This window comes from Scyliorhinus canicula, chromosome 13, assembly GCF_902713615.1.
Source record: "Scyliorhinus canicula chromosome 13, sScyCan1.1, whole genome shotgun sequence".
Classification (NCBI taxonomy): Eukaryota; Metazoa; Chordata; class Chondrichthyes; order Carcharhiniformes; family Scyliorhinidae; genus Scyliorhinus; species Scyliorhinus canicula.
The window spans coordinates 80,581,572-80,636,331 of NC_052158.1; the positions used below are offsets into that span (position 1 = coordinate 80,581,572).

General features: G+C 45.1%; 2 protein-coding genes across 3 annotated transcripts; both read left to right on the plus strand.

The window, feature by feature from the left end:
* Positions 1-1,474: 1,474 nt before the first annotated feature.
* otos (otospiralin) lies at positions 1,475-4,809 on the plus strand. The gene is made up of 4 exons (XM_038816264.1): positions 1,475-1,632; positions 1,818-1,880; positions 2,142-2,168; positions 4,369-4,809. Exons 2-4 carry the CDS (start codon positions 1,823-1,825, stop codon positions 4,596-4,598), a joined length of 315 nt encoding a protein of 104 aa, XP_038672192.1. The 5' UTR covers positions 1,475-1,632; positions 1,818-1,822; the 3' UTR covers positions 4,599-4,809.
* Positions 4,810-17,613: 12,804 nt separating this feature from the next.
* On the plus strand, positions 17,614-32,879 carry cops9 (COP9 signalosome subunit 9). 2 transcript variants are annotated; one of them, XM_038816395.1, is made up of 3 exons: positions 17,614-17,709; positions 18,566-18,764; positions 32,395-32,879. In XM_038816395.1, the coding sequence occupies exons 1-3, from the start codon at positions 17,656-17,658 to the stop codon at positions 32,430-32,432; spliced, it is 291 nt and encodes a 96-aa protein (XP_038672323.1). In that variant the 5' UTR covers positions 17,614-17,655; the 3' UTR covers positions 32,433-32,879. The 2 variants fall into 2 exon arrangements, with proteins under 2 accessions (XP_038672323.1, XP_038672324.1); XM_038816396.1 differs by lacking the exon at positions 17,614-17,709 and adding an exon at positions 22,704-22,776 and having other exon boundaries at positions 18,592-18,764.
* The last annotated feature ends 21,881 nt before the right edge of the window (positions 32,880-54,760 follow it).

Genomic DNA, 54,760 nt, shown 5'->3' on the forward strand with positions numbered 1-54,760 from the left:
CAGAAGACCCCACCCACAAGAACAGCCGGAAACTTCAGCCATTGTCTCTGCATCTATTCTGTCACAATTCTAACATTCTCCATTAGGTTACCCATCTGCCTTTTTTTAAAAGAACAGAGATCCAGCTCATTAATGTTTTCCGGTTATCTGTTCCCAGACATTTATGGTATCATCCTTGTAAATATTTGCTGCACCCTCTCCAGTGCCTCTATATCCTTTTTACAATATGGTGATCAGAACTGTAAGCAGTACTCCGAGTGCATCCTTAGTTTTTTATAATTTAAGAGGCAATTTATTACTTTTTTTTCCAATTAAGGGGCAATTTAGTGTGACCAATCCACCCAACCTGCACATCTTTGGGTTGTGAACTCCACACAGACACGGGGAGAATGTGCAAACTCCACACGGCCAGTGACCCAGGGCCGGGATTCGAACCCGGGTCCTCAGCGCCATGAGGCAGCAATGCTAACCACTGTGCCACTAGCTGCCCTCTGAGTGCATTCTAACTAAGGTTCAATACAAGTTTATCATCACTTCCTTACTTTCCAATTCTATCCTTCTCGAAATAAAACCTCATGTTCCTTGCCTTGCTAACCTATGGCACATGTGTTAATGATTGGTATATTCATACGTTGAGCTCCTTTCATTCTTCAACCCTACCCAGACTCACACCTTCAATGTAATAAGTGACCGCCTGTTTTTTTCTATCAAGGTATACTACCTCACATGTACTTCCATTAAACTTCATTTTCCAATTATTGTCCATTCTGCAACATTATTAATGTCCTCCGATAATTTATTGTAGTCCTCCTCAGCATTGCCTATCCCCCAATCCAATTTGGTGTCCTCCACTAAATTTAAAATTGTGCTTTATTCCAAAGTGCAAACCGTTGATGTAAATTGTGAATAATAGTGGTCTCAGCGGTGAGCCTTGTGGAACCCCACTACCAAGTTCTGCCACTCAGAATAACTATTCTTTACTCCCCACTTTCTATTTTGAAACCACCCAGCATTCCATTCTGCCATTATAGGCTCACACCTCCAGCAACTCAGTGGGCAAAATATTTTAAAATATAAACGTACATGAGCAGTTCTACCTAATGAAGTACACTGTGAGATGTCTCGCTCCAGCAAAATCTGGGCCATTAATTTGTCGCTGGGTCAAAATCCTGGATTACCCTCCCTAACAGCACTATGGGTGTACCTACAACATCACATGGACTGCAGCTGTTCAAGAAGACAGCTCACCATCACTATGTGAAGGACAATTAGGGATGGGCAGTAAATGTTGTCCCAGCCAGCGACATGCGCATCAAGTAAATGAATTTTAAAAATGAAGTTACTGCAAATTCTATTTTTCCTTACAGATGTACCTCTCCTGCTTTAGCATAAGAGGGCGCTGTCGGATTAAAATCAAATTGGTCAGTTCACAAATGGCAGCAGATCTAGGCTTACAGAAAGGGCACATTATAAAATTCCTTCAGTCGGAGAAGTGACGTTTTTGTCTTGCAATTTAGCCTGAGCCAACTTAAACATTTTGTCCCACAACTAGCCAGCAGCGCATTCACGGTCTGAAGCTGACTTTTAAGTTCTAAACCTTTCTTTTAATCACTGCAACCCATCACAGAATACGTAAGTAGCAATAATCTATTTGGAACTCTTTAAGTGTAAGTTAAAGCTTAGATTAATGAAGAAAACATGATTTCACTTAATGTTTGCAAATTTATCTGCAAACCGTGTAAAAGGTTTAATTTGCAACCGCTGTTAAATATTTGGAGAAGCTGGGACTGATTGGATGTCTAATTTTGTTTTAACAGTCAAAATGAAGTGGTTTGTCTGTTTTGGGCTCTTTGTATTTCTCATCTTCAACCTACTAACTGGTAAGTTTAATAAAATAATTTTTCAGAAACTTCACTTAACTTCAAAATTGCAATTAACTTGAAAAGTTAATGTTGACAGTTTAAAATTATCCAGTGTGATTCTAAGCTGGTTTTATTAATATTGCTCAGTAACCTAGATGAATCCTAAAATGCCATGTTGGCATCAGTCAAGTGAGGTATTTTATTTCAGGGTTATGAAAAGCCCTTTTGTGAGTTGTGCTGCTCTGAATTCTGATCATTTTTCCATTTATTTCTGTGCAGATGCCAGCGTGATCCGGCAGTCAGATGGTAAAAACTGTTATTTCACATTCTTGTAATAAAAGCTTATCAGCTCTGGAAATGTATAAAAAAAACTTTATTTTATTCCAACAAGACTTTATTTTATTCCAACAGGTTCTTTCATTGTAGAACTTACATATACATATGCCGTAATTATCCATGTATAGGAATGAAATTTGGAATTGATCCATTGCATCGTTTAGGTGTCATTGGGTACAAAATAGTGATAGAAAGTAGGAATAAGATTCACTTCCCAAAGAGGCAAATTGCAGGTCCTGTCGATTTGGAGGACAAATAAATTACTCAAATGCCAGAAGAAAACTTGAGGCACCATCTTTAGTGAGTACAAGTGGGCGTCTGTTTAGGAAATACTTGGATCCATGCATGGGCAGTGGAAATCTGGCTGCTTACAAAAGATTAGGTGAAATTACATTTCAAGTAATTTTTCCTTGGCAACACTTTTATAAAATATTCACATTGTATGTGTGCAAAATCATATTAGAGCTTAACAGTAGTTTGGGTTTTTCATTAAATCCTAACTTATTTGGACACAATTAATAATGAAATGAAAATCGCTTATTGTCACAAGTAGGCTTCAAATGAAGTTACTGTGAAAATCCCCTCGTCGCCACATTCCGGCGCCTGTTCAGGGAGGCTGGTATGGGAATTGTCAATTTCAGAAGTAGTAAGAGGTAGGGAATATATATGTTAGTTAAATTGCAGTGATTTGATATTGATTTTAAACTGCTTGTTTCACAGTAACTTAATTTGAAGCCTACATGTGACAATAAGCGATTTTCATTTCATTTCTTGTATATTTTTCTGATATAAAGATATGCTATGCATTATTGATTCTCATGAGTATTGATATGCATGCATGATTAAGGTATTGATTTACCTATATTGTATTTGTGTATGTTTAAGGTACAATGACCTGCAGTCTTTTAAAAAAATTAGTTCTAGTATTATTTCTTTTAAAAATATTTTTATTTTCCTCCTTTTTCACATTTTCTCCCAAATTTACACCCACCAACAATAAACAATAATCAGTAACAAAAGCAATGTCAATCCACATATCAATAACAATAGTCCTATCCTCCCACCAAAACCCAAAACAGCAGCCCGCATGTTAACATAAACAAAGAACAAAAAGGAATCAGGAATCACCCATAGTCAGCATTAACACATACAGCCCCCCTCCCCCCAACCCTCCCAACCCCCCCCCCCCCCCCCCCCCCCCCATCCCCCTAATATTCAATGTTTTATGATGAAACCATATTAATATGCCAGGGTGCCCAATTTATATTCATATCATTTTGGCAGTTCTGTGCACCTATCAGTTTATGTGGCTTGTCTATATTTGGTAAAATGCAGTACACAGTAGCCGGAGTGCCTGTTTTATTAAATAATCTTACTGAGAAGCAGACACAATGGGCGCGATTCTCCCAAACCGGGAGAAATCGTAAGGCTGGCGTCAAACCCGGGCGGGTTTGACGCCAGCCCCCCCCTTCCCGACCGGGAACCGATTCTGGTCCCCGGTCGGGGCTAGCAGCCCGACGCCGTAAGCTCCGGCATCACGGGCTTAACGAATTTCGTTAAGCCCGCTTGCCCGAGTTAGCGCCGGCTGACGCGTCATATGACGTCAGCCGCGCATGCGCGGATTGGAAGACTCCAACCCGCGCATGCGCGGATGACGTCATCGCGTATTTGCACGAAACCCGCGCATGCGCGGGCCGGGATGCCCCTCAGCCGCCCCGCGAATAGATACTGCGGGGCGGCGGAAGGACAAATAGTGCGCGGGCATCGGGCCCGCTGCCCGCGATCGGTGGGCACCGATCGCGGGCCCATGGCACCCTTGGCACGGCCGTGGTACTGCCGTGCCAATCGGTGCCATGGTTATAAAATGCGAGTGTTTACGGCCGTTTTTACGAACGGCCAGACCAGGTGTGTTTGCCGTTCGTAAAAACAGCCGTAAAGGGCTGGGAACTCGGCCCATCTATCAGCTGTGAATCGCTGCCGGCCGTAAAAAAACGGCGGTAGCGATTCGTGTCGGGAGTTGGGCGTGGGGGGGGGAGAATAGCGGGAGGGCGGGAAAAATGTCGGGAAGGCCCTCCCGCTATTCTCTGACCCGTCGTGGGGGGCGGAGAATCGGGCCCATTGTATTCTTGTGTGAGAAACACCCATTTGTGGATTTTCCCTCCTTATTTAGCTCACCATGTGGAAAAACGAAGCCCGCCGTACTGGCCTTACTCCACTACCGACTTCTGGAGATATGTGGAGTATTTCCGAAGCATTGGAGACTACGAAAGGATCCAGCAACTGGCACACACTTTCTATGCTCATTTCCCGCTGGGGAATTCACTGGGCTATGATACCCCAGAACAACAAGAAATTCAACACGAAGTACAAGTTGAGATTGCAAAGGAGGCACACGAGTAGGGAAGAAAAGGATACAAAGAAAGCACACTTTTTTCTTGAACATGTAAACAAATAGAATTAAAGTGAACAACATTAGTACAGAACTATTGTAACTTTATAATCTGCCACATCTATCGATTGCACTTCTGTAGCATATTAATTGGATGACTCCTTTATCTAGAATCCTGTTACAGAATTTGCTTGCATTGTATTAAAAGCTTCTCTCACAGTATGCTTCCTCATTTTATTTAGGAAAGAAATGGGTTTTGTGACTTAAAATTGTAGTTTTAATGTATGGGGGTATTGGTGTACATTTAATCATTTATCTGAATTTTCAAATAGGCTTTATTTCTCGTCAAACTTGCAATTTCATAAATTCAGAATCTATTAGCCAATGTGCACAGACTGATTTGTTTCTAAATAACTAGTTGTGGTAAAACACAAATGTCTAATGAATGGGTGTAACATTACATATTTTATTATAAAATGTAACCAACAATGTTGCATTTCACTGCTTTAAATAGAGGGCTGCTAATCCTTTAATTACACAGCACTGGGCTTCATTTATTGGAGGACTGCAGTTTGTATGCAGTGACACATGGTTCTATATGTCCATCACATCCATAAAACAAATAGATCATGGGTGGGATTCTCCGCCCCCCACCCCCCCCCCAACCGCGTGTTTCTTGGCGGCGCCATTCACTAGTGGAGGGATTCTCTCTTCCTGCCGCTTGTCAATGGGATTTCCCATTGATGCCACCCCACGCCACCGGGAAACCTGTGAGCAGAGGTGCACTGCCAACGAGAAAAGGGAATCCCAACAGCTGGAGAATTTGAGCCTAGATTGTGTATAAATGAAAAGAAATAACAGAGTGGAATCTAAATTCCCAAAGTTCTTTATAATCTGTTCAGCACCCACTGTAAAATTTAATTGGATAACATCTTGTAATTAAATGATACAACAAATTATTTTTGTTTTTAAATATTTATCTACATTCTAGTACCTAGTGGCTATAGAAAGCTTTTAATTTCAAAATATTCTGCTGAACTATGAATCCAAAGGAAAACCACGTCGTTGATTATGTATTGTAAAATTCCCTAAACTCACACTGACCTAGTACTATCAGTTGTTGTGTGCATGGGCACTTTTTCCTCTGTTCCAGTAAGCTTCTTACTCACAATTTATATCTTGGTAATCAGTTACAGTGCTTCTTCTCATAAGATGATGTACTGGTCGAATTCTTCACGAGATTGCCTTCAGATGTAATTTATTTACTTAAAATAGCTAGGTTTCTAAATTTTCTGAAGTACCTGACGGTGATTCACCAAAGTGAATTGCATGCATATAAATATTTTATTTACTTGAATAGAAAGTAAAAAGAGAAAAAAGGAGTTTTGTGCCTGGTTCAACATGAAGGGCTACCTGAACATTTCCAGTAGACAATGCTTTGTGATATTTCAAACAGGCCTCCGAAGAATATCAAGATGAAAGGGCTTCAAAACTTTGTCTCTTCCATTATACTACTCTGCTGAAATTCCAGTGGGGATGTGACAGATGCTGCCATAAATGGACCAAGACACACATTTTCGAGTCTTTCCATGTCCCATCTAACACTGGAACTTGCAATAGGGAAAAGTTCCATCCATCCTTTGCAAGGCCATTGGCAGAGGAAGAGTCATAGTCAGATCTTGGAGTTTCCATGTTCCCTGGGCTGGGCGCAGATGAAAGGAATATTTTTAGTTTGCTTGCCCAGTGTGAAGCAATGTACCAGCCTGCCCAAAGGTACCCACGTGAGTACCAAAACCAGCTTGAAGAAAAAGTAAGTCTATGATTTTTAATATTCAGACCCCCGGGAGAAGAGTTCACTGTGGACACTTGTACGTTCTGTTTGAGAGAGGGTGACACCTTCCCATCCCTGCTGAGACAAGACAGTGGTGGCTTATTTTCTGCTATGTTGAAGCCTGAGAGGCACCCCTAGAAATGTGGGTGCCCGAACAAAGTAATCCAAATGAATGACTACTGTTGTGCTCATCAATCTAATGCTGCAAGCATGGTCGGGCAGGTGTTAATAATTTCCTGCCTGACAGACATCAAAATTGAAGGTCCCGTTAGAAAAACACAATTGTATTCATCAGCTTGAAGCATCTTTAAAAGATGTAAAATATTCCTTCATGACCTGTTCCCAGTAAAATTTCACTGCGGCTATATTTTCTTATAGTTTTTGAATTGTTTGTGCTCATCCAAACGATGAAAGTCAACATTGGGGAATGGGTTATGTTTGGAGAAACAAGGAATTCATTGTAGAATTTTTGATTGTAAGTCATCGTATGGTCAGATCTTCAAAGCAACTCTACCTCAGAAGGTGGTTGAGGTGGGAGTCATCGAATATTTTTTAAGGTGGAGGATCAAAGGTTATCGGGGGTAGATGGGAATGTGGAATCTGATCCTATAGAATGGTGGAACAGGCTCGAGGGGCCAAATGGCCAACTTCTATGTTTGCATTCAATGGGCAGGATTCTCCATTTGGGTGTTGATGCCGAGACTGAATTGTGTGCAGTTTGTGTTTCCATTAGGGATGCTATTCGGTAAGAGAATCAGGACAGGCAAATGGGCTAGCACTCTGTTGACACAAATTCAGAGCAATTCCCGGCCCAGTAGACATTCTAATTGCTGGAGCCAGAATTAGTGTTAAACAGCCTGGCAGCTGGAGCTGTTTTTAAGCACTCCACTTACCATACATCCACCGCAGCCATGAAGGTGGCTCGCATAAGACCTGCCCCCCTGAGGTCGGAGTCCGAGATGGACCCATAGTTCCATCCCATTGAGACTCCCTAATTAAAATGCTTTCTGTTAGTTTCAGAGCTGACCACTTCAAAGTCACTCAACCGTGAAGGGAGATGAAGGGAAAGCATTTAACCCTGTTTGAAATGGTCCAGGAGCTGTCAATCAAAGCTTGATGTTTGTAAACATTGTGGTTAGTTTCACACCTGACCAGTTCAAAGTTACTGATGGTGAACAGAGATGAATGGAACAATGCTGACAACTGGGCTGTGGAAGCTGTCAATCACAACCTAGTAAAATCAATATCAAAGAGAAATGAATGAAAGGCTTGCAGATCAAAGATCTGAGGGGGGTTTAAACTCAGTTGACTGTTTTTCTATTTCCAGGAATTGACAAATGCTGCTTCCTGTGCCCGAGTCAGCAGATTTATTGCACAGGTGAGATTTAAAGCAGTGCTAATAGTCACCATCTATCTCCGAAGGTGAACAAGGGATTTTAACGAGTCACAGAGGAACTGTTTTTTTTAAACTGAAACTGATTCATCAATGGGAGCACCACGTGTCCTAAGCTCCTTTGGCCTTTGGGAGGTTCAATATTACAATCCTGGACTGGGAGTGCAGTCTGCGATTAATATCCATCCTATCAACACCAAAGCAGGATTCCAGGCTGTCAACAAAGCCTATCGCAAGGCTGAACCCACCTGAACATTAACTTCTATGTGAAGGAACTCTCGCTGAACTCTGACATTCCCTGACTCCGACATTCACACAAATTAATATCCCCATTTTGTTTTGTTTTTCTGTTTTAAGTTATTCCTACTTATCAAACTCTTTCCAACCTCCTTTTTGTGTGTGCTTGTGATGTATGTAGTCACAATGACCATCCCCCAGGTTTGAAAGTGTGAATAAACAATACTTCTGATTTAACCCTAAAGAGAATTTTCTGCCAGTCATGTCAAAATTGACTTCACAAACAAGAGGGCTTGGGGAAACACGCCAGTGAATTCCAAAGAATAAAAACATCTCTGCTTATGGACAGACAGTGAGAAAAATGAAAGAGTTCAGTTTGCTTCTCTCCGATGTCCGTATCAAAACCAGAGAGTGTAGTTAGTGAGCTTGAGGAGGTAACATGGTTGAATTTCAATGCACAGAGTATCCAGTTTTGGCAGAGGATCTGTGAAGGTCCTGCTGCCTGGAGCCAGTAGTCAATGACTCTTCAACCTTGGGCAGTGCAGCAATGTGGTGATATATTATTCACTATTATTATTCACTAATTTAAAGTTATGTCTGCTGACGTGCACCCAAAATCAGACAGAGGAAATTTGACTGGTGGCTGGCTCCAAGACTTTCTGGCTGTTGTCCAGAAACATACTACCAAGCTCATTGATCCTTTTTCTCAGCCCTGGACTCTTTGCAGGTCAGAGGAAACTGCTGGCAGCTCATTCTCAATGCAGTGTCAGGAAAACATCATTTGTATTGGTAAACATTAAAAATAAGGTATAGTTTTAAGTGAGTTTAATTTAATGGCAGGAATTCTCCGGTCACGGCAATTCACTTTTTGTTTTGTAGCGGTGTGAGGTGGTTACAATGAGAAATCCCATTGACAAGCGTGGGAAGAGAGAATCCAGTAGCTAGTGAACGATGAATGGTTGAGAAACACATGGCTCTCTGGGGACACTTGGGAGACTGGAGAATCCAGCCCAATGTTTCTATGCCTGGCAGGGTGAAACCTATAGTTAGATTCATGCTGGACAAAGGTGCTTGTATGTGAAGGGGCCGCAAGATGAAGATTAAATAAACCAGCAGCGGTTGCTTAGCAACAGGGGCCTTATAAGGTACAGAAGGTTTTATTTTTCAGTTTAGTTAATTTGATTGCAGTTGGAGTTGGGTAGTGAGAGAGACAGCAGCTCTCACAGCTCTGCTAGGAGCAATTGATTTTGGGTGGCCTTGCTAGAAGAAAAGCCATATGATGGAGTAATTGTTAAAAAAAATAGATGCCGCAAATCTAAAGTCCAGTTTGTTAAAGAAATTGGAGAAATTAAGGAAATTTCCAGGAAATTGGGAGTTAATAGAACAGAGGAAACTGGGGGCCAGAACAGATTACTGTTCAGTAAAGTTACAGAGAGTTGAAATGCACTGGTCGTGAGGGGCCAGAAAGATATCTGCGGTAGTACTTTTTAGGATACATTATTTAAAATAATTGTGAAAATAGGTGGCTGGACCTCGGAGTTTGTGTAAAAGCCTTTAAGACAAAGGAAACCTGAAGGGAAAGGACTACAACCTTAAAGTGAACCTTGATGGAAGCAGCAGAGGGATAGCATAATCTAAAAGAAGATTTGAAAGTCTGACTTTAGAAAGCAGAATTTGAAATCACTCTTGTGGAAGGCGGAGTTCAGTGAGACAAGGTAGCTCACGGTGTAAAAATCATCTGGGGGCATCTTGAGGAGAAATCCATAGACATTCACTTGGGTTCAGAGAGGAGTGTGTCTTACCACAGTCATCTTGTGTGCTTAAAAGGGACTTTATGTGTTAATGAGACCATCTGATCTTAAGCTGCCCTTTGTCATCCGTATTAATCCCAAAACCTGTGTGGAATTGTTAAATTAACGGGGGAGTAAAAGAGTATTGTCATCCAATTTTTTCATGTTAAATAAATCTTTTTTTCTTGTTGTTAAAACTTATCAGCACCTTATCACTCTGTTCCTCTACGTTTTACAAAGAAAAGTAGAAGTTACAGCCTTTCGAGCCAGGGTTCTATCCTGGGATCTTCCCATCCAGATCTTCCCATCCAAATATAACATCAACTGGGATCACAACACCAGGCAACTCTGTCCTTGGTGAGAGAGCTCTATAAATGTCCAGGGATGATAAATTATATAAAAGACCTCTGCTTCTTTCTCCTTTACCTTGCATCCAGAAAATAAACAAATTCACAGTGCATTGCAGAGGAAAATCAGGCCCATATACTTACACGGGGAGGTAGTTTCCCTTCTAATCTGTAGAAGTTTTATTTTTCTAAGTTTTCTTTCAAAGTTCCTCTTTATTGCAAACATAAACTCTGTGGTTACCTCAGCCATTGACTTTCACCCGTTGCTATGGTAATGAAACAGCAATGAAAAGGGCCAAAGTATTTGAGATCTTGCGAGGTAGTGAGACTGAAACACAGATTTTGTTTCATTTGGTTGTTAGTTTTGGCATTGATATTATGAATCTTGCAGTGAGAATACAAGGGAAAAGCTAGCATGGTTGAATATCATGCATTCATAGGACATTTTACTGAGTGAAGTCCACAAACCCATAGTCTGCGTTTTGTCTGGAAGCCTAGTTGAGAACAAATTTATTCAACATGTCTGTCTGTGCAGTGAATCTGAGTGTCTATAGTTGTCTGCATATTATATTAGTGAACAAACATATTAAAGACTGAAACTCGTTGAAGTGAATAAGTTGTCTTTAAGTGATTCTTCATCAGCATTTGTGTCATTATTTATCACTTTGCGTATCAAATTTCTGTATCTAATCATATTGAAAGATTGGAATGTCATTCATGGCATTCTTCATGGAAAATCTGGGATTTGGCGGGTGCGGGGTGTGTGGAACGACTTGTATCTCACCCTCACGATTGTTGTGATTCTTCTGTTGCTGCAATACAGCAAATGTAACGAGACAACACATTACATGACTGACAGGAGGGAAAAAATGTCATCTTCCCGATACCGAAAAATATGGGGCCCGATTCAAGGATTCCATTGCGCCCGGTAGGAATCGCAGGGAATTGCATGCGCGCCCCAAATCAGGCTCCGCGCTAGACATGAAACCTTGTGCAAGTCACCCGACTCGCTCCATCTGGCACGATCTGGATCTCACCCTTGCTGGGTGAGATCGGAATCTGAATTTTCAAATCAGCCGTACGCTGGATTCACCCGGTGCCTGGGACTCACCGGTTCTGTCTGGGAGACCTCGCCAGGGAACCTTTTAGTTCTGGTCCACATGGACCAGTCATAACGGCACCACGTGGGGGGGTCTCCCAAGCTATTGGAGAGCCTTGGGTGGTCGGGGATAGGCCAAGGTGGCACCCTGGCACTCCCATTGGCATCTGGGCACTGCCAGACTGGCACCCTGGACACAAGGCAGTCCTCAGTTCACACGACTTTAAGGTGAGTGCAACAAAACCTTGCTGCCATAGTGCTGCGCTGCTCCTGATGCACTGTTCGACACTGTGCCAGGACAGACAGGTTCCTGCTTCCATCCCCGCGCCAAGTTGGTCTTCAATGTGCTACTAGACCCGGGGGCCCTCCTCTGCCACCGTCTCGGATCAATACTGCGTCTGGGGTTGAGGAATATAGGGATCTCCTTTCTGTCTTGTGCCACACAACAGTGTCTATCTGGACCGCATGATTCATGCAGCCACTGCAACTAAAGTTGGACGTTCAATCCGGGGTGGAGTGCAACTTGACGAGGGGGGGGTGGGGGGGGGGGGGAAGTGGCCTACCAAAGACAAGGGGGCAATGTGGAAGAAGGAGGGCTGTAGAAGGTAGGGGTCAGAAAAGGCAAGGGCTTGCAAAGGTATGCAGAGGGGCAAGGAGATAGATGAAGAAGACAAACAATGGAAGGCAGAGGGAAGGCCAAGGGGAGGGAAGCTGGACCCCCAACAAGCTGCTTGAAAAGCTCACAAACAAGGGGGTCAAAGGGCTAAAAAATAGTTTACTTGCAACAGGTAGAGGTCCAAGCGGAGCAAGGCTGCTCACAGGTGATGGGCTCAGGGGGAAGAGGGAGAAGGTGTCGAATCGAGGTTTTTCTTTTTGAGGTTGCTAGCCTTTTCCCTCTGGGTTGCTGATGTCCTGCACAGTGTGGTGAAGAAGATGCACTGGAGAGAGTGATATGAGTGTGCTGGACCTTCAAACCCACCTGATGGTGGGCAGATTAATTAGCTGCCAGCCTGCCAGGTGATTCTAAGGTGAATTTACCTGTGCATAATTAACAAGGTCCGACGTGCAGAATCTGGCTTGGATCCTGCTATTCTGGCCAGCGGGAAAGATGGCAGCAGAGTCACCTGTCCCTGTATTTCATCTCAAAAACAGAGAATTCCACCCATAGCTTCCTGTTGCTTTCTCCATGGTAGCACCTCACCCAAACAGCATCCTTTTCTACTCTGATGTAAATTGTGATGATTGTTTGAAATTTGGCCTGTTCAGTGCAAGACTTCAGCAATACATTTTTCTTTTCAGCAAAATTTAGGTTTTGTACTTGTGGTGATCTCTACCACTGTATATATGTGTGTGTTTGCCTTAGGGGATGTATGACAGTGTCTGTATTACAGGTTTGCTGGTAAGCCCCTGCTGGCTAGCTACGCCCCCAGGGAGCAGTGTAAATATTCATAAGTTTCCCTGAGATGCCATTCTACAGCTGCAGCCGGAGGAATAGCATCTCACTGTAATAAAGCCTCTCTTGTACCTTATCGAGTCTTTTGTGTGCAATTGTTAGCGCCACAGTACTATCAAGTGACTGTGTCTATTGGCTTATTTTAATGAAGCCATAGTTTTCCCCATGAATGGGACACAGTAGCATAATGACATAATATCACTGGACGAGTGATCGAGAAGCCCAGGTTAATGCTCTGGGGACGGGTTCAAATCCCACCTTGGCAGCTGGTAGAATTTGAGTTAAATTAGACAAATCTGGAACATAAAGCTAGTCTCTGTAATGCTAACCATGAAACTATCATTGATTGTCGTAAAAACCTGTGGTGAATGTAACTTCGTAATTCACACTGTATTGTATATACATGAGACCATGCATTTGTAAGCGCAGTTGCGTTGCCCGACCACTAGGGAGAGTAGCGCTGGGAATGCTTAGGAGTTTGTACAGGGCTCCACCCTTGGCTCCGCCCACGACTCCTCCCCCGGACTGCTGTATAAATACCAATGCTCAGAGCCAGTCGTTCATGGAGAGTTCAACGCGGAACAGGCTGGTTCTGTTGTCAGTAGATTAAAACCACTGTTCATATCTTAAAGCACATGTCTAGTGAATTGATGGTTCCATCAATTTAATCTACTTAAGAAACAGTCAGGATGAATCATGGAATCAGCCCTCAAGCCTGAGCGACTGGAACTCGACCCGCAGGATGCAGAGGCAAAATAATTTTTTTCTCATTGGCTGCAGTGTTTTAAAGCCTACCTGGCGGAAGCCAGCACAGCCGAAACAACAGAGGAGCAGAAACTGAGCCTACTGCACGCGAGGGTGAGCCACAGAATCTCTACTCAAATAAACTGCGCCGGTTCGTATACTGAAGCCCTAGTGCTACTCAACAAAATGTATGTAAGGCCTGTAAATGAGGTCTACGTGCGACGCTTGTTTACTACTCGCTGCCAGCGGCCTACGGAATTGCTCGCAGAATTCCTGAGAGAGCTTAAAACTTTATCTAGTGACTGTAATTACCAGGCGGTTACCGCGGCAGAACATAACTTGCTGTACGCGATGCCTTTGTTGCGGGCCTTAGGTCAAATTACGTGCATCAACAACTGCTGGAAAATGGGGCCCTAAATCTTGAAGCGACTGTTGAACTTGCTACCACTATGGAGGTCTCCTTCCGCAGCCTCACCTCGTTCCCTGCGGATCCCGCGACCCCGTCATGGGCCCTCGATCAGCGACTCACCCAGTCCAGCGCCGTGTGGCCGCCCAGCCACAATGCTGCCCCAGCCTGCCACTTTTGCGGCCAGAATCAGCACTCGCGGCAGCACTGCCCGGCCCGCAACGCGACCTGCAGCAGCTGCGGGCGAAAAGGACACTATGCCAGAGTGTGTCTGGCGAAGAAAGACCCAGCCTCTAACCCTCCCATGGCTCAAAGCACTCGTTCCCTGAATTCACAGGCCCGCAGGCCCCGAAATGCTGCAGCCTGTATGTCGACTCTGCCCCCACCCGACATGTGCGACTCATGGGGGCGGCCATCTTGGCAATCCTCCTCCATGCGGCCGGCCATGTGCGACTCATGGGGCAGCCATCTTGGCAATCCTCCTCCATGCGGCCGGCCATGTGCGACTCATGGGGGCGGCCATCTTGGGATCCATCCCCTTCAAACTCTGAAACTCACCTCGACGACTACGAACTCAGACGGCAGTCATCACGGGGCCACTCCAGCACAGCTGATCGAGCCGCCGACGACCCGCAACTCAGCGCAGTCACTCTGGACCAATCGCGCACGAAGCATCTGCGAAACTCGATGGCGACGGTCCAAATTAATGGGTACAGCACGCCGTGCCTTTTCGACTCCGGGAGCACTGAGAGCTTCATACACCCAGATCTGGTAAGACGCTGTTCGCTCCCCGTTTTCCCCATGCAGGCAAACTATCTCCCTCGCTTCGGGCTCCCACTCTGTCCAGATCCAAGGGTGCACCCCTGCGACGCTCACAATCCAAGGCGCTAGCTATGCCAAATTCCAGCTCTACGTTCTGCCCGAACTCTGCGCCCCACTCTTATTAGGCATTGATTTCCAGTGTAATCTCAAGAATCTCACCCTCAGTTTCGGCGGACCCCTACCCCCACTCACTATCTGCAGCCTAGTCATGTTGCGAATCTCCCCCCCCTCCTCTCTTTGCCAACCTCACCCCGGACTGTAAACCCGTAGCCACTTGCAGCAGGCGGTACAGCCTGCAGGATAGGGTGTTCATCCGGTCGGAGGTCCGAAGGCTCCTCAGTGAGGGGATTATAGAGGCCAACAACAGCCCCTGGAGAGCTCAGGTGGTGGTTGTCAAGACCGGGGAAATTTTCAGCATGGTCGTAGACTATAGTCAGGCCATTAATAGGTTTACGCTCCTCGATGCGTACCCCCTCCCCAGGATTGCAGACATGGTGAATCAGATAACCCAGTATCGTATTTTCTCCACGGTGGATCTGAAGTCTGCATACCACCAGCTCCCAATCCGCCTGGAGGACCGCCAATACACGGCATTCGAGGCCGATGGCCGCCTCTTCCATTTCCTCCAGGTTCCTTCGGCGTCACTAATGGGGTTTTGGTGTTCCAATGAGCAATGGACCGATTGGTGGACCAGTACAGGCTGCGGGCCACGTTCCCGTGCTTGGATAACGTTACCTTCTACGGCTATGATCAGCAGGACCACGACCCCAACCTCTACCGTTTTCTCCAGACGGCTCAGACACTAAACCTCACCTATAACAAGGAGAAATGCATTTTCCGCATGACCAGACTAGCCGTCCTCGGCTATGTCGTGGAAAACGGAGTCCTGGATCCCGACCAGGACCATATGCGCCCCCTCTTAGAACTCCCTCTCCCTCACTATCCCAAGGCCTTCAAATGGTGCTTGGGATTCTTTTCGTATTACGCCCAGTGGGTCCCTCAATATGCGGACAAAGCCCGCCCACTCTTTAAGGCCACACGATTTCCCCTGTCAGCTGAGGCGCGCCAGGCCTTCAACTGCATCAAGGAGGACATCGCCAAAGCGGCCATGTGGGCGGTGGATGAATCCACCCCCTTTCAGGTTGAGAGCAACGCCTCAGAGGTAGCTCTTGCAGCCACATTAAATCAGGCAGGGAGACCAGTCACATTCTTCTCCCGTACCCTCTCCGCTTCGGAACTCCGACACTCGGCAGTCGAAAAAGAAGCACAAGCCATTGTGGAGGCTATTCGTCACTGGAGGCACTACCTCACAGGTAGGAGGTTCACCCTTATCACCGACCAAAGATTGGTTGCCTTCATGTTTGACAACTCGCAAAGGGGCAAGATTAAAAACGATAAAATCCTGCGGTGGAGGATCGAACACTCCACCTATAGCTACGATATTAAGTATCGACCGGGGAAGCTCAACGAGCCCCCAGGTGCCCTATCCCGCGGGACGTGTGCAGCGCGCAGATCGATCGCCTGAAAATCATCCACAACGACCTCTGCCACCTGGGGGTCAACCGGCTCGCCCACTACATCAAAGCCCAAAATCTGCCTTTCTCCACTGAGGAGGTAAAAGCCGTCACCAGAGACTGCCCGATCTGTGCGGAGTACAAACCGCACTTTTTTTAGACCAGACAGGGCCCACCTGGTCAAGGCTTCTAGGCCCTTTGAACGCCTCACGGTCGATTTCAAAGGGCCACTCCCCTCAACTAACAGGAGCGTTTACTTCTTAAACGTCATAGATGAGTTCTCCCGCTTCCCATTTGCTATTCCGTGCCCCGACATGACCTCCCACACAGTCATTAGAGTCCTGCATAGTATCTTCACCCTGTTTGGTTTCCCCAGCTATGTGCACAGCGACCGGGGTGCGTCCTTCATGAGCGACGAGCTGCGTCAGTACCTGCTCGACAAGGGCATCGCCTTGAACAGGACTATCAGCTACAACCCCAGGGGGAACGGGCAGGTGGAGAGGGAGAATGCGACGGTCTGGAAGACCGTCCTACTGACCCTCCGGTCCAGGAATCTCCAAGTCTCCCATTGGCAGGAAGTCCTCCCAGATGTGCTCCACGCTGTTAGATCCCTCTTATGCACAGCGACCAATCAGACCCCTCACGAGAGGCTCTTCATTTGTTCCAGGGGCACTACCACGGGGGTCTCACTCCCGGCATGGCTGAAGACACCGGGCCCTGTACTCCTGAGGAAGCACGTCAGGGCGCACAAAACCGACCCCCTTGGTGAGAAGGTGCGCCTGCTTCACTCCAACCCCCAGTACGCCTTCGTCGAGTTCCCCGACGGCCGTCAGGACACCGTATCCCTCCGGGACCTTGCACCCGCCGGGTCCAGCAACCCCTCTATCACTACAGATGCACCCCTCACCCTACACCCCATCCTGCCACCCCCTCGGGCTCCTGGGCCCACTAGCTCGCTGCATCGGTTCCGCGCAACCCAGCCACCCCCTCGCGCTCCCGAGCCCACTAGCTCGCTCCACTTGTTCCGCGTGCCCGCACCGGCTAACCCCCAGCGCCCTCAGTCCCCAGTCGAACCAGACGGGTATGGAGCTCGGACGAAATCTTCCCTGGAGTCCGCCATCGTACCCCAACCCACAACACCCGTCCAGCCACCGCAAGAGGCTGCAACCCCGGTGCTCCGCAGATTGCAGCGGACAGTCCGACCACCGGACAGACTCAATTTATGAACCACCACCCCTGCCGGACCTGATTTTTTTGTAGGGGTGAATGTGGTGAATGTAACTCCGTATTTCACACTGTATTGTATATACCTGAGACCATGCATTTGTAAGCGCAGTTGCGTTGCCTGACCACTAGGGGAAGTAGCTCTGGGAATGCTTAGGAGTTTGTACAGGGCTGCACCCATGACTCCTCCCCCTGGACTGCCGTATAAATGCCAATGCTCAGAGTTCATCGAGAGTTCGACGTGGAACAGGCTGGCTCGGTTGTAAGTAGATTAAAACCACTGTTCATATCTTAAAGCACGTGTCTAGTGAATTGATGGTTCCATCAAAACCCATCTGGTTCACTAATGTCCTTCAGAGAAGTAAATCTGCCATCCTCACCTGGTCTGGCCTACATGTGAAGCCAGATCCACAGTGTTTGACTCCAATGAATGGGCAACAAGTGCTGCCCTTGCCAGTGACATCCCCACCCCATGAAAACAATAAAGAAGATGTGAACGGAGCACCTTTGCAAATCTTCTTCTAGCATTAATTTGAACCCCTGCACAAACCTTTTGTCATTGCTGGTTTTTGCACCAAAAGTTATTTTTGAAGCTTTTTTCAAATTTAAACAATTAAACACAAATTTAAATGTACAATGATTAAAACATCTGGCTCCTCGAGTGCATCTATTTTTGAGGCAGCTACATCTGGTGAGATGAAGACACAACTCTCACTCGCACAATTTGTCATGCAGTGATATACTTTGCAAATTACTGTATCATTGAATTTAGTGTCCATGCCCTTTGCTTGACGTTGCTAAATTATGAACAAAAACTGAAGGAGGAACAGGGGTGACAGGGTTTGCAAACATCTTCTATTTTTATAAGTTTGCTTATTTTGAGGAGTTATCTTTTTTGCTTAACAAAGCTCCCCAAATGCATTATGTTCAGATTTGTATTTAGTTATCAGCAAAAACGTTTCAAATGCTGCTGTTAAATTATATTTACAGAAAAATGTTACTAAAGCGCACATCGAGATATATATATATGATGTACATAATGTTTATAAAGAGATGTGTATGTGCAGAAATGTAACTAACAAACGAGCCCACAGAACCTGCTGGTGTTTCCTCTACAGGTGCAGAGCGGCTCTTTTATTCGGGGGGCTGGTTTCCTGCGGACCGGAACGAGTGCGGGACACCGGAAGGTCCGACTGTTTTTGAGTCCGGGACTCGGAGACGGGAGACGGTCTGGGACAGAAAATTCCAGTCACAATGAAGCCGGCGGTGGACGAGATGTTCCCGGAGGGCGCGGGGCCGTACGTGGATCTGGACGAGGTCTGTCGGAGAGCAGGGCCAGGGCCAAGAATCTGCATTCTTCTAGCGCCCTGAACGTAGTACAACCTTCCCCAGGTGTCGCGGGGATGCTATAGGAGATAATTTAATCGTGGGCCAAGGCAGAGGGATAGGAGGAGAGGCGAGCGGGTGAAGAGGGAGGGAGGGAGAGAGAGGGAGACCAGGGGTGCGATTCTCCGCCCCCAACGCCGGGTCGGAGAATAGGGGAGGGCCTCCTGACATTTTTCACGCCCTCCTGCTATTCCCCCCCCCCCCCCCCAACGCCCGACCCACGCGACGAATTGCCGCTCGCCGTAAAAAACGATTCTCCAAGGCCGATGGGCCGAGTGGCCAGGCCTTCACGACCGTTTCACCACGGCAGCAAACACACCTCGCTGCTGTCGTGAAACGGGTGCCAGATGCCCGTTTGGGGCATCTGGGGGCCTGATTGGCATGGGAGCAACACGACTGTGCTCGGGAGGGGATAGGCCTGCGATCGGTGCCCACCGATCGTCGGGCCAGCGTCCAAAACTGACGCACTCTTTCCCCTCCGCCGCCCGGCAAGATCAAGTAGCCACGTCTTGCCGGGCGGCTGAGGAGAAAGACGCCATCTGCGCATGCGCGGGTTGGTGTTGTCCAACCTGGTCGTGCGCGGCTGATGTCATCGGCCGCGTCAGCCGGCGTGATGCTTGATGTGCAGCTTTGACGACCGCCGTCAAGGCCGTGACGCACGGGGCCGCGCTCCTAGCCCCGCCCGGGGGGGAGAATCGGCCCCGGAAGTGGCCGTGAAGGCTGCCGTGGGTCACGGCCTGTCCCACAGCAACCTTTACGATTCTCCACATTTGCGGAGAATCTCGCCCCAGGTATTTGAAGGCATAGCTCGCAATGGTGAAGTGATTAAAATCGGGGATGCACAAGAGGCCAGAATTAGAGCAGTGCAGAGATCTCGCAGGGTTGGAGGGGAAGGTGAACCAACCGCCCCATATATATATATATATATATAAATAAATATATCCAAGTCCGCTGGACCCTTTTCCAGGTTTGTTCGGTGCCAGGACGCTGTTCGTCCCATAATTGGGTCGTTTAAGTTGGGTCCACACGGAGTGCCAGATTTCCTTGGGTTTGCATTGCACTCTCAGCCTGGGCAACCCTCCCACCCGCTCCCAAAGCTCCCACAGACCCCCCCCCCCCCCCCCCCATGGCACACTGCCCCTTAACGTTCTCCACAAGAGTTGATCGCGCTGGTTGTGGAGCTGAGAGAATCTACAGAGGTTGGGAGAGGGATTTGAACATAAAAAGAAGAGTTTCAAAATTTGAAGCGTCGCTCAATCGGGGAATGTAGGTCAGCGAATGCAGAGGTAATGGGGTGAATGGGGCTTAATGTGAATTAGGACATGGGAAGCAGAATTTTGGATGAGCTCAAGGAGGGTGGGACATCAATGACCAGAAGATACAACATTTGAATCAACAGTCAGATGAACTTGAAACTGGATGGAACAGGCAAGAAACTAAGGTGGAAGTAGGTGCTCTTGGTGGTGGGGCAGATGAGCGATTGGATTATTTTGGGGTTAGATAGGAAGCTAAGGTTGCAAACAGTTTTATTCTATTTTTAAATTTTTATAAATTTAGAGTACCCAATTATTTTTTCCAATTAAGGGGCAATTTAGCGTGGCCATTTCACCTAACCTGCACATCTTTGGTTTGTGGGGGCGAACCCACGCAGACACGGGGAGAATGTGCAAGCTCCGCACGGACAGTAACCCAGGGCCGGGATTCGAACCCGGGTCCTCAGCGCCATAGGCAGCAATGCTAACCACTGTGCCACCGTGCTGCCCTGATTTATTCTTAGAGAGTTGTAGACAGAGAGGTTAAGTCAGTGGCTGGCGAATAGATTTTGTGTCAGGAACTGAAGACGATAACTTTGGTTTTCCCAGTGTTTTTAGTTTGAGGAGATATCTGTTCAACCAAAACTAGATGTTGCATAAGTAGTGCAGCAAGTCAGAAGTAGTGGAAGGGTCAAGAGACGGTGGTGCCGTGGGGCTAAGTCAAAGGGAAGAAGTCATGTTTCAGTTATGCAGAGCTTTGATTGCATGCCATCTGGAGTCCTGTGTTCCGTTCTGGGCATTGTACCTGAGGATGAGGGTACAAGCCTTGGTGAAGGTATAGTGCAAAATGCTTAGAGCTGAAAGTTATAAATTATGAGACCAAATTGCATACATTTGCTACATTGCATACAATGATAATGGATTCCATAGAATACATACCCAACAATTATTTCCTCTGGAGAATAAAGAACAAAGGAGCACAATTTTAAAATTAGAGGCAGGTTATTTACGAATGCGGAAAGGATCCATCAAAAGTCTGGATGCTGAGCCAGTTGGAGTTTTCAAATCTGAGATTTATAGATTTCTGTCAGTTAAGGGAATCAAGGGATACAGACAAACTATAGATAAATGGCATTGTGTTGCAGATCGACCATGATTAAATTGAATAACTGAACAGACTCGAGGGGATGAATGGCCTATTCTTGTCCCTCTTGCAGTGAAACTTCCAATTCTTGTACTTTCTTTTGCCAAAGGTTTTGCAAATTAGCTCCTGGCACGATTATCTTTTGATATTCATGATCTTTCTTCTTTCCTTGGCTTTTAAATCAACATAAATATTTATTTGTTATTGATACTACACTTCTTCGTTCTCATTCACTCAATATGCAAGGCTAGAATCGTGGGGGGCTGTTGATGGTCATCTGTCCGAAGGTCCATTTGCAGTTTGGTGTGAAATGTTACTACATAACACTTCTGTAAAGCACCTTGTGACATTTTATTAAAGTAAAAGCACTTTAGAATTTATTGGGATATTAAGGGGAAGATAGTGCCCTCAGGGTAATATTACTGAACTAGTAGCCCAGAGGTTCAGGCTAATGCTCGGGGCGGCATGAGTTAAAATCCCACCGTGGCAGCTGGTGGAATTTAAATTCAATTGATAAATCTGGAATTAAAAGCTTGTCTCAGTAATGGTGACCAAGGCAACGATTATCGATTGTTGTAGAAACCCATCTGGTTCATAAATGTCCTTTAGGGAAGGAAAGTCCATCCTTACCTGGTCTGGCCTACATGTGATTCCAGACACATGACAATGTGGATGCCTTTTAATTGCCGTCTGAAGTTGCCTAAAAGCCATTTAGTTGAAGGGCAGTTAGAGGTGAGCAACAAATTCTGCCCACATTCCATGAAAGAATAAGGAAATAAATGCAAGTTAGTGTTATGCATGTTTTTCTACACTTATGGATTGTTGAAGGTTATTTTATATTTTCTCTCCTTACTCCCAACTCAACAGGTGCACAGTCTGTTTTCTACTATAAGAATATAGGTGAACACCGTCTTTTCAATGCTTGCAATGCAATAACAAAGTCAGGAATTTGCTGTTCTGCAATGTTAAGTCTAGCACCTATTATTCTTCAGAGTTGTTTCCTATATTTGAGTATTATTTTTCATATTTTAATGTTTCACTTGCAGTAAGGCAACAAATTATACTAGAATCTGATTCTACAAGCAGTACTCCAGTGCGTTGCTCAAAAGGATATTCTTCATGTGAGTCTAGACAGGGTGTTTTCACAGATTGATCATGAGCTCAACATAGCCTGGCCAATCCCTAGTCCTCACCCAATGGGTACTTTCCAAGGGAACTCAGGAGGAGAAACCATGACTGAATTTTTTTTTCTTCTTTTTGTTAATTTATAGCTTTCTATTGCTGCCACTGTTTAGTTCAACTAGCTCAGTGAAAACTGATGATTAAATCTGGAGTTCTATATATTGTTAATCATTATTTATAATTCATTGAGAGAATGTAGGCTTCGCTACTTTTCGAAGATCAAATGCTTAACACTCTTTGAACCCCATAAAATATCTTTAAATAACTGGAGTCTTTTTGTTTATTTTTCAGGCAGGGGGAAGTTCAGGACTTCTAATGGATCTTGCAGCTAATGAGAAAGCAGTCCATGCAGATTTCTTTAATGGTGAGGTATTCTTCAGTAACTTAGACTACTTAGGCAGCATGGTAGCACAGCGGTTAGCACTGTTGCCTCACATTGCTGAGGACTGGGGTTTGATCCTGCCCCCTGGTCACTGTCTGTGTGGAGTTTGACCATTTTTCCTGTGTCTGTGTGGGTCTCACCCCCACAACCCAAAAAGATGCCCAGCCAAGTGAATTGGCCATGCTAAATTGTCCTTTAATTGGAAAAACAGTTATTGGACACTCTAAATTTAAAAAGCTTCTTGGACTATTTCAAGCACTCAGCCTTTTTATTACAAACTTATAGTGGCTGTCTGAGTAATCTCTGTTTTAATTAGGCAACATCTTTACATGCAAAAGGTGCTGAGGTTTGAGCTCTCCCACAAACGTAACTTGATGTTAGATCAGTTGTTATGTTTAATACTTTTGATGAACAAAAATCTATCAGTCTCGAGTTTAAAGGAAAAGAAACGTAAACCGGTGGAAATACTTAGTTTGGATAGAATCTGTAGAGTAAAACATTTAACGTTTCAGGTCGTAACTGCCCTTCACCAGCAGTGTCTTGCTATTGTGTAGATTTAAAGAATGCGGGTATATAGAATTCGTTAGTAGATCAGCCATGATCTTATTGAATGGAGGAACAGGTTCAAGGAGCTGAAAGGCTTCTTCTTGTTCCTTTGTTCCAAATTGTCTTGAGGGATTCATTTTCATTCTTCAGAGACACTTTCTACCTACCATACGCACTAATGTGTCCTCTAGATAGAGCTATATAGCTCTAATACTTGTCACGCATTGCATTTGGTTCTTGAGATCTAGCTCCAACAGTTTTGATCTGCTGAAGAAATGATTCTTCAGTTACATAAATCATTTTCTTTGTTTTCAGCGTTTTGTCATCTGTTTCATCTTTTCTCAAATCCTCTGTCATCATAATTCTTGCGCGAAATCTTCTTCATGTTTTCCACTTTTCTATACTTCAAAATCTAGTTTGTGCTGCCCAGGATTATTGCAAAAATTGGATTCAAGTTGATCATTTTTAATCTGAGTTATTGCTTTTTCCACTCCCATCATCTGTTTTGACGGGAAATGTAACAATTGCAGAAAGTACAAGAACAAAACTTCAGGTGAAGTTATCTGAATAGTCTTACATTGCTTACAAATCAGCCCTTTTAAAGAGTGAGTCATTTACCCCTGTCAGTACCTTATTTAAAAGAATATAAAATATTTTTATAAAATGTCTACAGTAAAAATAACGGCCAACTGAAAGAGAAGTAAAACTTATTAATGTCTACAGAGTGACCTTTTAATATTTATTTTGATTTCCTGGCTGATCAATGGAATTTGCTTTTTGTGTTATTTTCCATCAAATGGCACTTTTTGTTTGAACAATCACTGTGCACAATGGACCGGTGGGATAGTTTCTCAGTGCAACTATGAGCTGGGATGTTTCGCTGCTGTTAGCATTGCATACAGCTAGGGGGCAGCTGTTGTTAGTTGTAGTCAAGAATTTGTGCACTGGAAAAGGAGTTAAGACTGATTTAGGATCTGACGATTTAAAGAATTTGTGTTTCAAATATACATTGTGTATATTTGATGAAGGTCTGCTAGATATCGGGCACCCATTTCCCAAATCTGGTACCCCAAGGCTAGATACGTGGCAATGTGCTGAGTAGAACTTAATCTGCTGAGCACTTAACAACCCCCCCCCCCCCCCCCCCCCCCCCCCCCCCCCCCGGCCCCCCAACACCAAAACATAATGAAAAATGAAATGAAAAATGAAAATCGCTTATTGTCACGAGTAGGCTTCAATGAAGTTACTGTGAAAAGCCCCTAGTCGCCACATTCCGGCGCCTGTTCGGGGAGGCTAGTACGGGAATCGAACCGTGCTGCTGGCCTGCCTTGATCTGCTTTAAAAGCCAGCGATTTAACCCAGTGTGCTAAACAGCCCCTAATGAACTCCCCCGTAACATTTCTTTCTCTTGCTACATCTGAGCTCTCTGTATAAAACGTCTAAAACTGAGTCAAACTTACATGACAAAATCATTGCGTTTGCATTGTGTTCATACAGTACTTTGATGTTTTACTGATATGCTTTGAGTACCAGTTATGTGTCAGTGCTCATGATCTGTGGGAAACTGGGTGAAGTTATCCCTCCGCCCTCCCCACCAAGCCCATTCGAAGCAGAGCCTTTAAATAGTCATAAGAATAGTAGATTAGGATTTAGTTTTATATCAAGACTTTACCTGTCAAGTGCTTAAGTTCATTCTTGCCACGTAAACCAATTAAGCAGGCACATTTAACTCCACTTAACCCAAAATATTGAAGATTGAAAAGGACAAAGTTAAATGTACTATAACTACAATGTTACACTGCATCTATAGTCCAGAATACTAGACATGGCAGTGCAATTTCACAAACAAAATATGGATGTAATTTGCTAAAACACAAACTACGTTTGATTTAACATAGGAAGACTATTCAGAATCCTATTATCACAGCCTTAACTTATCATAACATGGGTAATTTTGAAGATTAAAATATGTGTTTGATGCAGTTGATGTGGTGTATATGGATTTCAGTAAAGCGTTTGATAAGGTTCCCCACGGTAGGCTATTGCAGAAAATACCGAGGCATGGGATTCAGGGTGATTTAGCAGTTTGGATCAGAAATTGGCTAGCTGATAGAAGACAAAGGGTGGTGGTTGATGGGAAAAGGTTTCAGAGCTATGAGGTCATGTTGCAGTTGGAGTATTGCGTGCAGTTCTGGTTGCCACATTATAGGAAGGATGTGGAGCATTGGCAAGGGTACTGAGGAGATTTATACTGAGGAGATTTACAAGGATGTTGCCTGGTATGGAGGGGAGATCGTATGAGGAAAGGCTGAAGGACTTGAGGCTGTTTATGTTAGAGAGAAGGTTAAGAAGTGACTTAATTGAGGTATACAAGATGATCAGAGAATTAGATAGGGTGGACATTGAGAGCCTTTATCCTCGGATGGTGATGTCCAGCAGGAGGGGACATAGCTTTAAATTGAGGGGAGATAGATATAGGACAGATGTCAGAGGTAGGTTCTTTACTCAGAGAGTAGTAAGGGCGTGGAATGCCCTGCCTGCAACAGTAGTGGACTCACCAACACTAAATGCATTCAAATGGTCATTGGATAGGCATATGGACGATAAGGGAATAGTGTAGAGGGACTTTAGAGGGGTTTCATAGGACGGCGCAACATCGAGGGTCGAAGGGCCTGTACTGCGCTGTAATGTTCTATGTTCTATAATGTAAGGATGTCTTTATATAACAAGTAACATGCTCTTTCTGTACCCTGGGTGATCATCTAATTACATACAACTCTTAACTATTCCATCAGAACAATCTGTCTTCCCCCAGACAATGCACTAATTCTAAGTTTATTGTGCATCTTCATTAAGTTGCCTGTAATCATCTAGAATGCACTGTTGAAAATATGATAGGAGATTCATTTGTAACTTTCCAAAGGGAATTGGATTTGTTTTTGGAAATGGAGAAATTTGCAGGTCTATGGGGAAAAGAGCACAGGAGGGGGCTAGTTCAATAGCTCTCAAAACACCCAGCATAGACATGATGGGTTGAATGATCTCCTTCTACACTATATGATTTGATCCTTCATACTTCTTCAGTAGTTGTCATCTTTTAGCTTTAGGTTAGTGCCACACATGCTGGTCTCAGATATCCTGATGATGTCTGTTGTATTCTCAATGGAACTGAGTTGAATACAGCCAAAATTCCTATTTAAATAATTGTTCTTTCTTCAGTCTCTTATGACTGCTCCTCCTAAATTCATAAGTTCATAAGATATGGGAGCAGAATTGGACTATTTGGCCCATCGAGTCTGCTCTTCCATTTGATCTTGGCCTTAACTCCACCATTCTGCTCGTTCTCCATAACCCTTCAATTCATTACTAATTAAAAAGTTGTCTAACCCCTCTCTAAATGTACTCACTGTCCCTGCATCCACCGCACTCTGGGGTAGAGAATTCCACAGATTTACAACCCTTTGGGAGAATAGTTTCTCTTCAACTGTTTTAAATTTGCCAACATATCCTAAAACTATGACCTCTCGTTTTAGATTGCCCCACAAGAGGAAATATCCACTCCACATCTACTTTATCCATACCTTTTATCATCTTGTGTACCTCAATTTGATCTCCTCTCATTCTTGTAAATGCGCGAGAATATAGGCCTAACTGTGCAATCTATCTTCATATAACAAGCCCCTCATCTCTGGAATCAACCTAGTGAACCTCCTCTGAACTGCCTCCAATGCCACTATATCTTTCCTCAAATAAGGGCTCCGCACTTGATTTCTGAAACCTTGGGTATAAACCATCTCAGTATGAACTTTATGTAAGCATTATTTCAAACAACCTAATTATCCATTCACCCTCGCCAATGTTGGGCTTGCTACTGGGGTGATAGAAATATTTATAGTTACATGACTTTACAAAATACACTTGGAAATTATGGAACAAAAATTACTATTATTAATCAGATAATATATGATTAAATTTTCATTCATCAGGAATGCACATGATCAAAAATAAAGGGTCTTCCATAAAATACCGAAACAAGGAGGACTTTCCTCTCTGAGGGCTGTTACTCTTTAGGGTGATAATCAATAAAATGAATAGCGTTTATATATAATGAAAAGCCTTGGAGATTTTCAAATAGTGAAGTGATCTGTCAGAAACTGGTTTTTGGCCAATAATGACTTGCAGTTTTCTGGCAGGCTTTGGTTGACGTAAGCACGTGATTGGAAAGTTAGGGTCACAGTGGTGTAGTGGTTAGCACTGCTGCCTCACGGCGCTGAGGACCCGGGTTCAGTCCCGGCCCCGGTTTATTGTCTGTGTAGAGTTTGCACATTCTCCCCGTTTCTGCATGGGTCTCACCCCCCATAACCCAAATATGTGCAGGATAGGTGGATTCGTCATACTAAATTGCCCTTTAATTACAAAAAACAATAATTGGATACTTTGCGTTTATTTTAAAAGAACAAAAAAAAGTGATTGGAGACAGTTATCACATGATCACAGAAGGCTCTTTAAAAATAATATGCCAGGAACAATTTATGGTCCTGTGATTGTTGCAGGTCAGTCAGGTTAGTAGAACGGGGCAACACTATCACAGATCAATTGTAACCTTGATAAATCACTATTATTTTACATTAAAAGAAGGAATTATGTTGCTTTTAACACCTACATTGTGTACCAATTCATTTTCAAGAGTTCCCTCAGTACTTGATCGTGTCAGAAAACCATATGAAAAATTATTGATGCATTCACATAAATTCACATGTTACAAGATTTCAGATTATATGTTTACTCTATCAAAAAAATCACAATTTTTAATGCTCATGGTGATATTTGTACTTTGGGTACTTGTGATCAATGCTACAGCTCCAATTATTCATAGTTTACATGTCAGATTTACAGAGGAAATGACATGGCCATAATTAAAACTGATGAATCACTGTAAAATCTTTAATAGGCAATGAAAAGCCTGGTAGGCAATATGATTCCTGTGGATATGAATTTCTTTCAAGCTCAAAGTTACAACCTTTGTTCTGTATTTAACTATTTTCCCTGACGAGCAGTTTTCAAACAGAGTTACTTGCAGATTGGAGTACTGTAACATAACAATAAACAGCCTTTTTCTTAAGGATCCATCCCACAATTGTGCTCCACTTGGAACATTTGTTTTAAATCCAAATGCCCAAGGTTACAAATTGGTCGATTCCAACATACTGGCATCAACATTCTCTACTCTGTTATACTTCTCTTGACATAAAGAAGCAAATAAAAGGGTTTCTAGTGGGGAGTGCTGTAAATGTTGCAACTATAGAACATAATCTTCCTACAGCTCCTCGAGATGCTTTGCCATTCCTGGATAGAAATGTAATACTTGCTCTGCCTGTGCATACCAAAACAATAATAAAATAAATAAAATATTTTTGTGTGCTTCTTTCCAAATTGTTATGAGAAAGTCTCTCAAATGGCTGTTTGCTTTTCATTTGAAGTTTTGGTTTAATCTATTCAAGGTTAATAAGATAGTGGGGTCATTGCAAATCTCATTTAGATAACTTCAGGGTGAGTACTTGTGATCTCCTTGATCATATTATCTTGTATTTACATTTAATTAGCTTGAAATTTGTTAGGTCCCAATGGTAGCTGAGCTGAATTTTCCGGACATGGATCACAAGATGAAAAGCTTCAATGCGTCTGACATTTTTTATCACTGATTCATTCTGAATAATATAATGGAAATTATGAAATTAAGTATCTTACAATGTCCGGAATCTTGCAGAGTAGAAATACACCTAATATATCTAGCTATGACAAATCATCCTCTTGCTCAGGAACTGGACTGCATTTATAGGCATTGCTAAGGTCCCCTACTTGGCTTGTTCTGACAAGCAGGTGTCCAGTGTGGAGGTGTCGAATTGTGGGGGCAGTTTCATTTTGTTCCTTAGAAGCCAGCATGTGATGGTGACCTTGGCTAAATGTTTCTTATTAGCTTTTGCGTTCACAGTCTAACAATGTGCTGCTATCACACTGCTCCCTTGTAGCCCCACCCGGGCGTCTGTACAAAACAGCCCACGGATTGGCACTAACTTGAAAAGCTCACTTAGGGACTTCAGTAGCTAATTTGGGAAATGCACGCTGGTGCAGTTGGTGCAATGAAGAGAGGCATTTCCTCTGAGTCAGAGTATATAATGTGGATATCGAAAAGCACCAAAATCTCCCGTAACATTAAGTCATTAAACTTTCTAAATTAAGGAAATGTATTAGATGGTGGCTGCAGCCTTATATTGCATTATCTGAAAAAGGATCATAGATCGCGTTGAAATATGCTGTATCCTCCAGTGGCTTGGGTCCAAGTCATTTCTAGATTTGCAAATTTTCTAGATGATCGAATAATGTTAGAATACCAAACCACAAGTGTTGGAAACACGACAATGTAAATATTTATCGGAATCATTTAAAAGAAAATTTAGAGTACCCAATTCTTGTTTTTTCCAATTAAGGGGCAATTTAGCATGGCCAATCCACCTACCCTGCACATCCTTTTGGGTTGTAGGGGTGACACCCCTGAAGACACGGGGAGAATGAGCAAACTCCACACGGACAGTATCCATATTTATCGGAATCATAAAAGTGTTAATTTTATTACTGCTTTATAATGTTTTGTTTTATTTAGCCAAAATTGGTGTCTTGCCTGTTTCTGTTTCCCCAAGTACTGTCTGCTGAAAAACGTTTCGAACAGCTGGTGTTTCGAACAGAGTATACTCGAACAGAGTATTTAGAATGGTGATGAGAACAAAATTGTAGAGACTAATGTAAGCGAAACCATCCTTAAAACTCTTGTGAATTCAAAAATTGATGTCTTGAACAAACAACAGCCAGATGACCAAAACGGCAAACCTTATAAAAATATTTTGTTTTTTGGGTGCAATTCCAGTGTTCATCCTAAACAAAACCTCAATATGGCAACACAATTTTACAGCATTGTATATCCTGACTTTTATTATCTTTTTCTATACTAAAACTGAAGGTAATAGAAATGTAATGTGGCCGGTCTCTGTCAATTTCAAGCTCACTTAACAATGACCTTGGTGTTTCTTTATAAAGCAATGTTATTCAAAGTCTTCGACCAAAATAAGCAGTTTGAATTGAGCCTTCTTCTAGGATGGGGTTCTGGATTAAGTTTGAGGCTGAAGCATTATTGTGAAGGTACCTAGTGGCAAACAGCTTACTTAGAGGAGAAAAATGATGAAGAACTTGTACAAATTAAATTTGTCTACTAAAAAATCCATTGGTTGAAAAGTTTCAACGGTGAGACAGAAAATCAATGGCCTGAAGGTTAAAAATTTGATTCATGGTGATCAATTTCTGTGTGAGGGACCGTTTGGAAGATTTTCCAACGGCCTAGGTTCCCTGCCCTCAAGGGCCTAGTAAGAAATTAGTTTGAAGGGTCTTAAAAATTGTTAATTCCTGAATTTGGGTCTGTGGCACAAAGCTGTCACAAATTTAGCAACACAACTTGTAATTACACCTTTTGGTCTAGTAAAACATCCCAAGGTGCTTCACAGGACTGTGAGCCAGATATGGAAATGTTAGGACATTGTCAAAGAGATAGGTTTAATGAGCATTTTAAAAGATGAGAGAAAGATTAGATGGATGAAGAATGTTAGGGAAGATTGCAGAGCTGAGGACTGAGGCAACAAAAGACACATCCGCCAATGATAAGTGATTAAATTCGGGAATGTTCCAGTGACCAGAATTGGAGCAGCCCACAGATCTTGGGAGTGCTGTAGATGGTTACGGGAGATACTAATTGAACATTCCAATTCGAGGCTGGTGTTGGAAGTCGAAGTGGTGCCACAATAGTGTAGTATGATGATGGTTGGGTCAAAGGGGAAGAAGCTTCACTTTGCAGCAAACTTGTAGGTGGAGCGATAGCACAGTGGTTAGCAGTAGTTAGCACTGTTTCTTCACAGCTCCAGGGTCCCAGGTTTGATTCCGGCGTGGGTCACTGTCTGTGTGGAATTTCGTAGAATTTACAGTGCAGAAGGAGACCATTCGGCCCATCAAGTCTGCACCGGCTCTGGGAAAGAGCACCCTACCCAAGACCACACCTCCACCCTATCCCCATAACCCAGTAACCCCACCCAACACAAAGGGCAATTTTGGACACTAAGGGCAATTCAGCATGGCCAATCCAGCTAACCTGCATATCTTTGGACTGTGGGAGGAAACCGGAGCACCCAGAGGAAACCCACGCACACACGGGGAGAACGTGCAGATTCCGCACAGACAGTGACCCAAGCCGGGAATCCAACCTGGGACCCTGGAGCTGTGAAGCAATTGCGCTAACCACTATGCTACTGTGCTGCCCCAATGCTACCGTGCTACCCATAAATCTGCACGTTCTCCCCGTGTGTTCTTCCAGGGTTTTCTTCCGATGCTCCGGTTTCCTCCCACATGTCTCGAAAGACTTGGTGTTAGGTAATTTGGACATTCTGAATTCTTCCTCTGTACACTCGAACAGGCGCTGGAATGTGGCGACGAGGCACAGTAACTTCATTGCAATGTCAATGTAAGCTTACTTGTGACAATGAAGATTATTATTATTGTAGTTAACCTGGGGTGCTTGACAGATGCCTGAATTAAGAGCAGTTTGATCTGTCATAATGAATGGAGCGGGGGGGGGGGAGCAAACCTACGTCATGACTTCAACCTCTGTGCCAAAATCCTACTCCTGACTGGGATCTGCACAAACATTTTCCTTATGTTCTGTCAGTTTTCACTTGTTGCTGACAAAGGGAAGGAAAAATAATCAGACATTGATGGAAAGTTCTTTGGGCATCATCAAATGTGCTTTTTTCTTTTTGGACTGGGAATGATAATTGAATTCTTAGAGATATGAAAAAGGCTTACAGTTTTTCTCATCTTTATTGTGAGTGGACCCACTGGGAACATAACTGTTGGGGGAGGGAGAGATGAGGAAAGTAGAGGGGGAGCGGGAAAAAAAGCAGAGTATAGCAAATTTTGATTCGCAGATATTAATTGTGCTTCCTGTTTAAACTCTAGATTTTGAAGACCTGTTTGATGATGACGATATTCAGTGACTTCTTCTCCACATTCCGCATCTGAACCACTGTACTTTCTCAAACGAGGAGGAGAGAAAAGATGGTCACTACTTTGGACAGACTGTTGCTCACGCTGTATGGAAAAATGCACAAAATGGGACGTTTTCTTGAGAAGGAGTCCACATTTTACAAACCTGCATAGACTTGTGTACTGTCACCATGTTAATTTTTGTCTTTTTAAAATTATGAATTTATTTTATTAAAGAAAAATGTAGAAAAGTGTTGTTTGTTTTGAAAAATAGATATAAAAGGTGCAACTTCTTTTCCAACAAACCTGTCATTCCATTATGCATACAACATTTATATTGAGGTTTTTTCAGATCCTAATCACAGTGGCAATGTAATTGAAGGGTTGAGTTTTGCAAAACATCTGTTTTGAGTACAAAGGTGGCTAATAATTATTTGAGTAAAGTCCTACTCTCAGTTCTACTGGTGTCAAATAATTTCATTATCATTGGATCCTGTGCATGTGAGCACACCAATTGAATAGGTCATGTCAAAAATACAAACTGGGAATATTACAAACCTGAGAAATCGATTCGCCTCATTGTAGAGGTTTCCAATTTTCTCCTATTGTTTGATTCCAATGCTAAAGGCACATCTTTGAATAAATTACCTCAAAAATAAATATAGAGTTGAGCCCTAACATTGGGGTCAAAGCTCTTCTCTCAATATCCAGCTGCCTCCAAATTATTTAGTTTACCTCCATTACCCCTACCTGGAAGACAATCCCAAAACATTCATCAGCGTGTGAAGAATTACCTCTGGAGATTAGTCTTAAACCTTTACTCATTCATGGGGTGTGGGTCTTACTGGCATAGCCAGCCTTTATTGCTCATCCCTGAATGCCCTTGAGAAGGTGGTAATGAGCCATATGTTTGAACTACTGCAGTTCATGTGGTACGGGTACCACCCAGAATGCTGTTAGAGAGGGAGTTGGAGGATTTTAGCCCAGCAAAAGGAAGAGCAAAATATCCATGTGAAGGTGGAACTTGTAGGTGCTGGTGTTCCCATGTGTCTCCTATTTTTATTCAAGGTGGCAGTGGTTATGGGTTTGAAAGATGTTGTTGAAGGAGCCTTGTTGCTGCAATGCTTCTTGTAGATGGTATACATTGCTACCACCAGATGCCAGTGGTGAAGGAAATGAATGTTTAAAAAGGTGAGCAGGGTACCAATTAAACAGGCTGCTTTGACCTGGATTTGTTGAGTTCCTTAAGAGCTGTTGGATCTGTAGTCATTCGGGAAAGTAATTCCATCATACTCCGAACTTCTGGCTTGTTCGGGGGGCAGGCTTTGGGGGAGTCAGGAGATGAGTTACTTGTTGCCAAATACCCAGCCTCTAGCCTGCTTTTGAACCTACAGTATTTATATAGCTGGTCCAGTTCGGTTTCTGGCAAGTGGTGACCCCCAGGACAATAATGATGGGAATTTGGTGTTGATAACCTTTAATGTTACATATAGGCTCCTTGCTCTGCATTCATGGTTTTTAAGTTGGAATAGTGCTTTATAATGAGGTTTTCTGTGACCCTTCGTATTATATGTATGTCCAAGGTTCCCTTTAGTTTCATTCCTTTTCTTTGATGATGATGATAATCCTTTCAGTAATTGGCTGTGACCAGAACTGAGAGTGTAATGCAGCTTGAAACTTTAAAACGGTGCACGAGTTTCAGAAAATTACTTTAACTGTACTTCACAATCGCACCTCTCACCACCTCCACTGTCTGAATTATCAGATTGCCTAGCCAACTTCCAATACAAGACTTTGGTTTCTTGGACAACCTATAACTGACACCTTAAACCACTGGAGAACTACCACCAGACCCTCAAAGTAAGAAAGGAGATCAGCTAGCAGTGTCTTCTCCCAAGTCAACATATACAGCATTGCGTCTCATATTGTTTGTATGTCTGATACCAGATTCTTGAAGCTACTGCTGTACTCAGAACTTAGTGTGGCAGGATGCTCCCAGGAGAATAGCAGAAACACTTTTGGGATGACCTCGAAGCATGAAGAGATCAAATATCCCTGGTGACATAAAGGAGTGTGACCGACCAAAATGTAGAAGGAAAACACCAACCACATCAAGTGACTTTGTCAGAAACGTGTAGTGGCACTCACAGTTGCACAGTCACGACGTTGGAGAGACCACACAAACGTCAGCCTATCTGTCTAACTTTTCAAGCATCACCTTTATGTGTCGATTCTGCAGCTCAGACATTAGACTTCATCTTAGAATCTGGTGGTGCAATAGCCTGAATCTTGGGCCCAATACAAGCATTGGATGCTTTAAATTAAAACCACAGACAGGCCTGATGGGAAGTCAAACAGCCAAGTTTGAATACATTGGTCAGAAATAGACAGCCAGGTTGAGTGGGCTTGATCTATAAACAGGGCATCGGTAAATAATCAGCCCCATTCAAATGGATCAATTGTTGTGGATTGCCCAGATGAAGCCAGACTTTATGGCACCTAGTTCACCTTATGTCGGGTAAGGTTTACGTGCAGCAATGCTCCTGAGGCTTGACCTCTGAGGGCAGTTCCAGGTGTCCTGCAGAGTTGCAATCGGCAACTCCATTGGTTATTGCGACCCCTGCCCCGTGACCTGAAGGCCAGAGATGCGTCTGGAAAGAGCGAAGAGTAGGATAAGAAATAGACACACGAGAACCTCCCCAGCAAAGGCTCGATGCAGAGTCTGCGGAGAAGCCTCAACGGCAGGCCAGAGGAAAGAAGAAAGCAGACCCACCTTCACAGAGAAAGGCCCTGAGATGACCGCGACTCAGAGCATTGGATCAACAGTTCAATCAAGTTCATCGGCAGGGGTAAAATTAAGAATCTTGAGCATACTATAGTTGGGTAATTTGGGGGATAAACTGTGTTACAGTATTGTGTTTGAAAATAAACTTGGGTTGAATTGTAAACTTGTGATTGTCCTTTGTTCATCTTGAAAATAAGGACAGCTGGGTAAAATGCTTGAGTAGTAAACTGGTCGAAGTGATTTTACAGACAGCACTATTGAATCACAGTGGAAGCAAGTTATGCTAGATCCACAAGAGAGTGTCTGAAAAAGACTAAATGAGCAGAAATGTTCTCCAATTAAATATTGGGAAGATCAAAGCCGTTGTCTTTGTTCCCCGCTCCAAACTCTGTCCATAGCTACTGACTCCTTCCCCCATCCTGGCAATTCTCTGAAGTCGATCCAAACTGTTTGCAATCTTGGTTAATATTTGACACTAAGATGAGTTTCTGACTACATCCGCTGCATCACTGTTTCCATTGTAATATTGTTTGTTTCCACTATGCTTCAACTCATTGGTTGCTGAAACCCTCCTTCATGCCGTTGTGCAGATTTGACTATTCTAACACTCTCTGTTGAGTGACCCGGATCTACGCCTCCCCCCTCCTCCCCCCCACAGTAAACTTTATCATCCAAAACTCTGCTACCTATGTTCTAACTTGTACTAATTCATTCGCCCATATTGGCTGATATTGTTTCTCGGTTAAACAACGGCGCTTTAAAATGTATTTGATTCGACCCATGGCCTCGTCCCTCTGTTTCTCTGTAATATCCTCCAGCCTTATAAACATCCAAGATATTTAGTTCCTCTAATTCTGTCCTCTTGTGCATTCACTATTTTTTAAAAATAAATTTAGATTATCCAATTATTTTTTCCAATTAAGGGGGCAATTTAGCGTGGCCAATCCACCTACTCTGCACATTTTTGGGTTGTGGGGACGAAACCCACGCAGACACGGGGAGATTGTGCAAACTCCACACGGACAGTGACCCAGAGCCGGGATCGAACCTGGGACCTCAGCACCGTGAGGCAGCTGTGCTAACCACTAGGCCACCGTGCTGCCGTGCGCTCACTATTTTAATGGTTCCGCATTGGTGGTCATGCTGTCGGTCGCCTTTGCCCTAAACTCTGGAATTCCCTCCCTAAATCATTTTGCTGCTGTACCTCTTTCCTCCTTTAAGATGCTCCTTTAAAACTTTACTCCAGAATTTGGTCATCTGATCTATGTGGCTCTTTCAAATTTTGCTTCATAATGTTCTTATGAAGCACCTTAGGATTTTTTATTAGTAAAAATGTCTATATTATTGCGAGCTGTTGGCATCTTATTGGCTTTTTTTGCTGTTGTTAAGTATACAATAATATTCAGATCTCGTTCTGCCCCTCAAATGTGTTTATGAGATTTGTTAATGTCTGATCCTTCTAATCTTACCCAAGTATCTCGGGTGTAAAAGGATAGTTGTTGAGTTGGACCCAAACTGTGGTTGTAACGTAGTTAAAGATTTCTGAATCAGAATGGTGCTTGTGAATATTGTTATGATTTCAGATGTTTCCATAGTTCAGGAGCATGCACGCATTCTCTTTCGAAGATTAGACTGGTGGGGCCATCGTTTTGGGGTAATTTGCACTTTGGACCTGGATAGTAAACGTGTAGTTGCAGATCAGCTGCCTCTTTTATGCTCACTTCATTTGAAGAAATAAAATTGAGGGGTGGACAAGAATAATGTAAAATATGGATGTTAAGATATAATGCATGACTTCAAAATATAGACTTTTATTGGTATCCGCGCCTGGTCCGGTTGTACCCTGATTTCTGACTTGCCTTAATGGAAATCTATTCACAGTGTGTAATGTCATGGCAGATTGATTGGAATATTCAAAATATCTTCTGTACTATACATCCCTGGACCATAGAATCACTGCAGTGCAGAAGGAGGCCATTCAGCCCATCGGGCCTGCACTGAAGGAGCATCCTACCTCGGGTAGGCCCACTCCCCTACATCAAAGAGAGGTAAATGCAGTGAAATCACATGCTTGAGTGATTGGAATCCATTTAATGCACCTGACATCTCTTTGATGTGGGAAATGGTTACAAGCATTGGAATTTCATCATTTAAGTCCCTGAAGTGTGATGGAAGGTGAATGGGTCAAAGGGCAGATTGTTTGTACGAACTGTCAATCACAAACCACTGCTTCAAAAGTATGAATGGATTGCAGACAGTGAAACTGGGAACCAAACACAGGCACAGCTGCTCACCTTCGAGGAATGGACGCTAGGTAAGTAGTACAGCTCTAATACTTCCTACAGCTCCTGTCTAGCTTCCAGGTGGGTCTTTTTTTTCTGGGCGGTGGAGTCTTTGTTGGGGGGGGGGGAGGTCTGTGTGTGGGGGGTCTATGTGTGGGGATTCCTTTAGGCAGGGCCGCTGGAGAAGGATTTGCCTATTACAGGGATGCCTATGAGATGTGAGGCGGGTCACCCCCATACTTCTGGGTGAGAAGGGGCACCCAAGAAATCCGGGGTTATGTGCTGCGGGGGGGGGGGGGGGGGGGGGCGAGGTAGTGGTTTGCCGCTGTTTTGCAGTACGGGGGGGGGGGAGTAAAGGCACCTTATGGTCTCTACAATTATTATTATTGTGGCCCCGGCATAGGGATCTCGAGGGGGGCAATGGTTGTCCCCTTGGCCCTTCGCGCGCGCGCCAGGTTCACAATTGCTGAGACCACAAGTGAAACTCGCCCACGTGATTCCCGGCCGCTGAAACCAGAGAATCATGGGAGGGTGGAGCATGGGGCGCCGAGCTCGCTAAATAGATGCAAACGGGACATTACGACTGATTTGCATTTATTTCCATCCTCCCGCTGGCGTACGGAGCTCATGCCAGCAGCAATGGGTTGGAGCATGGCGTCCGGGTTAGCACCTGGCACCAATCCCAATTTTGCCCCAATACGTGATTCTCTGCCCCATCAGGGAATGCATTCTGGGCATCCCAGTGACAGAATCCTGCCCAATTTTTTATCATGGCCAATCCACCTACTCTGCACATCTTTAGACTGTGGGAAGAAATGGGAGAACCCAAAGGAAACCCACACAGACACTGGGAGAGGATGCAAACTCCACACAGACAATAACCCAAGCCCTGAATTGATCCCAGGTCCCCGGTGCTGTGAGACAGGTGTGCTAACCACTGTGCCACCATGCCGCCTTTGTCATGAGAGTATGGAATGCATTAACTTGAATATAAATTGAATAATACCACCAGTCTGCATATATTTACCCACGATATACAGCTTTTGCATTCAGTAGTAACATTTTGTTTATGAAACATTTTAAAAGTATCATATAGAGAACATTTCTTTGCAACTGAAGCAGGGAGCAAAGCCCCTCGAAACAGGTACCCACAGTACGTTCTGGTCAGTTACTCGCGAGCAAGCGTCACTTTAGTTCTAATGGTTAATTCTCCACATTCCGACATTATTTCCAATATTTTTAGTTTTATTGTTCCTACCACCGGGATCAGAGTGGCGCAGCGGAAGCGTGTTGGGCCCATAACCCAAAGGTTGATGGAGCGAAACCATTAAATGTTCCTACCCTGACACAGAGTGATAGTGACGATCACATGTAAGGTGTGATCTCTGGCTAGTGCAATCTATTTTGCTTTCCCCCTGTGGACAATAGTATATTTAAAATGGCAACCCTGATGATGTATAATGGGCAGCACGGTAGCATTGTGGATAGCCCAATTGCTTCTCAGCTCCAGGGTCCCAGGTTTGATTCCCGGCTTGGGTCACTGTCTGTGCGGAGTCTGCACGTTCTCCCCGTGTGTGCGTGGGTTTCCTCCGGTTTCCTCCCACAGTCCAAAGATGTGCAGGTTAGGTGGATTGGCCATGCTAAATTGTCCTTAGTGTCCAAAATTGCCCTCAGTGTTGGGTTAGTGGGTTATGGGGATAGGGTGGAGGTGTGGACCTTGGGTAGGGTGCTCTTTCCTAGAGCCGGTGCAGACTCGATGGGCCGAATGGCCTCCTTCTGCACTGTAAATTCTATGATCTAAAGCAGGGGTGGGCAAACTTCCGTGCAAGGGCCACATTCAGAAATTCACAATTTTAAAGGGCCACATAGTATATTAAGTAAAATAATTACTTCACCCGGTTATGATTCTGGGCGCCTCATATAGAACATAGAACAGTACAGCACAAAACAGGCCCTTCGGCCCTCGATGTTGTGCCGAGCAATGATCACCCTACTCAAGTCAACGTATCCACCCTATACCAGTAAGTAACCCAACAGCCCCCCCCATTAACCTTAAAAAAAACTTTTTAAAAAAATTTTTTTTATTTAAAACTTTTTTTTTTTTTTAAATGACTTGGTGGGCCGCATAAAGACCTTTGGCGGGCCGCATGCGGCCCGCGGGCCGTAGTTTGCCCACCCCTGATCTAAAGCCTTGTTGCCTTTGTAGTAGTTATTGCCATTTGATTTTAAAGGCCAAGTTTGGTGTTTAGCCTCATCTCTTTTAAGCCTGACCTTAGTGATGACTTGACAATACACCATTACCATTCAAAGCACTTCTGAAATATTTCTTTAACAAAATGTCACTCTGAGATCCAAATATTTCAATACATGGGGAAATACACGTAGAATGGAAATACGATTCAATCTCAAGCTTTTTTTTAAAAAATGCTGCTGAATTATGGAAAGCTTTCAGCATTCGGAAAGTGTTACAGTTTACGCTTCCACCCACATCCTTAGAATGGAAAGAAAATCAGCAGGAGCAATGGAACGTATTAAGTTGTTTAAATAAGAACCATATTCATTTTAAAGAATGATATATATGTTCGGTTACATAAATAAATGGCCATTGCTTCTAATGGGCCACATTTTATTGCGCTAGCAATTTGATTTTTATTTGCTTTGAAAGATTATGAATATCTGCAGATCTGTCACAGCGGTGGAGCTGTCCAGCTATTTTGATTTATTTTCCCCATCAGAATCATAAGTCAACTCGCACACTTAAGGAAAATGGTTCCAAGTTTTTTTTAATGTCAACAGTAGCAGTTTGAAGCTTTACTTCTTCCTCAGTCCCACCCACATAATCAGAAACAGCTTGAATTATATTATCAAAGATGTATGCAGTATTGTAATTATTTACAATTTCATTGTTGGAATGTGCAAATAATATACTAAAGAAGTCTGTCTTGCACAGTGCTTTGAAAATGTCACTTGGTAGTACTGAACGCAAATATTGTTGAAAAGGGAACGTGTGGCTGAGGTTTTTTTAATCCTGAGCAAGAATGCCAAATTTCAAACAAACACAACAACGTACACTATAGGAGAAAAGGCTGCTGATTGGTTGGCAAGTCAATCCTGGTTAGCAAGTCGATCCTGATTGACCAAGCTGTTGTCAGGGAGAAAGTAATTTTGTACTGTGGGCTCCCCAAGTTCCCGAGTAATTCAAACAGAACAGTTGAGCAACGTCATGGATGAAGTTCAGTGCCAGTGCGATGCCAGATGTGTCACAACAATTGGCTGATCGAATCAACAGCATGTCCCTTTGCTTGTTTGTATTAGGCAGACCATACCCGACCAGCCCATGCTTGAAAATCTGAACGCAGACCAACTACTGTTCAATGTGATTCTGTCATCGGGCAGCCCTTGCTGAACAATCCTGAGGCCGTTAATAGCTGCACTAGCAACCAATTTAGGGCAATGGTCCGTACCTTCCGCAGAGTAGCAATCTCTGGCAGATTGCCACTCTCGCCAGACTTAAATGCATGGGATTTCTAACCCCCCCCCCCCCCCCCATCTTGCCCAACCTTCCATACTCTACCTGGGTCAGACAAGAGCAGTGAAGCTGGCCCCTGGCAGTATCGTTGTGGAGCAACTGGGGTGCAGAGACGCAAGTCCCTCTTTTTACAGGGTTGGGCTGGGGGTGGGAGGAGTTCAGGTCAGGTCATGGGTTGGGACAGTTGGGTTGGGTGGGTAAGTTTGAGTGTGGGGGTGGTGTGGTGAGCCGCATTTGTATGGCTTGCCCTGCTGGGCATGGTTGTTTACATGGTTACTCTGGAGTTAGAAGTTTTTTTCCTGTCTGACTCAGAGTAATTATTGGGGTAAAACTAGCAGACCCATCTGAACTTAGCGATTTAAATCGCTTCTCTCCGATGGTTCCCAGAGGAAGTTAGCTCTTCTGGGCAATTGCTAGATAAACCCTTAGGTGGGAACGCCCCAGAGGGATTCTGAGCACATCATAGTGTACCCCTTAAATGCGACACTGGTAAACCCAGACTCAGCCAAGTTTCTAAAAATGACAAATGATGCAGGGACATTCTTTCTGCAAACAAACAAGTATGTTCAAGCCCTGTGCGTTTTTTGAATTACCTGGGAGCTTTGGGGAGCCTATAGTTCCTTGTGACTTTCTCCATCGTAATGCTGAAAATACACAGCAGTGCTGTCAGCACCTGGAAAGAAAAAGGGGCACACTTTGAGGGAGTGGCAGTGTTAATTGTCATTATTCTCTGAAATTGACTGCAACATCAGGATATTGAGTGTGTTTGGTCTGTCACTTAGGGTTCCAATGCAGGCTGCACTGTGGAGCCACTCAGAGCCAGTAACACACTAAAATTAATGGGAACTTCAACTTTACCCCTTCCATATCATCGTTTGAAACATTTTTATAAAGCGACATGTTGCTCAATCAGTTATTACTGAGCTTTTAATTGCGATTTGATTCATAAAATTTGGTCAACAACTAATTTTGACAAAATAGTGTTATCATCATTGAGTGCTATTAATTAATTAATGAGTAGATTTTTAAAACAACATTTTTGAAATGTAAAAATAGTTCAGAATATTTTACGTATTATTTTCACCCATTTATGTCCCATTCTTTAAATTTCTCTTATCTTTTAAAAATATATTTTGTTTTTTTGTTTCCTGGTTATTTGGAGGGTGGTGTGGTGAGTCAAATGCAAAAATCCTTGGATTGGCTAATTGGGCACCCGAATGAGATCACTTCAGCTCCATGCTGGCAATGCCCAGTAATGAATGATGCATTCGCCACTGCATGGTGATAGGAATGGAATTCCCACCATAAAGATCACTGCATCTCTCAGTAAAACTATCCAACTGGTCAGCCAGCAAGTGCCCTTTCACTGCTGACAGTAAAGTCTGGGATAAGTTAATGTATTGGATTGAGACCCCCTGTCAGAAGCCTTCAATCTGGTGGTGTCTGTACCCAAGATACTTTTATTTCAAATCTTCCTCAGATGCTGCCTGACCCGGACCTCTCTCTAAATCTTCTCCTTTCTGTCTTCATTGTGTCTCGTATCTTCCATAGTCTTGCTCAAAGATCAAGGATGAGGCCGGAGAAACTGCCACAATCCAAGAATGAGTCAGAAGGTAAGGAACCAGGGCCGATGTGCATCTTGGAGCAGGAGATTCAGGATCAAGTAATAGGAGAACACGACTCGGTGGCATGAGGCTGGAGATGCAATGGGTAGGTTAGGGTTATAGGGCGATACTGGCAGAGCAATGGAGTTCAGAGGGCTGTGAGGACAAATGGTTAGCACAACTTTCTACGCCCAATGTGAAACCTGTTGTCAGAAGTTATGGCAATAAATTCAAATTTTACCTTGGTTTTGCATCAGTGTTGTGCTGACTGCATCAACTGGTGTGGGGAACTTGCAAGGCAGCTGGAACAGATTTGAAAGTGATTTTCCTAAAATAAAAATGGATACTTTTGAGATGCAGCCTTTCAAGTGAAACACAAGAGAGTTTGGTGCTGCTTTAGAAGCACACAGGTGGGTTGGAAAGATCACAATATATTCTTCCATCTTTATTGCCCTCATCCCAAATTGCTGTCATGTTGCTGTGATATTGGTATTCCAGGCTATGGATTTCTCAAGAGCTGCTGTTCGTCTCTCTTTTACCAGCATGCTTAAGCTTAAGTTCGCCATTGTTGATGCTCTCTCTACTTAGGGGTTTGATGAAGGACAGGTAAAGTTGCCCAAAAATGATTGATGTCCCTGAGCCAAAGGGAATTGGCAATAATTATTGAAAGTGTTCAACATCCTTTATTAAAGTTCATTATACCAAGAGTCACACTGCGATGAAATGCAGTTTATAAGTGACTTCAAATAAAAAGTAATGATCCAATGTTAGTGACTGTAGTTTAATCAGGCATACACACAGCTACCCAATCGCTGCCCCTCAGAACATTGATTCGTCAGTGGAAATACAGTAAACGAGACGGAGAAGTCTAAAAATATGTGGTCCATTGCCAAATGACTTAGGAGGAAAGTTGAGATAATGAGAAGGTGTGAAAATGGTGTAATAACAGTTAGAATATACAGCATTGGCATCTAGTCAATAGTCACAAATTTAGAAGCTTATTTTTGAATGGTTCAGTACAGTTTTTGATAATGTTATTAACCCAGCTCATCTTACAGCTGGACAAGTTCAAATCCAGGGTGGAACTCTGCTTGAGAGATCCTAACTTTTATTCTTTTGTTTAGAAACGTGGACAGTAGTTACTGAGCAGAATCAGAGTCCACTGATGAACTTGTGACAAAAGAATAAAACATTTATTAAACAAGGAAAGATGTACTATAATACACTATTTGTTCACCCACAACTATAGCTTTATAGATATATACAGATTCGTAAGGATAATACAAGTTACAAAATCTATTTTATATTCTAATGTTCACAGTAACCACACAGTCCATGTAAACCAATAGGTGACATGTAGCCAGATGCACCACACTCTGAAATCAAGTGATAGGTGTCAGCCAAACAACTATGGATTTTTCATCAGCGTGAACCAATTGGTCTCCCTTTGTCTTCCACGCAAGGGTTCCAATTTCCGCTCTCAAAGAACACATCTGGGACTGTTCTCCCAGATTACATTTTCACTCGGATTTCTTCACCAAGGATCCACTTCCAGGATTTCAACCTTTGTTGATGTTCTTCTGCCCTGGAGCACCATGTGTATTCAAGGTTCACCATCCACAGACTCTATTAGATACCCAGCCATACCAACAGAACACTGATGCTGCAGATACCCATAGTAAGGAGTCACCAACCTTTGATAGTCTCCTCGGAACTTCTGGGTGGAATTCTCCCAATCTGCCCATGGCGGGTATGACAGTGGGTGGGTGAGTGCAGAGAATGTGGCGAAAATCAAAGTCAGAAACCGGCCATCGTAAAACGATTTTGCAATTCCTCCAATGGGAGGGTTAATGGCAGTTCGGTCATTCTGCTGGCACGTGGCACGAATGCTATTTGCATTCATTGGCATCTCGTGACTGCTCATTAAAACAGCTGATCGGCAGTGTCCCATCAGACCTTCCGACCAATGGAAAATCATGTTGCCGTTGTGGTGAATGTATAAGCACTATTAATTCAACAGTATACTGTGTTGCATTATGCCATGCCGTTAACCCTGTGGGCTCCATCTATGGGCCACTGTGTGGCTTCACCCACAGGGGGAGATGTGGAGCATGTACGGGCTCCGCCCATGGTTCCGCCCCTTATAGGAAGTATAAGAGCAGCTGACCTGCGGGACCGCCTTCAGTATTGTGCCAGTCACAGGCAGGCAAAGTTGTAAGCTGATTAAAACCACTGTTTACTTCGACTCAAGTCTCCGAGTGAATTGATGGTCGCATCAGGCGTCAAACCTGATTGCGAAAGAGTGGCGTGCACAAAAGGGTGCTCGGTTCGCAAGAGACTTTCAGGTGAGTGCAACAAAGCCTTTCTATCATCGTGCTATGCTGTTCCTGATGCACTGCCCACCACTCTGCCGGGGAAGACAGTTTCCTGCCCTCCCTCTCCATTCTGAGCTGTTCTTAATGGAGAGCACCATGCTGCTGGATCCATGAATCTTCCTATGTTCCCAACTTGGCTCAGTACTGTACCTGGGGCGGCAGGGCCACGTGGTGACCGACCCGGAACACCTGGCAGACACAACCCGCATCCAGCGCCTGGACGGCCAGCCGATGCAGATCAACCCGGTGCATCAGGCTTACACGGGCCCCGGCCAGCGCCTGGGCAGCCAACCCACAAGGACTCTAGCAACGATGGGGAGGGCAGCTCCAACAACAGCCCTCCTCCCCAGTCCAGTAATGACACGACCACACAGGACACAAGCACACAGGGGCTGACAGACACAACACGATGACACAGGACACAAGCACACAGGGGCAGACAGACACAACACGACGACACAGGACACAAGCACACAGGTGGCAGACAGACGTGAAAGATCACAACACAACACCACCATGGAGGGGACGGGCATACAGGACATTGCACCCAGGGGACCCCCGACCGCAGGTCCGATGACACCGAGGTTGCATCACAGCTGTCCCCTGCACCCTCCGCCACCGCAGATACTCTCACCTCGGTTGGCCATTTTAGTTGTGAGGCTTCTGGGACACTAACTGGTGCACACCACACAGCTGCTCCGGTACAGGAGGCGGAGGTCGGAGCAGCCGAGGGGCCGGACGGTCAGGGGGCATCCCAGCCCCGGCAAACACCTGCCTCGCAGATGGTTCCCGGGTTCCAGGGGTTCCCCCGCCCACCCAGAGACCCAACGCAGTCAGGGACCCAGGGGCGGGAGAATGTGACGACCGGTTTCCAGCACCTGCAGACGCAAGTACAGGAGTGCTTCCGCATCCAGGAGCAGGAAATGGTGCTGGCCATGAGTGCCACATAGGCCAACACCGCACGGGTAGAGTCCACGGTGGAGACAATGGTGGCGACAGTGTCGGGCATGGGACTGAGTTTGCAAAGCCTGGGGCTATGTGTGCACGTGGACCTGTGTAATGGGGGAGGTGAGGTTGGTCGGTGGTGGGGGAGGTGCTGAACTCTGCTGTCTGTGCCTATGCTCATCACTACTGACCCGCACCGTGGTCGCTCACGGTTCTCCCACGCCAACCCGCCTCTAGCCATACGACAGGGCCATGGAATGCCTTCTCTGGTGCAAGGTCCACCCAGGTGGATGGTCTTGATTTGGCCATGAGTCAGACATTGTCGAACGATGTATAGCTCGGAGCCCATTGCAGGGTGGACTGTCATCATCCTCCATGCCTTGTACCAGACCTGCTTACACCATCAACTGTGTGCCCCCATTCCATTGTGCCGCAGGTGAATGTGTCATGGAGGGGTGGTATGCATGCGGCTGATGTGGTGGTGGGGGAGGTGAGGGTGATATGGTGGTGGGGGAGGTGAGGGTGGTCGGTGGTGGGGGAGGTGCCGAACTCTGCTGTCTGTGCCTATGCCCATTACTACTGACCCCCACCGTGGTCGCTAAAATGTTCAGCGATACCCGTGCCTGCTGGCCCAGCCGGCGGCGCTGGGCAGCCTCCTGTTGCCGTCCATCCCCCATGTCCCGTGCATCTGCTTTCCCCTCGCCATCCCCCTCATCTGGAGAAGAGCTCCCCTCATCCTGACCGTCCACCTCCTCCTCCTCCAGCACATCGGCCCTCTGCTGGGCTATGTTGTGTAGGATGCAGCAGACCATGACAATGGGCCGACCCTCTCCGACGGGTACTGGAGGGCCCCCCAGATTGGCCCAGGCACATTGGGCATCATTGTTGCGGCGCTCCGACTCGGTCTGTGGCCTCCGTATAGGCGCATCAGCCACGACCGCAACGGATAACCCCTGTCCCCCAGCAACCAGGGGGGGGTGGGTGGGGTGTCCCTCAAACATGTCGTAGATGAACGATTGGGACTGTATAAAGGAGTCATGCACACTGCCAGGGTACCTGGCGCAGACGTGCAGAATCGTCATCCTGTGGTCACTGACCACCTGCACGTTCATTGAATATGTGCCCTTCCTGTTCAGGCACATGGCCCTTTCCTCTGAGGTGGGCTGCATGGCGATGTGCACTCCATCGATCGCCCCCTGCACCATGTGTGTCAGGGCAACAGCGGCAAAACCCGCTACGCGGGCATCCTGGTGAGTGTGGTCCACAGGGAACTGGATGTACCGGTCCGCGATGTCATACAGGGCGTCGATTCCCAGTTTGGGTCACTATCTATGCAGAGTCTGCACGTTCTCCCCATGTCTGCGTGGTTTTACTCCGGGTGCTCTGGTTTCCTCCCAGAAGTCCGAAAAGACGTGCTGTTAGATAATCTGGACATTCTGAATTCTCCCTCAGTGTACCCGAACACAGGCGCCAGAGTGTGGCGACTCGGGGCTTTTCACAGTAACTTCATTGCAATGTTATTGCATGCCGACTTGTGACAATAAAGATAATTAGAAATAAAGATTATTATTAACAACTGTTTACTATCTACATGAATGATTTGCGAGCAGGGACAGAGTTTACCATAGCAAAATTTGTGGATGATATTAAAATAGGTGGGAAGGCCAGCAGTGAAGAGGAGATAAAGATTTTGCAGATGGATATAGATAGACTCGGTGATGGGGCCATACTTGGGCACTGCCCAGGCATGATCCTAAGCCCTGAAAAGCCTGTAGCTGCTTGTGTGCCCCACATCGGGCACTGTTCCCCAGGTTTCCATTGGCGCAGACTGGTTCTAATCCTGCTGACGTGACGGAATTCCTAAAATGGGTGGATAATACAGTGGGAACAAATGAGATGTAAATGTATGGTATGTAATTCTCAACCTTTTATGGCGGGAACACCATTACATCAAAGGCAGGAGGTGGGGACAATCAATGGAAATCTAACCGGCGTAAAAATCGTTTGGGGATTTCCATTGGATTCTCCACCCCCCCAGCTTTCCGCTCACTAAAAGTGGGACAGAAAGTCCCGGCCAATGTGTCGGATGTCTCCACTTCATTAAGGAAATCTGCTGTCGGCTGCAGCCACAACTGCAACCTCAGATCAGGGCAAGGATCACATGGTCAGTGACTGTGAATCTGACTGTGGTGATGAACGTTTATGCACCTTGCTCCTTCTAGGCGAGAGCTGGTGATATTTTTAACATCTTGTAGTTTGCTGTCTTCTGCTGCGCAAGGGAGATCACTGAAGTTCCCTATTTAGAGAGGAGCAAGTAGAGTGAGCATATGGCTTTGATACAAATGCAAGCTTCTCCGTGATGCAGCATAATTTGAGGTGCCCACTCACTGTTTTGCAGGTGCCATATGTTAAGTCTGAGTCACAACTGTAAAGGAGTTCACTTCCGCGGTGTCCATCTGGTGTGTGGCCATGTAGGTCAATGCCCAGCATCCTGGAAACATTCATGATGTTTTTGTGATGCAGTAATCCATCATTATTTCTGAGGTTATCTACTGGGCATGGGACTGCCCACTGGTGGTACCAGTGTACAACCCACACGCAGGTAAGTATCAAATGAAAGCCATGTAGCCATACAAAATGTGATCGGGTAGACCGTTGGTCAGCTGAAACAATGCCATTGCTATCCGGATGAACCTGTCATCCTTTATAGACTGAGTGTCAAACTTTGGTGATCTGCACAACATTGCTAATATGTGGACACCAGCGAAAAGGTGAGCAGCGAATAGGTGCGAGGGAGGGAAGAGGCAACATAGACTTTCCCTATATGGAATGGCTATCCACGAGGAACTCGTCCATCAGTCAACCACTGCTCCAATTCCTCTGTCCCATTTCTTCCCTTCGCTCTATCGCTGAACATCACAACTTCTGCCTGGCCACAATGCAAAAATAAAAGTCACCAAAATAAATATTCACCAAAATAAACTTATAAATAAAACCATGAAATATTCCACACAAAAATCAACTACTCACCCTTGTCGTTGGTCATCATGCTTTAACCTGTCCTCATGCTCCTACACAATGCTATTCCAGTGGCAGCAGGGTATCTGGTGAAAAGCAGGTGACTTTCAGTGGGGGGAGTCTGCAGATGGCCTTGCAGACTATCTTCAAGCATCTCATGCTCCACAGGCCTAGATTATAGAATCAATACAGTGCAGAAGGAGGCCATTCAGCCCATTGAGTCTGCACTGACCCTCTGAAAGAACGCCCTACCCAGGTCCAATCCACTACCCTATTCCTGTAACACCATCTAAGGGCAATGTGGCATAGCCAATCTACCTAACCTGCACATCTTTCTTCTGTGGGAAAAAACTAGAGCACCCGGTGGAAACCCATGCAGACACGGGAAGAATGTGCAACCTCCATGAAGACAGTCATCCGAGGTCGGAATCAAACTTGTGTCTTTGGCATTGTGAGGCAGCAGTGCTAACCACTGTGCTACCATGCTGCGCAGATCTCACACTGAATCATCTCGGCATGTTAGACAGCAATCTGGGCAGGCCGATTGGCTGATTGACAAGCAACTGCAGCGGCACTGGCAGAGTGGCACGGGTGGAGGACAAATGTTGTCATCCTGAGAGAGGACATATGGTTTGTGCTTTACAGCATGACTGGTACCACCTTGGCCCACCGCCTCAGCTCAGCAGGCCTGTAATCTGTGACCCTCGATGAGGCCCTTTGACTACTGGTATCGGCAGTTGTGATGGCAGCAAGTGAAACTTGTGTGACTCAAGTTTGAGTTTCCACTTCAGGCACAGACGATGGGTGGCTTAATGCTTGTGCTTCAATGAAAGCTGAGACCGTGACCATTGGGGCTACATCGGTGTGATAATGGAACTGGCTGCTATTTCCATGCTGGAAACAATGGGCTCCAAGGTGTGCACAAAACCCTGTGCCATGTTAGTGTTGGTCCCTTCCTTTTTCTTTGTCATTGGCTTCAAGCTTTCTGCCTATCAAGCTTTACCTTGTGCTTCCCCGTCAGTCTTATTCCGTTGCCTGCCCCATCAAAGAGCTCATCTGAGCTTTCTGCTTTGGATCTTAAGTGCATTTTCACCTTTTGGTGTGCTGGTACCTACATCAACCATCCTTCCGGGGCAGCAGGGTAGCATGGTGGTTAGCATAAATGCTTCACAGCTCCAGGGTCCCAGGTTCGATTCCCGGCTGGGTCACTGTCTGTGTGGAGTCTGCACGTCCTCCCCCTGTGTGCGTGGGTTTCCTCCGGGTGCTCCGGTTTCCTCCCACAGTCCAAAGATGTGCGGGTTAGGTGGATTGGCCATGCTAAATTGCCCGCAGTGTCCTAATAAAAGTAAGGTTAAGGGGGGGTTGTTGGGTTACGGGTATAGGGTGGATACGTGGGTTTGAGTAGGGTGATCGTGGCTCGGCACAACATTGAGGGCCGAAGGGCCTGTTCTGCGCTGTACTGTTCTATGTTCTATGTTCCTCCCTTGGCTGCAGATAGCTCTTGTCATCTCAGGGCAGCACGGTAGCATGGTGGTTAGCATAAATGCTTCACAGCTCCAGGGTCCCAGGTTCGATACCCGGCTGGGTCACTGTCTGTGCGGAGTCTGCACGTCCTCCCCGTGTGTGGGTGGGTTTCCTCCGGGTGCTCCGGTTTCCTCCCACAGTCCAAAGATGTGCGGGTTAGGTAGCTTGGCCATGCTAAATTGCCCGTAGTGTCCTAAAGAGTAAGGTTAAGGGGGGGGGGGGTTGTTGGGTTACGGGTATAGGGTGGATACGTGGGTTTGAGTAGGGTGATCATGGCTCGGCACAACATCGAGGGCCGAAGGGCCTGTTCTGTGCTGTACTGTTCTATGTTCTAAGGTAAATCCCACCTCCATATTACCCTCTAAAGTATGAGCTGGGGGCTATGAGTGTGAAATTGAGTGACAGCATATTTTCATCATCAGTGCCTTGTGGGCAGCACAGTGGTGCAGTCATTAGCACTGCTGCCTCACAGCGCTGAGGACCAGAGCTCGATCCCGGCCTCGGGTCACTGTCCATGTGGAGTTTGCACATTCTTTCCCTGTCTGCTCACCCCCACAACCCAAAAAGATGTGCAGGGTAGATGAATTGGCCAGGCCAAATTGCCCCTTAATTGTGGAAAAAAAAAGAATTGAGTACTCTAAATTTATATTACAAAACAATCCGTGCCCTGTTGCACTTCCATCACTGCCTGACAAGTTGAAGAAGGTTATCCAGCAGAGGGCAGCAGAGCAGAGCTACTGATCAGCTGTTCTGGGGAAATTTGCATACGTGCAGTGCGGTCAGCCTAATTTGAAGGTGGTTTGTGGAAGGCTGTTGTCAAGTGACAGTTAAACCCGAAACACTTCATCAGTGTTTCCCACCCTACCTCCTCCTCTACCCAAAAAAGACCCACGGTTGTTGGGAAGCGGGAGCAGGGGCTTGTCGTGAAGGTGAGTGAGTGCCTTTAAATTTGCTTACCTTTCAGCGGGAGCAGGGCTTGAGGGAATATCAGGTAAGCTCTTCCTTTCTTTTTCTTTTATTTTTCTTGTTTTTTTTTAATCTAGAGGTGATGTCAGGGACGGCAGCACAATGTTCCTCCTGCAGAATGTTTGAGGTGAGGGACGCCATCAGTGTCCTTGCTGATTTCATCTGTGGGAAGTGCACCCAAATCCAGCTCCTCAAAAACCGTGTTAGGGACCTGGAGCTTGAGCTGGATGAACTTCAGATCATTCGGGAGGCAGAGGGGGGTCATAGATAGGACCTTCAGGGAAGTAGTTACACCAAAGACTGGAGATAGATGGGTAACTGTAAGAGGAACTGGGAAGAAGCAGTCAGTGCAGGGACCCCCTGCGGTCGTTCCCCTGAGTAACAAGTATACCGTTTTGGATACTGGTGGGGGGGGGGGGGACTTACCAGGGGTAAGCCATGGGGTACGGGCCTCTGGCACGGAGTCTGTCCCTGTTGCTCAGAAGGGAAGGGGGGAAAGGAGTAGAACATTAGTAATTGGGGACTCAATAGTCAGGGCCACAGATAGGAGATTTTGTGGGAGCGAGAGAGACTCACGTTTGGTATGTTGCCTCCCAGGTGCAAGGGTACGTGATGTCTCGGATCGTGTTTCCCAGGTTCTTAAGGGGGAGGGGGAGCAGCCCCAAGTCGTAGTCCACATTGGCACTAACGACATAGGTAGGAAAGGGGACAAGGATGTCAGGCAGGCCTTTGGGGAGCTAGGATGGAAGCTCAGAGCGAGAACAAACAGAGTTGTTATCTCTGGGTTGTTGCCCGTGCCACGTGATAGTGAGACGAGGAATATGGAGAGAGAGCAATTAAACACGTGGCTACAGGGATGGTGCAGGCGGGAGGGATTCAGATTTCTGGATAACTGGAGCTCTTTCTGGGGAAGGTGGGACCTCTATAGACAGGATGGTCTACATCTGAACCTGAGGGGCACCAATATCCTGGGGGGGAGATTTGTTAGTGCTCTTTGGGGGGGTTTAAACTAATTCAGCAGGGGCATGGGAACCTGGATTGTAGTTTTGGGGTACGGGAGATTGAGAGTATAGCGGTCAGGAGCACAGATTTGACTTCGCAGGAGGGTGCCAGTGTTCAAGTAGGTGGTTTGAAGTGTGTCTACTTCAATGCCAGGAGTATACAAAATAAGGTAGGGGAACTGGCAGCATGGGTTGGTACCTGGGACTTCGATGTTGTGGCCATTTCAGAGACATGGATAGAGCAGGGACAGGAATGGTTGTTGCAGGTTCCGGGGTTTAGGTGTTTTAGTAAGCTCAGAGAAGGGGGCAAAAGAGGGGGAGGTGTGGCGCTGCTAGTCAAGGACAGTATTACGGTGGCGGAAAGGATGCTAGATGGGGACTCTTCTTCTGAGGTAGTATGGGCTGAGGTTAGAAACAGGAAAGGAGAGGTCACCCTGTTGGGAGTTTTCTATAGGCCACCTAATAGTTCTAGGGGTGTAGAGGAAAGGATGGCGAAGATGATTCTGGAAAAGAGCGAAAGTAACAGGGTAGTTGTTATGGGAGACTTTAACTTTCCAAATATTGACTGGAAAAGATATAGTTCGAGTACATTACATGGGTCGTTCTTTGTACAATGTGTGCAGGAGGGTTTCCTGACACAATATGTTGACAGACCAACAGGAGGCGAGGCCACATTGGATTTGGTTTTGGGTAATGAACCAGGCCAGGTGTTAGATCTGGAGGTAGGTGAGCACTTTGGAAACAGTGACCACAATTCGGTGACCTTTATGTTAGTGATGGAAAGGGATAAGTATACCCCGCAGGGCAAGAGTTATAACTGGGGGAAGGGCAATTATGATGCCATTAGACATGACTTAGGATGTGTAGGTTGGAGAAGTAGGCTGCAAGGGTTGGGCACACTGGATATGTGGAGCTTGTTCAAGGAATAGCTATTGCGTGTTCTTGATAAGTACGTACCAGTCAGGCAGGGAGGAAGGGGTAGAGCGAGGGAACCGTGGTTTACCAAATAAGTGGAATCTCTTGTTAAGAGGAAGAAGGAGGCCTATGTGAAGATGCGGCGTGAAGTTTCAGTTGGGGCGCTTGATAGTTACAAGGAAGCGAGGAAGGATCTAAAGAGAGAGCTAAGACGAGCAAGGAGGGGACATGAGAAGTCTTTGGCAGGTGGGATCAAGGAAAACCCAAAAGCTTTCTATAGGTATGTCAGGAATAAAAGAATGACTAGGGTAAGAGTAGGGCCAGTCAAGGACAGTGGTGGGAAGTTGTGTGTGGAGGCTGAGGAGATAAGCGAGATAGTAAATGAATACTTTTCGTCAGTATTCACTCAGGAGAAAGATAATGTTGTGGAGGAGAATGCTGAGACCCAGGCTATTAGAATAGATGGCATTGAGGTGCGTAGGGAAGAAGTGTTGGCAATTCTGGACAAGGTGAAAATAGATAAGTCCCCGGGGCCTGATGGGATTTATCCTAGGATTCTCTGGGAAGCCAGGGAAGAGATTGCTGAGCCTTTGGCTTTGATTTTTATGTCATCATTGGCTACAGGAATAGTGCCAGAGGACTGGAGGATAGCAAATGTGGTCCCTTTGTTCAAGAAGGGGAGTAGAGATAACCCCGGTAAAAATAGGCCGGTGAGCCTCACGTCTGTTGTGGGTAAATTCTTGGAGAGGATTATAAGAGATACGATTTATAATCATCTAGATAGGAATAATATGATTAGGGATAGTCAGCATGGTTTTGTGAAGGGTAGGTCATGCCTCACAAACCTTATCGAGTTCTTTGAGAAGGTGACTGAACAGGTAGATGAGGGTAGAGCAGTTGATGTGGTGTATATGGATTTCAGTAAAGCGTTTGATAAGGTTCCCCACGGTCGGCTATTGCAGAAAATACGGAGGCTGGGGATTGAGGGTGATTTAGAGATGTGGATCAGAAATTGGCTAGTTGAAAGAAGACAGAGGGTTGTGGTTGATGGCAAATGTTCAAAATGGAGTTCAGTTACGAGTGGCGTACCACAAGGATCTGTTCTGGGGCCATTGCTGTTTGTCATTTTTATAAATGACCTAGAGGAGGGCACAGAAGGTTGGGTGAGTAAATTTGCAGACGACACTAAAGTCGGTGGAGTTGTAGACAGTGTGGAAGGATGTTGCAGGTTACAGAGGGACATAGATAAGCTGCAGAGCTGGGCTGAGAGGTGGCAAATGGAGTTCAATGTAGAGAAGTGTGAGGTGATTCACTTTGGAAAGAAAAACAGGAATGCGGAATATTTGGCTAATGGTAAAATTCTTGGCAGTGTGGATGAGCAGAGGGATCTCGGTG

What these genes read in the sequence shown, in the direction of transcription:
- cops9 (XM_038816395.1), top strand. Translation starts at nt 17,656, where the DNA reads ATGCCAATGCTCAGAGTTCATCGAGAGTTCGACGTGGAACAGGCTGGC. An exon ending in TGGAACAGGCTGGCTCGGTT is followed by an intron (nt 17,710 to 18,565) that starts GTAAGTAGATTA and finishes TTTCCTCTACAG; the next exon opens with GTGCAGAGCGGCTCTTTTAT. An exon ending in CGTACGTGGATCTGGACGAG is followed by an intron (nt 18,765 to 32,394) that starts GTCTGTCGGAGA and finishes TTTAAACTCTAG; the next exon opens with ATTTTGAAGACCTGTTTGAT.
- otos (XM_038816264.1), top strand. Translation starts at nt 1,823, where the DNA reads ATGAAGTGGTTTGTCTGTTTTGGGCTCTTTGTATTTCTCATCTTCAAC. An exon ending in CATCTTCAACCTACTAACTG is followed by an intron (nt 1,881 to 2,141) that starts GTAAGTTTAATA and finishes ATTTCTGTGCAG; the next exon opens with ATGCCAGCGTGATCCGGCAG. An exon ending in CGTGATCCGGCAGTCAGATG is followed by an intron (nt 2,169 to 4,368) that starts GTAAAAACTGTT and finishes CTCCTTATTTAG; the next exon opens with CTCACCATGTGGAAAAACGA.